A 72,089-nucleotide genomic window follows, 5' to 3' on the forward strand; every position below is an offset into this window, starting at 1 on the left:
CCGCTTGTTATATAAATTGGATTTATTTTTGCTGCTGCTAATCTGCATTTAGAAAGTCTAATGTAGTGTGTTCTTGATTATCTGAAATGCTGAATAGACGGTCTGTGGTCTTTGCTGATACTTAATTATGTTACGTTCTTTCCATATTGTCTATTTGATTGTGATTATTCATGTGTTGATAATTGTACGTAAGTCATCTACAAGTTCTTCTAGTTCTCCTAGCATCATTTTCTCCTCGTTCAGTGTAATTATTATCCCTGGTAATTTATCAATTATATTATGTTGTGTCAGTTGTATCAATTCTCTTGTAAAGTCACAGTGATAAAATAAGTGGTCTAATGTTTCTGTTTTCTCTGCTACACAAATGGCACTTACCATCAGACCGGTTCATTTGTTGGAGTTTTTGTTCTGTGTAAATAATTCCGTGTAAGCATTTCCGTTGGAACTCTTTCATTTTTAAGGGAATTGCCATATTGTGTACTTGATCCAAAATAATATGCCATTCAAATTCCTTTTGAAAATTATTTTGCCATTTTTCTTCTGATTTAGGTTTTGCATTTGCTGTCAAGATTCTTTTGACTATGTACTCTTTTAATTACATGGGTTTTGTTGTTGAAAATGTACCATCTTTTAAATATCCTAAACTTCAATCCTCGTTTAATATCAACTCTTTTGTTTTGTTGGCTGTTTGTGTTTATTGTTTAAGTATTAAGAGAAATCTCAGAGGATTGTTTTTTTTTTAATTTGCGAGTCGGTTTGTTTAAGGAAGAGAAGGACCCTAGAAGCAAACAAAATCTAGTCAATGATTTTTTTTTAAATTTCGCATACATTGTTACCTAACAAAATATGGAAATTTGAGAATAGGTTTCCTGGCTATTTTAAAAATATTCTTTGAAAGAGTTACCCCCCTTTGAAGTCCGAAAAATGCCATTTTTTTGCCCTTTTAAAATCGTAAAGCTACCCGCCAAAAAATGCATATATATTTTTTTTAATTTATCTGAGAACAATATGATAAATGAATATTTTAAAATATTTTAGCGAGAATATTTTTTTAATTTTGTTTCCAAAATGGTTACCCTATTTTGCAATATGCCTGCAACTGGCTTAGGTAAAATTACGCAAAAGAATTGATTGTTAAGTCGAATAGAAAAAAATTGTGTCAATGAATTATTTTTTAAATTGGTATTAAAATAACCACAAATCATAAAAAAATAAAGATATGTTTCCAGGGAAACAAAAAGTTAGGGGGGTTAGAACGACACCCTGTCATACACCTTTTTATGCAGAGTTCATGAAAAATGTCCACTTTTTTAACTCTTTTAACTAAAGGTGCGAGTTATTCTTAAATTTGCATTGGTCTTGCAGCAGCCATGTTTTTGTAATATTATTTTATCCTTTCAGGTAACCTTCTTTAGGTTTAAAGGAGGTTGCATCTGTTTTGAATATTCAGGAAGTTGGCATTTGAACTCAAAGCGTAATCATCGGTCAATAATCCATGATCAATATAGTCTCATCTTTCACACTAATCAGACATAAGACTTGGAAAGGATATATATCTTATTTCAATCAACAATAACTATTAAAAATAATATTTATTTGACCTTGTTTTTTGACCTCATGTTAAAAGGATTGTCCAACCAATTTATATATTATTAAAGTGTATGACACTTTTTACAAAAGACAGTAAAGTAAGGAATGTTATGTTAAACTGCATGTTTATATCGCCTCGTGATTCCTGGATAAGAATTTGTGACAGTGTGAGATTTGGCATTTGTGCTTGTAGTTTGGCCCAAGCGAATAGAGCATTTCTATAAAATCTAGGTATTTTTGTCAGGTATAGTCCACTTAGGTCTGAACATTTACATAAATAGTTATGCATGTTATGTCAAACTGTTGCATGTAAAATCTACCTTAACAGTTCCAGCTCTGTGGTGTTGAGTGTATAATGTTATATATTGTTTTAATGTATTTGGTATCTATCACAGTTTTTAAGTATACAATCCTCATTTCTCCTTTGTTCGTATCATTGCAAACTACTTTCCTCTCTATTTGGTTATTTTTTTGTACCTAATATGTAATTCTAGATCAGTGTATTAATTTTTTCTTATAGTTTAATGGTATTCCCCTGGCTTCTATTTCAAATCGTAATACTGATAATACTAATGACTTTATTATAAGAATTCTTCCACTTATTGTCAGATTTCTCGTTTTCCACACCTGCAAGCAGTTTTGAATTTTCAGTATTTTTCCCTCCATATTTTATCATTATCAACTATGTGTCTTCAGTTCTATTAAATAATTGTGTATCATCTGCAAACATGTTCAATGTTGCCTCTATTTGGTTAGTATTACTGGGTAGTTTAATTAATTCCTTTAATGTCATAGTGTGCTCTTATTGCATATGCTAATGGTTCGGCTTGAAGTATATATAACATCGGGGCTATCGGGCATCCCTGTCTCGCTGATCTAGAAATGGTGAAAAAACATGAAGAAAATCCGTTTGTATGAATACAAGTTTTTGAATCTTTTAGTAGCATTTTCACCCACTTACAAAACTGTTTGCCAAAACTGAAGTGTTTCAAGCATTTCAAAACCCACCCCATTGCATTCTATCGAAAGCTTTCTGTTGGTCCAAAACAATTATAGAGCCACCTGATTTTCTTATTCACATTAGTCTGTAATATCTTGAATTTGTCTATTTACATCCATAATGTAACGCCCTGGTACAAAGCCTTTTTGATCTGTATGAATTAATTTACATAGATCATTTTGAAGCCTGCTAGCTAAAATTTTGGCAATGTTTCAGTAATGTTATTGGTCGCCAATTATTTATTTCTCCTTTTTCTCCTTTTTTTTGTATACTGTAAAATCATAGATTTTCGTGGGACATTAAATTTCGTTTATTTCATGGATAACAAAAATCAACGAAATCGAATCCCCACGAAAACATATATTTGGTATGATATAGATAGGGGAAAATAAAAAATCAGCGAACTATAATGTCCTTGTAACAGGCTAGTATATGAAAACCACGAAATGTTTACGCCACGAAAATAAATGAACTTACATTATTAGTGAAATCATCCCTTTAGTTTGTGAGTTTGTTGTTGGTAAATAATACATTTTAAAGTTCTATAATTTCTTCTTCAATTAGCCACCAGTATTTTTTTTTTTTATAAAATTCAGCAATAATAGCATCTTCCCCTGGAGACTTGGTTGTTATTTAATTTAGAAAATGCTTCAAATATTTCTTTATCAGTTATTGGCCTGTCCATATTTCTACTTTCTTCTTCAGATAGTTTAGTTTCTATAAATTGTGATAAGTATTTTGTCTTTCCTCCTCCCATCCCTCAGTTTTTAAAAAGTTTAGAGTAATATTTGTTCTTAATATGTTGGTTATCCCTGTTTTATAATGGCCATTTTCCCGTTTTATTCGAAACCATTGTTTATTTTCTGCGTTAAATTTCTCTAGATTAAAGAAAGATTTTTTTGATTTTTCATTCTCATCAAAGACTTGTATTCTAGATCGTATTCGTGCGACATCTGTTTTATTGTTATGGGCTTATTTAAATTTCAGTTTCAGGTTATTCATCCTGTCAACAGTTGATGTATCACCCAAAGTACTTTCAGTTAATATTTCAAGTTTATTTTCAATTGCCTTAATTTGTTCCATCGCGAGCCCTTTAATATTTACTTTTATTATTTTCCATCATTCATAAATATCATACAGATGTTTTTAATTTTTACAATTCACCCAACATGCTTGTAGGCTATAACTAAATATTTCACTCTCAAGAAATTTATTGCTATTGAGTCAATAGTTAAGGTCATAGAAAAGACGCAGACAGTAGATCATGTGAGAACTTAGGCAAGTTCCTTAGTCAGGTTCCGGGGTCATCTAAGGTAGTTAGTTTAGGGCTAGTAACATTTGAGTTTGAAGTTCCACAGTCAGAGATGGTGTTAATCAAAGGTCAGAATCAGGGGCAGCGTGTAGACAGTTTGTAGGCTTCCTTGTTGAGGGACTTGGGAATAGATTCACAGACAAGATGGATGGTATTCTTTTGTTAATCACAATCAAGCTATTTGATCCATCTCTAGTTGATCGTTACAGTGAGATGCTAGGGGACTCGGTAGAAATAGAAGCCAAGTTCTTAGGCACAGTTGTAGGGTCTGGGTCAGTTTCAGGTGTTAGGCAGGAGTTCCACAGTTTTCTAGAGTTGGCTAAGGTTCAGGTGTTAGGCAGGAGTTCCACAGTTTACTAGAGTTGGCTAAGGTTCAGGTGTTAGGCAAGACTTCCACAGTTTTCTAGAGTTGGCTAAGGTTCAGGTGTTAGGCAGGAGTTCCACAGTTTTCTAGAGTTGGCTAAGGTTCAGGTGTTAGGAAATAAGAAGGTGTTTTGGAAGGTTCATGTTGTAGTGCAGTTTGAATTTAGCTATAGGGATACATGTAGCAGGGGCTGCTATGAGGGTCCTAGTTGTTCAAGTGACAACATTCGACTGTGAACAATGCTTCAGTCGCCGGAACTTCATAAATGAACAGTCTCAGCATCAAGAGTATGGAAAACTTCATGAGGATATCCATAGATCACCAAACCTCCAGCAGCAGCACCGACATGGACTATGAGGCAGCATTTAAACCATTTGAGTGCCAATAAGAGTAGGATGATACTGTTCCCTTCCATAGTGCAGTTACAGTATTGTGTGAGGACAGTGCTGGGTTTAACTGTGTAATCTTTCCTTCCAAATGACAATTTTCTGACTATTTATGCTATGTGTTTTGACAAAGACACATACAAAACCCCACCTCAAGCCACACTACCATGAGGAAGTCACACTATCAACATGTCCGTCATGACTACTTTTAAATCTTGCTTAAGTAATTCATGTGAAATAACAACCGGTGTACCCCCACGGTTCTATAATTGATGAGTCTATGGTATGTAAACACATGCCTCTTCACTCAAACCAATGTGAATTGTGCATGTATGCAGACGATACATCAATGCAAAAAGCAGACAAAAATACTAATGTTATTGAATCTTGTCTGCAATCTGATCATGTAAAGCATGAACAGTTACTAGGCGTGTGCATCGATGATACCCTTACCTGGGATAAACACGCCCAAGATGAAATTAAAAAAGTAAAATTCAAAAAATATATATCAACAATGTCGAAATAAGAAATGTTAACCTGTGTCTTCAAGAATTACGTTTGTTAACTGTTGCATTTTACCATATCTTGATTATTGTTCTAATGTTTGGGGGCATTGTTCTCAATCATTTGTAAACAAATTAGAAAGATTGCAAAAAAGAACACTTCGCATTATTTTAGATGTAGAATACACTGTCTATGGGGAAGAACTATTTGTAAAGCTTAAGTGGCTAACTTTCAGAAACAAAGTTGAATCTAATGAATTTAAACTGATATTCAACGTTATCAACAAACTGTGTCCAAATTATTTAAAATGTAATACCCTGGTTTCCAATGTCCATTACAAGAAAACTAGATCAGCAACTGCAGGTAAAAACGTATTACTCCAACACAAGACAGAAAAATTCAAAACTTCCTTCAAATATAATGGACCATCATTCTAGAATAACCTGCCAGAAAAAAATGTAACTGAAATTTAAATACTACAAACTTTTAAATATGAATGTAAAAAACACTTCCTCAGTTTATCCAAGTAGATTTTTTTACATCTTTAAAATAACTGTTTTAGTTTTTCTTCTATTATTTGATTGTCCAGTAAATCACTTAAACTCTTAATATACCTTTTGTAATTGAAATAATTGTAACCTATAATTTTAATAAATGCTATATTATTATACAGACTAGATCTAACGTGATATTATGTCAACTTCAAAATGGTGCGAGTCAGTTGAACTCTGATGTCTTTAGATACCATCATAATGATAATCCCTCCTGTATATGTGGTTACATTAATGAAGATGTGAGTCACTTCTTTCTGCATTGCCCTAGATATATGACTCAAAGACAAAATATGCTAATATCTCTGTCTCATTTACAGCTTGACACAAACTTAAATTTACCCTTAAACTTGGACCTAAACATTTATTAACATCTAATGTTTAATACAGGCTTGTGTAGGCTTTGCCTGTTGTCCAATTCCGATTAAATCTGATTGATTTAATAAAATATTTTAAAATGTAAATGACACAACAAGCTCAGGACGTCCTGCTGCAACTTCGTTCCTAAGTCATCACAAAATTACTAAAATCAATAAATTCACAACCCCAATCAGAAAGTCACCATGAATTCCCAATCACTATCAAACAAAATACAAGACAAAGAGAATATGATAAACACCCCCCAAAAAGACATCATTATTTAACCTGAAAAACCATGGCTAAATAATAAAATATTTTCACATGAACATTTTACATCCACACATTGTAATTGTATAAGGAAAGATCGCACCCATAGTAAGCAAGACAAAGCTACGGGGGAGTACTCTTAGCAATCACTGACAAATACATATCACAGCCACAACCAGAACTAGAAGCAGACAATGAGTCCATAGTGGCAAGCCTTACAATGGGAGCATACTACAGACCACCTTCAGAAAAAGACAAATATCTACAGCATTTAGAAACTTTATGCATAGATTCTACACAAACGTAAGCAACACAACACCTAAAATGGAGAATTCAACTTCCCTTACATAACATACCAAACAATCACAGAAAGGCAGACCAAACACAGAATCAACGCTCACTTGACATTAACAGACAATCCACCCACACAAATTACCAACCAACCCACCCGCGGCGATGACATACTTGACCTTACACTCACAAACAGACCAGCAATTATGGATAGAGACAGTGCAACTCAGTGGAAACACTTACCATGACATTGTATACACACAGAAATATATGTCTGACTGACGAGATCGTGAAAACAACCAGCAAACATTTACATCTTCAACGAGGTAAACTGGGAAAACATCAAAAATGATCTCATCAAACTGAACACCATTCTCAAGCAACAAGCCGACCAAACAGCACAGGGAACTTATTAAAATCAACACAATCTGTCAACAAAAAAATACCATAAAAACTACTGACTTCCATTGATAACTCCATCTAACCGTCGCCTCATAAACCAATCCAAAAGCCTCCACTTCAGACGTCGCACTAATCACGATCTTACCCAGAAAAACAAAACTACAAAAGCAAAGATACAAAAACTAACACATAATACATATCAAAACTAAATAGACATTGTTTTATCACACCGCATCCAAACAGTAGTACTCGAAAGAAAACAATCATAGGAAATGAAATTCTAGACAAATCAGGTGTACCTCAAGGCACCTGTTTAGCCCGTATCCTGTTCTTCATATACATCAACGACCTACTCGAATACATAAAACACAGCACCCTGAGGCTCTTAGCAGATACAAAACAATAAATAACATAATATCAACTTACAGAAGTACATAGACGCAGCAGGAAAATTAGAGCAGGATTGGTTCATGCAATTCCACCCTGACAAGTGTAACATTATTTCTACATGGAACAAAAACTTTACAACCACGTAATACAACAAGACTTCAGTAAATACCTAGGATTAACACTACTTAGCAATATCAATTGGACGCTCACATCAAACAACATCCACTTCCAAATCACAATGACTTATAAAACGCAACCTTAAAACACACATATAAAAGAACATGCTTACAAAACAGTAGTCAGATCAAACTGGAGTACTGCTCGTCTATATGGGACCCACACTACACACATCAAATCAACCAGGTAGAGACAATACAACGCATAACAGCACGTTACGTAACAACAAGACATGATTGAAACTCTAGGCTGACCCTTACTAAAACGCGCAGATTACAAATCATACTCATACTATATTCTACAAAATCAAAGACATATACACCCCTTTTCACCTACAGAGACATTTCTGCTACCAAAGACACATACAAATACTCACTTTTCCTACACACCATCACACAATGGAATGTCCTACCGATAGCAGCAGCATAATCCTCAACACACAGGGACTTCAAAGCCATATCCCCTACCTAGTCCTTGAACTCTTCACTCCTGCATCATAAATATATCTGCAATTATTAACCTCTTTTATCGTAGCCATTATAAAACTAGTGCAAACAATCACATATCCTCACACATGAGGTCCACCAAACAAGATACTGGCATAGTCGTCAAAATTGACGGCGCCTTTCACTAATAAGAAGAAAAGGTATATCCCTATAAAAGGTCTCTCAGCTATTTTATTCGTATCTCTTCCTTATAATTGTAAGGCTTATTTATACGATAGTTTAGTTTGATTTAGTGTTGTTTAACGTCCTATCAACATCTATGGTCATTTAAGGACGGCCTCCCTGTGTGCAAGATGCATGCGTTTAGTGTATGCGTGTGTGTTTTGGGAGTCTGCGCTATGTTCGTGTTTGTCTCCATGTGATAGCGCGGAACTGATGCAGACTTTATAGTGCTACTTCACTGAAACATACTGCCGAAGACAACCAGCAGGACACCCCACCCGGTCACATTATACTGACAACGGGCGAACCAGTCGTCCCGCTCTTAAATTGCTGAGCGTTACGCAGCAGTAGAAACTACCATTTTTACAGACTCTGGTATGTCTCAGAATCCAAAGCCTTCCTCACAGGGGCGAACGCTCAAATAAAGGCCAAAAGTGAGGCATTGTCAAGGCAGACATAAGGAAAAAGGAAATTGTTTAGAAAGAAGAGAAACGATAAGATCCCAAATTTAGTCGCCTCTTATGATCATGCAATGGGGGCAGTAGGTACAATTCTTACGCCCTACCTGCAGGGACGTATTTATACGATAGAAGAGACATTGTGTATGTGTTATAATGTATGTATTAGGGTATTTGTATATGTATTTAAATAATTATATATATTGTCTTGCACGCTTAACAGATACTACGTCAGTGTTTCTAAACATTTTCTTCAGGTTGGTAAGTATAGATTGTAAAAAGTTCAAGTAACACAACCAATAAGTGTTTATATGTCACGTTGCGATGATTAGTCCGGTATGAACTGTTACCTTCATCAGACAAATGACCAGTGAAGCGTATGTCCACCAAGGTGTAAAATATGTACGAGCTGTCCACAAATGCATGTCGATTCGGCTACGCTGTATATTTACCGAAATGACTCGATTCAGCTAAGCTTTGTTTAAAATGTCAGTGTTTGGGTTTTTGCTATTTTTGCAAATCTTCTCTCGACCTTCTATGTATCGGGTTAGGGTCAGAAGTCAACACTTGTACAACGTGTATTTGTTTGCGTTATTTTTTGGTGACCCTAGTCATTATTTATGCTTATTAATTTATTTTCATTCTAAGAAGCAACGTACAAATAAACAGATGATAAGGAGGAAGGTTGACATGAGCATTACAACTACATGAAGTTGTGGATGTGATGTCAGTTTGGAGGACGTTATGGATGTGACGTGTACCTTGTTTGGATCACGATTCAGGATTTATTCCAAGATGTTCACATGCTTTCTAGAGAAATTTCGGAATTTCTTTTCATGTATATTGACTGTTACTGCTATTAATAGTTCATTCTTTAGATATTCTCTACATTGCATAGTTGACTGTCCTTAATTATCCTTTATAAAGTATCTGATTGATAGTCAAGATTCTGTGTATTGATTCCATTTGAAAAGTTTTAACTTTTTGCTGTCCATTCTGTAAAAGGTAAAAGCTTTTATCTCATTTCCCTGTGTGTAAGATAGAGCTGTCCATGGTAAGAAAGGGGTGTAGGAATTTTCTATCGTGCACCCCATTTCACGTGTCGTGACGTCACAATGGTTTGACAATGACGTGACGTCACGAATTTGGCACTCTCCGATGCTGCAATGCGGAAATGCGTCGTGATGAAATTAAAAACCTTTAACGATATATTTACCATACACGTTAGAAAGATGTGATTAATTTTCATGCGCAAACGATGTTTACCAATATGGAATGTGCTTTAATCCGGCTGGCTGATTTGTTTTCGTCTACAAAACTCAAGAGGGGAAATTGATATTTTCAAGATGGTGGCAGTCCAAACGCATTGTCTTAGTTTCTGAGCTTATTCTGGTGATTGGAATGAGAGAAAACTAAGCATATCTTACGGGGAAACGAAGTTCCCAAAGAACAACTACGTCGTACATATTGATTGATTATAATCAGCTCATAAATATTGATGGCGAAATTTTCCCTCTGACGCACCAAAAAAGAATAAAAACAGAGCCTCAACCAAGAGGTTCATACCAAAGGATGAATCTTATGTATTCGACACATCATAGTTACACCAGATAAACTAACTGGTGGTGGCCAAATTTTATATTCTGTTATATAGCCATCTTCACCACCTCACCTTCCTTGGCCAGAAACATTACGCCCTGCAGGTAGGGCGTCAGAATTGTCAGAATTGCCCCCATTGCCTGATCGTAAGAGGCGACTAAATTTGGGATCTTATCTTTTCTCTTCTTTCTAAACAACTTTCTTCTTCCTAATGTCTCCCTTGAAAATGTCTCACTTTTGGCCTTTATTTCAGCGCTCGCCCCTGTGAGGAAGGCTTTGGGTTCTGTCCCCGGGCCGAGACATACCAGATGGTAAAAATGGTAGTTTCTACTCCTGCTTAACGCTCAGCAATTTAGAAGTGGGACGACTAGTTCGCCCGTTGTCAGTATAATGTGACCGGGTGGGGTGTCCTGCTGGGTGTCTTCGGCAGTATGTTTCAGTGAGGGAGCACTATAAAGTCTGCATCAGTTCCGCGCTATCACAAGGAGACAAACACGAACATAGCGCAGACTCTCAAAACACACACGCATACACTACACGCATGCGGGTTGCGCACAGGGAGGCCGTCCTTAAATGACCATAGCTGTTGATGGGACGTTTAACAATACTGAACCAAACCAAACCAGAAACATTTTTTCCATGATTTGCGCTTGACGACGCGGTACCACAATCCTCGCAGAAAGTAGACCGTTTCTCGCATTGAACGTGGTGAATTTTTGTAACACAAACTCTAGACACACGAAACATAATACTCATGAAATACATCAGTATATAGCTTTAATTAATTTAGATGCTTAATTAAATTAAGATGACAGCAATAATTGTGAAGTCCTTTCAATTAGCAAAAATGTTTTGAAGCAATTAGTTCAAAGAAAGTCAATACATCTCCAGGGTGAGATGGATGGTTTTTGGTTTAATTTTGTTTAACGGCCTATTAATAGCTAAGGTCATTTAAGGACGTGCCTCCATGTGTTTTATGTATGCGTGCATGCGTGTGTGTTTGCCGGAGACAGGGTATGCTGGTAAAATTCCATGCCGAAGGCACCCAGCACAGCATTCCGCCCGGTCACATCATACTGACAACGGATGAACCAGTCGTTAAGCAGGGAAATAATAACTATCATCCTCGGGATTTTCAAATTTGGCCAAGCCTCGGGTTTTACCAAATTTGAAAACCCCTCGGGTGGAATTTCCCTATCCTTCACCCCTATAATCGTTTCAATTTTTAGTTCTTATTCTGATTTACTTATGTTTGCAAAATGTTTTCCTATGCATTATATGCAATATGTTTTGTTTTTCTTCTAGCCTATTCAGACATTTTATTCTTATATTTCCCTTGGTGATCTAGAATATCTTCAAAGTTTCGATGCTTTATATATTGATTTATCCATATTAGTACATTCGCAATATCTGTGATATTTAAGGATATGGTTTTTTTCCCAATTCCACCGATAGGTAGTCAGGCTTTTAAGATATCTTGATAAAACAAAGGTAATTTTGTGTAACCGTCCAAAAATTTATATTCATTGAGAATATCAAGACATTAGGTCCATATTGATTAAAGAAATGTTTTGGTATAACTGTCCATTCGCTTGCGTTGTTGTCATCCCTTGTTAATTGTGTACCCACCCACATTGAATAGTTAGAATGTAAGATGTCAAATGAAGCATTTGTAAATCCTTTCTGTTGAATAATAAGGCTAGACTGTTTCGTTTAACTTTTTTTTTATCGTTCCATATATAATCATGTATACTTTCAGCCTTTTGAATCATTTGTTGTGGTACATGAGTACCTGAATAGAAACAATGTATGTTTATTTAGGAATCAAAAGCGATTTAGAATTTCGTCCAATCATAGCAAATGTTCTCTTTTCCCATATGTTTTGGTACTTCTTTCATTCTTTAAATACTTCCCAGTTTATTTCTTATGGTTTTTTTTCTGAGTTTGAAAAAAAAAATGAATCCCTAGTGCTTTGATGCTATGTCCTCATATTGATCGTCTATCACTATCTTATTGGCTCCTAACTTTATACCTTGTGACTTTTCTCTATTAAGTGTCAGACCTGACAGACTTTCAACTATTTCAATTAGATTCAGAGCATTAGCGATATCTGTCTTAGTTTTTAGAAATTATTAAGTATCATCTGCTCGTTACGATATTTTAAATCACTACTTTGTGATTGTTTAATTTTAATGCCTTTTATTTTATTTTGGTAGCCATTATTTCTACAATTATTGCAAAAGGAGTGCTGATATCGGACAACCTTGCCTTATTCCACGTTTAATATTGACTCGTTAAGATAGCCATCCATTATTTCACTCTAAACAACTAATTTGATTATCCAACTCATAAAACATTTCTTGAATCCAAAATGTTTACTTGTAGTAATACATAAATTTACATTATATGAAATAAATTGAGCACCAGAAGCTTTCTCAGCCCCCCACCCCACCCTCACCCCCCATAACAAAGCCATTTTGATCAGTGCTAATAATTTTCGGTAATGCAGGTTATATCCTCTGAGCAAACCGTAAGCTAATATTCACTAATCGACATTTAAAAGAGTTTGGCCTCCAGTCATTTAGAACGCTGTGGTCATACTGTTTATACATAAATGATGTGGCCAGAATCTTCTGTAAAATTCAACCGTCAATCCATCTCACCCCCACCCTTGCAGGTCGCAGATGTACTTGCTGTTACCAACTGCATGTATCGTAAAAGAAGACTTATGTGGGAACCCCTGCAGAAATGGGGATTTGCTTCTGTCCCCTTACCTAGGGACACAAAAGAGACCAAAATATTAATCTGCTGCAACCATTTCAACATTTAGGATCTTTATCGTTCTTTCTACTTCAATCTAAGTTTAATTTCCTATCGCTTTGCTTTGCAATACCTCACGTTTTGTCCCATGTTAAGCGTTCGTCCATGTGAGGGATGCAATGGGTTCTGTCCCCAGGCTGGGACATACAAAAGTGCTGTGCTGGGTGCCTTTGGCATGGAATTTCACCAACATACCCTGTCTCCGGCAAACACACACGCATGCACGCATAAATAAAACACATGGAGGCACGTCCTTAAATTACCTTAACTATTAATAAGACGTTAAACAAAATTAAACCAAAAAACATCCATTTCACCGTGGAGATGTATTGACTTTCTTTGAACTAATTGCTTCAAAACAATTTTGCTAATTGAAAGGACTTCACAATTATTGCTGTCATCTTAACTTAATTAAGCATCTAATTTAATTAAAGCTATATACTGATGTATTTCATGAGTATTATGTTTCGTGTGTCTGGAGTTTGTGTTACCAAATTCACCACGTTCAATGCGAGAAACGGTCTATTTTCTGCGAGGATTGTGGTAACGCGTCGTCAAGCGCAAATCCTGGAAAGAGAATGTTTCTGGCCAAGGAAGGTGAGGTGTTGAAGATGGCTATATAACAAAATATAAAATGTGGCCACCACCAGTTAGTGCATTTGGTGATAACTATGATGTGTCGAATAAATAAGATTCATCTATTCGTATGAACATCTTGGTTGAGTCTCTGTTTATTCGTTTCCCCGTACGAAATGCTTAGTTTTCTATACAAACGATAAAGTTCCTCTAGAAAATGATAGTAATTTCGAAATATTGAGGAATTTTCATTCCTCCTCCAAAAACCGTACATAAAGGGCCATGTAGCGAAATCCACCACATACATATAAACAAGGCTTCCCAGCCTTTCTGTGACGTCATTGACAATTGACCAGAACGTATAAGTTCTCAGTGTTTTCGGCTTTTCTGTAATGCCATAGACATTTGACGTGAACGTATATGTTCTTAGTGTTCCCAGGCTTTCTGTGACGCAATTGACATTTAACCCAGTCTCTCACTATTGACAGAACACCAGTGAACTCCGGGATCATTTTCTATGTGAGATACTGTCTAAGTTTGGACTAAATTTGTTCAGTTTCATTGATCAGCAGAATAACATGACCTTTGTCTACACCCTATAAGGTGTGACAACAGGTCTTCAATTTCAGGACGATATCCGTGCAGGTTCGGTGAAGGAAACTTCAGGCTACAACACACTGCATGATCATAAGAGGCTACCTATAAAGGCCTCCCCTGCAGCATCGGGGGTTTCTTCCTTGTCTTCTGGTTAGACCTGATGTATCCCACTGCATGTGTATCGTAGAAGGTGACTAATTTGTGGGCCCCCTGTGTCATCTACTAAAAGGTCATGGAAGAGACCAAAATTTGATCTGCTGTCCCCATTGCAACACTTTTTCGTTTCCTATCTTTCCTTTCTTCTCCGTTTTCTATCTATTTTCTTCCTAGAGGTGTCTGCCTAGGCACCCATCATATGACCTTGGTTGTTGAAAAAATCCTAATTATTTTAGCCAGGTTCGTTCTACGCACTAACGCGAATTCTTAAGGAATGACAGTTCTAAAAGTACCATGACTTTTACTCGAGTTCGTGTGGAATTAGTCCGATTTATTCTGACGTTTTATCGACTTTTTTTATATCGGTCTGTCGTCGATTAACGTCAGAACTCCGGCCTTCTATAATATGCGGGAAATAAGCGACCCGCGCCTGGGTCGCTCTTCAAACTGGTATTTTAGTAACAAATCGTCACATTCGCACACATGTCGCACATGGATCGAAAGATCTATTCTTTATGCACAAGATGAACATAAATTACCTGCCTCAAACAATCAATACAATCACTAAAAACATATTTTTTCAAACTTACTATGTTTTACTATAGCCCCACCTTCTAATGCCATGTGACTAAAATCTCGACGGCCTACGTCAAAACGTTAGGACATACCTTCGGTAACGCGAGATCATGTGACATAGATCATGCCCTAATTTCCATTAAAAACAAGGGTTGGTATGGAAAACGTCAGAAAATACTGTTCGTAATGATCTTTGAAACATGTTACTGATACCACCTAGTGCATAAAACATAGATCGTTCGATCCATGTGCGAAATATGTGTGAAAGTGACGATTTGTTTCTAAAATATCAGTTTGAAGAGCGACCCAGGCGCGGGTCGCTTATTTCTTGCATATTATAGAGGGCCGGAGTTCTGACGTTAATCAACGACAAACCGATATAAAAAAAAAGTCGATAAAACGTCAGAATAACTCGGACTAGCGTGGAATCAGTCCTTTAGCCGTGCTCTTCCACATAACACAAAAGCGGAAGTCTGACAAAAAGTTACCAACAGGAACTAATTATAAGGAGACATCAAAACAAGACACAGATAATTAAACTCGACATGTGATTGAACAGTGGGTTATAGTGCATGCGTACCCTGTCCTATTATCTCCGGTAGATCTCAGGTAATGAGGATACTGGGCGATCAAGGAAAAAGTAAACAGCTCACGCAGTAGACACTTTAATGTCGCTAGTTAGAAATCGAGGACGATCGTGGAAATTTATCAAGAGAAGCTAGAAGTTCTCTTTCGTGAGACGTGTTTTGTCAACAGAGGGCAGGTATCATATGCTTAGAACAAGCCTTTTCAAGAATCACTTGTGACACGCAGAAGTCTATCAGCAGGAGAGTCAGTTGTATGATACCAATCAGGAAAGTAAACATGTACTTATTTTATACTGGATATTTCCTTACTTTAATTGATTTCATACAAGTAAGTACACGTGTATTGGGGAACAGTTGTTCGAACAGTGCTGTATGCGTGCATGCGTGGATAAAACAATGCCACATGTATATTGTGCTATATAATTATTGATGTTTATCTTTTGCTTTTCAGCTGTTTTTGTTTTGTTTAGGATATTTTGAACTAACAAAAAGGCTTATTCCAGCAATTGTACTGATGTAAGGGAGATAACTCTAAAATGGCATCCTTCACTAAAACGTCATAGTAAATGTTATGAATTTCAACCTCAAGGATTTATCGCCATTACGTAAATCGTTGGGTTTTGTTTCGGTTTTTTCTTTGTGTTTTACGTCCTATTAACAGCTTTGCTCATTCAAGGACGTTCCAGGTGTCGTGGTGGACAACAACTAGAGTTCCTGGAGAAAACCACCGACCAGCAGTCAATACCTGGCGACTGCCATACGTAGGCCTGGAACCCTCGGCGTAGTGGTGGACGAATAGTGATCGTAAACTGTCAGACGCGTTGACCACTTTATATTGTTCAACGTTTTAGTAACAGCTAGGGTCATTAAAGGACGTGCCTCCTTGTGTGTAATGTATGCGTGCTATGTTGATGTAATTACCCCCTAGTTATAGCGCGGATCTGATGCCGACTTTAGAGTGTTGCTTATTGAAATACCACGCCGAAGGCATTCAGCAACGTAATCCATCCGGACACATTATATTGACAACGGGTGAATCAGCTGTTGCGATACCCTGAATTGTGACCGTTAAGCAGGCAATAACATCTACTATTATCAAAGACTTCATGTATGACCTGACCTCGTGACACAACCGATTGACAACCCCTCTTGAGCGAATGCTTAACACTAAGGCCAACGGTGAGATATTGCCAAGCAAAACACTAAGAGACAAACGACAAAGAAGATGGGAACCCCAAACAAACGCCAAATGGGGGCAGCTGGTCAATTCTGGTATCTTTAATGTCCTCTTAGTGGAAGACACGGAAAAAATCCGGATTCTGCAGAAAACCACTCATAAGTCGTCTTACACGTTCATATGCAGTGAGATACAGCAGGGCTGTGTGTGGTTTCTTCAGTCCTCGTAACAGAAAACAAGGAAAAAACGGCCCGCGATCCTGCAAGGGGTGAACATATAGGAAGTTTAAAGGTCATAAGCGGCCTTCGTTATTTGTTTCGAAACTTTTCTTATACTCGTTATATATTCTGCCATATACACCAAAGATTATTTCTTAATCAATTCCCTGTTGAGCTAAAAGAGAAGAGATATAAGTCCCTTGCTTAGTAACTCCAGAAAGGGTTAGTTCAACCAGGAAGATTATTATAACGCCATAGCGCATTTTAATTTTCTGCATTGTAAGTTGTGATATCATTCACAAGATTTTAGATTTAATCTTTCTAATGGTATGTTTGATTTGTGTTATTTATAGGGTTGTCAATATTTAGCCGGTTAACATGTAACTTGAACCGGTTACCACAATTAATAACCGAATAGTCGGACATTTACCTACCCCTTTAGGGAGCCCCATGTGTCCCTGGCCTAGACCAACAAATTGTCTATAGATACTACCAAAATCAGATAGTTTTGTAATAAAAATAGCAATTAGGCTTACATGCGGGTGCTGTTTTTGTCCTCTATTGTAATTATTGACAAACAGATGCCACCGACACCGTTTAAAAACCTAAACAGACTTTTAAATGAAGCCAGAAGACAAAGTTGGATGAGCAAGCATGTTTTAAAACGTTTGTCAATCAAATTTTGTTCTAAAAACAATATTTCCGCATATGATTTCGAGTACAGATAATTGCTATTGAATCCCCCTTTACTGTATTCCAACATTTGTTGTCCATGAAATATAGTTACTGAGGATGCATTAAACTATTCCCTGCCTTTAGCTTACACGCGCGACTAAACTACAAACAACAGTGCTAATTAATAAATACTTGTATGTTGGAGGTGTAAATACGTTTTAGATAGAACATTTGCTAAACAGATAACTTGTTTATTGTTAATTACCAAATTAACCGATTAATCGGTTACTCGATCAGAAGATTGAGAGTAATCGGTTACCAAAACTTGACCGATTTGACAACCCTAGTTTATAAGTTAACATATATTCCCAATGTTTAACTTATGTTTAATGAGTTTCGTTATGTATTTCTACCAAATATTTTCAATGTTCCCAAAAACCAGAATTTAGACAAATGAAAGTTGACTAGCCATTTGGGAAAATATACAGACAATATAAAATCCTAATTTTCGTGCGTGTTGATTGGAAGCTAGCTTTTATCCAATGATTGTGTACACCCTCCTTTAAATGTATACCTATTTCGTCGTCTTGTGTGGTATAGTTAATTCCCTCTATTTTTTTAAACAGCCAACTTTACGACAAGTGGAAATTCATTCTGTTTACGAAAAACATCTAGAATTTTGGCCTTCAAAATGAACTACACCCTCATAACTTAAAAAATGTTTTACCCCACGTTTTCTCCTGTTAGTAATTTTATATTTTGTATTATGTATTATTTTTTTCATATTGGCGTTGATATCCAACTTTGTTCTTGCGAGCTACACGCTATGTGGCGACACTGATATTCATTAAATATCAACTGTGGAATGTCCGACTTTTTATTTCAGTACGAGGTGTAACTTCACCAGTAAGTTTAGATTGGATTTTATGGTTTAAAACTGAGTCACCGCGACCGTTACACCATACCATAATATCTGCAAATCACGCGGCCATTGTTAGCGGAATGAGAAAGAATACTTGTATTACATAGGCAAGACGGACAAAGTATCATTAACGGGACATTTAATATGTAAATAAAAGTATCATGTTTAACTTTATATCTCCATGTTTTAGTTTACACGCCAAGTTTAAGAGTTGGCTTTCGTAAGTGTAACCATACATAAAGTACGTATACACTTAAAATTGGAGGGTTCGGAAGACAGGCAAGGTACAAAAAAAATCTCAACTCATCGAGTTACAACTTATGCGCGTACGTCTAGCCCTTAAATAGGATGCTGTCTCAAATTGAAGTCCAAATTTCAATTGTAACCATTAAAACAGATACTTCTATGAGAAATCAGACAAGTCTGGTGAAAAAGTCCATATTTATATGTACCAATGCATTTGTTTTTTATGCTTTTTATGCATTTTGAAATGGAACTAAAAATATTAGCAGCATCCTTTGAACGTTAGACTTTCTTTTCCCGGAGAACTAAACAATTTGCAGAAGATCGATAGAACAAAGCACTCCTATGTGATGTGGACAGAGTATTTTCAAAAGACACCGTTTTCTTTCTCATTGGAGAAAAATATCCACACTTATAAATATGTTTATTGTACTTAGAGTGAATAACCTGCATAAAACATTAAAGCGTCTTAAACAAGAACGTTATAGGCCAAATATTATGTAGTATAATCGATGACATAATGCTACAATATTTATTTACTATTTTTTCTGTTCTAGTAGTTCAATATAAATCTAAACAGGTATGTGGGGGTTTTCGCACTTGATCTATATAATTAGGAATATGATAGCATGTACCCTTTAATTACTTTAAGGAACGTTAATTATTGCTTCAAGATTATGAAGTTGTTATTTATTGACAAAGAATATATATCTGGGTTTTGGTCCGTGTGAAACGTATTTTACAAATTATATTGATTTCGAATTTTATTACATAAACAAAGAGTGTTTTGTCCAAGTTAATAATCAAAAGGACATTATTTTGCATTATTTCAAAGCTGATAGTGATTTATTTCGTTTTTTAATTCATATGACGTTAATCGTATCATGATCAGTACTGTTTCTGAGGCGTTATCTATCTATCTACATTGTAGTGTGACAAATACTATTTGTTCAGTTCCAGTAAATAAATATCACTTCACTAATAATGTGTCGTGCTTGGCAAACATTTGAAGTCTTATGTAGACTAATAGATACCCCCTCTAGTTAATAAATATCACTTCACTGATAATGTGTCGTGCTTGGCAAACCGTTGAAGGCTCATGTAGACTAATAGATACCCCCTCTAGTAAATAAATATCAGTGAAGTGATATTTATTTACTAGGGGGGGTATCTATTAGTCTACATGAGACTTCAACGGCTTGCCAAGCACGACACATTATCAGTGAAGTGATATTTGTTTACTAGAGGGGGTATCTATTAGTCTACATGTGACTTCAACGGTTTGCCAAGCACGACACATTATCACTTCACTGATAATGTGTCGTGCTTGGCAAACCGTTGAAGTCTCATAAAGACTAATAGATACCCCCTCTAGTAAATAAATATCACTTCACTGATAATGTGTCGTGCTTGGCAAACCGTTGAAGTCTCATGTAGACTAATAGATACCCCCTCTAGTAAAACGATGGTCGTACCTTGTACTTCCTATCACTCCGATTGGCAATGCGCTGTTTGTAACCCGTTGCTAAATGTATGTGTATGCTGACTCGGTACAAAATAATAACCGATTGTTGTTCTCCTTGTTGTTTACCGATGGATGAACAGTAGGTGTTCTGTCATATAATGTAGATGGAGAAGGGGAAGGAGAGCCTTGATTGCAATATAGAAATATAATTGCTATTATTGTTGTGTCATGTTACATTTACGAGCAGGTGTCTTTCGACAAATTCATTAATTGCAGTGAAATACTGTAGCCTGGATTATTTATAAGGTTTTCAGCTCTAATAAATCACACGAAGTCAAAAATGGCACATGCCTATATAATTAATCCTATGGGAAGGAATTCGTGTGCAAAGCCAGTGTACAGTTACTATATTAACAGCAGTAAGTATATCAATGCACGAACACGTTTTCCAGTATGTGAACATCAGAAAATGCATTAAAGCATTACCGGTAACAGTAAATATACAGCACAAAAGTAAACAGATTTAAAATTCGAGGAAGATCTACCTCATACATATGTGGTTGTGTCGGCAGGAACATTATCCAATTATTCCATCCTTGTCTGCAAACGATTACAAAGGAAAACATATTTATACATTTATAATTTTGTTTACACACAAACCGATAAAAATGCGTCTGTATTAAGATTTATCCGAATACCTATTAATAATAAGAAAACCTGCAGTTGTATTGCACTCCGGAATTTCACGAGACGTTTCATCGCAGGCTCTGAATGCTGCTAACAGTGTCATTATACAACTAAGAGATTAATCGTGCCATCAGTAGCATTGCTAATTCCGGTGGCAAGAGTTTTCAGCAGACTTTTGGCAAGCTTTTTATGACAAGCAATACTCCTCTATTGGCGGTAATGCTACTATAGTAACATCCTGGGTTTTCGTCCAGCGGTGTCTACATGTCGCATAATATGCATTACCTTACTTCAAATATTACGATGTCTATGTTAGATGGCGACTGCTGACGGATAAACGTACAACTCAGTGTTTCGAAAGGAGGCTACATACACATATTAGGAAGAACTATTTCTTTCTGCGGTTTGAATGTCGACAGTTCATTAACCTAGTCACGTTGTCATTATCTTGATTCTCTATTTGAGAACGAGACTTACTTGGATAAGACTTATATATTTACAATGCGGGTGTCTTTAATTAAGGCAGAAGGTACTCAACATGCCCTAACACCTAGTCTTGTTCCCGTTGTACTTTGTAAGAGTATCCGTTCATATTGTTTTCTTTGTAATAATTCTGTCAAAATGTTAATGCCAATGTTCCCCTTCATTAAATAACACATATGTATCGGCAACATTGATGGTATAAGCCCTTCAGAACTAGAAATCAGGGACACTAAAGGCTCTTTAAATTCATCTACTTTCTTTTATCCTTACTTACAGCCTGACCTACAGACGTGGATTATTACTTACACTGTAGCTGTAACCTAATTGGGACGATTCCGACTTCCTTGTCGTGATCGTTTACTTTTCGTTATAGTAACATCCATGTTTACATGTCGCACTTGATTTTCTATTCAAGACCTTGCTCCGTATATCGTGACTTTAGTGACAGATGTCGACAGCTGACTGATAAACTTGAAACACAGGGTTACAAAAGATTCAGGTTGATCAGTTTGTCGTGTGGTTTTGGTGTCACTATTCTCCTTGTGAGGACGTGACATTACTGTGACCTAGATTTACGTAAGGTATGCTGTCGATGTTTATATTTTGCCTTAGTTTTATCGATTTTGAGCTCAAATTATGGTTTTGTTGACACTTCGTGTTTTTTTTAAATACACAAACATGAACATTTTGTATTAAGTGCTAATCTGTTTATTTGTTTTTGATAGCTACATGTATTAAGCAAGGCAATTAGAATAACTTAATACTTTATTCAATCATGAACAATGACTTTTTTGGTAGTTTTCCATCATGCGCCGAACGTATAAATGCCCTATAATCATGAAGCCGAGGTCAGATTTCTTTCTATACGTAGTATTGTTTTGCGCTTTACAATAAATTGTCTTTAACAACAATCCTAAAACAGATTTTGTTTAAAAACTTTGATGAATGATTCTTGTTGGGTCGAATGTAAGCATATGGGGTCTTATTCCCATGTCGTCTTGTTGAAAGACCAGTGCGCTATCTATCTAGAAACCCGATCGCCCATACAGTTTTTTGACAATGTTATACCCCTTTGCTAGTTTTGGTTACCTTGAGCGTTCCCTTTGAAACTTCTTTAACTTCTTTAAGTATATCATGGCTAGCGTCCATTACACATATGCAAATGCAATTTCAGATGTTTTGTCCTCCCAGGCACATCATCGATATTGTACCTTGTACAATAAGTGATAAACCTCAGGGTACATTATAGGACACTGTACCAGGCGGAATATGGGTGACATAAGATATCAACGTGCATCCTAGTATCATGTTGATGTCCCTATATATAGCGTGAATCTTATGTCATTACTTAAGGAATGATATTTATTTTTTCAACATTAATGAGGTCATAACAACAATGGGTTTATGGACATATTGAATGAATCGCGTTAGCGATTCATGTAAAATATGTCCAAAAACCCATTGTTGTTATGACCTCATAAATGTTGAAAAAATAAATATCATTCCTTATATTTACATTGACGAATCCTTTCAGTGGATCGATATAACAACGAATAAAACAAATAAACAGGGTTTGTTCCTGCTTATACACGGGTGCAACGCAGTGGCGAGAACAGTGTTTTTTCGCGGGGAAATGTGACACTATCGTGAGAGATCTTAGCAACCGTCAACAACAATAACACAACAAAATGTAGTTCCATATTCAATGTTTATTTGTAGCACAGGACACGTAAATACGTGGATATTTCACAAAGCACAGTTCAATAATATTTTAAGATGTAAGAATTAAGCATCTAGGTCGGTCGTTCCGAGTGAGTAGTTTTTGTAGTGTATTACTACGCAGTGTGATCAGGTTACTATCAGTTTCCACGTGCTGAGATTCTATGAACACCTGTGTTATGCATTTATGAATGTAATTTTTGTCAATGGGTCTAAGCATACAGAATGTAAATATTAGTGTATGTTTTGACAAACGTTGTAAAGTCCTCTTTTTCTGTATTTCTGAATATTTCAGAACACTTAAGATAAAAGTTTTTGTATTTGGCAAAGTAGCCATATTGTACCGTATAGATTCACTGAGTTTATTTTTTCTACATTAAATTTTAAATTGTTGTTTTCGTATTTCATATTTCTAGTGACTGGTTTGTGTCTTTAGAATCTTCAGCAACGTAAATTATGATACATGTATGTATATATATTACATAAATAACACGCCGTTAACGTAATAAATAAAGGTTGAATTGATATATCATTATATATCAGTATTACAGGTGAGTACATATTGCCTGTACATAGTACTATAACGCGTTTTGATAAACTTGTATTAATAGACGTTACGATGATGTTACCTGTTAATGTACCGCTACGTCCGTGTATCAAACTCGCTCTATATTCAAAGGCCAATAAAGGGACGGTTGTCAACTGTTAGGTTTCTGCACATTTCATTAACGCCTGATTAAAGCTTAAAAGACGGAAAAGATTAAAGCACCCCTAATAAGATATTTTAGAAAAAGGTTTATGCATGGATAACCACGTCCCATACAGTGAGGCCGTCGGTATACAGACACGTTGCAACACATTAATGACATATATAAGGTACATATATAAGGTTGCATAATTACCTCGTGATCACAACAAACCTGGGTTACTACTCGCTCCGTCTCCCGGACAAGGCACAAACATTGTTAAAGATGGTTTTATTCACAAAAATGGGTGGTATAAAACACATGACTGCAGGACAGACAGAAAAAAGATGGAAGGGACAGAAAACATGTGTGTATCATCCGTCAAAAAGTCTGGAACTTTTATGTGAAGTTTGTATGGACCTCGTGTGCATTGAGTGCGTTCCAACTGCTCATACTGGTCACACTTTTGTCAGTCTTGGTGAAATTACGCCACTGAGGAAACATGAAATTCACCATTTCATTGACAGCACTGAAGATCAACAAATGGCCGAAATACAACAACGTATTTCATCTACATCGGACATTTTCAAGCAAGATGAAAAGGGTTCTGATGATCTCGAAAGCTATTTGAAAAAACAATGCGACAACATAAAGGCCGATATTGATATTCTCAAAGTCAGGCGCTTCTCTGAGTACCACCACTTCAAAGCAAGAAATATGGAAACAAGACAAATATACAGCAGGGAGCTGGAAATGACACAAGGAGACTTACTAAGATATTTACTGGAATACAAAACACTATTAAGAGACGACCCATGTGATGGACACATGTTTGATAAGACAGTCAATGTAAAACCAATTGAGAACTTGTCAACGTTGACAGATCGCGATGTTCCAAGATGTACTCCACAGAAGAACCACCAAGATTACCTTCAGCAAGACCTTGATACATTGACAAATGGATTTACTGAAAGTCTGAATCTGTCAAACAATACAACGTCGCCATGGCAACTGCAAACCCCGTCAGAAGGACGCTTTCTAGATCATCACCTTTTTGTTCTTCGTTCGCAGTACGCCGTTCTTCCAGAAACAAATGTACTTACAAAGTTCAAATCGCCAAAGAAGATAGCTCAAATATGTCCCACAGGCGACGTGGCGTGGAGTCTTTTAAACAACAAGATAACGCTTCTTGACAGAACAGGAAAGATACAGCAACAACGGATATACGACGTGCCGATCAGAGCGATCCTGGTCCATCCTTTAACTCACCAACTGTATACATTTGATGATAACGGGATCATTGACCTGTCCACGGGTGCACGGGTTTTCCATTACCAGGCAACGATAAAACCGTTGTGTTTGCACTTTGGAAATGACGGCTGTATTCTGCTAGGAATGACCGGGAAGATAGCCAAAATCGCACCAGATGGAAAACATATCCTTACGACTACCGCGTCCGCCTCTGGAAAGCCATTTGTCTTCACACCAAGCAAAATTACGGAATGTCCTCTGACAGGCAACTTGGCGTTCGTGGACCGGGACCTTCAAGAAGACGGTGGACAAGGAAATCGGCATGTCCAGGTGATGGACAAGGAATTTGAAGAAGGCATCAAACTCAGCGTGGAGACATTCAACGCTAAAGTTAAAAACTGGAGTAAAAGTCGCAAACAAACATGTGATATTGAATTCGACAAGGGAGGTAACCTTGTGCTTGTTGATGGTCGTACTATCTTTCTGATAGACATGATGACCGAAAAAGCCATGAGAACCATTCACATAGACAAACATCCTGTGATAAGTATCGGACTCGGGAAACAAGGGGAGCTGTGGGTTACATTGGATGGAAAGTCAAGTAAGGTCAAGGTACTGGAGTACATTGAAGATCGTTCTGGTTAAAAACAATGTCACGGCAAATTTATCCGTAACAAATTAGCAAGTAATCTACTCCAGATCGAAACGTTTTGTTGGAACAAATGAAGGTCGGAACATTTCATAATATTTTCTAGTCTTCCTAGATAATATTTTAATACGAAACAAAATAAAAGCACCAACACGAATTCGTAAAGATCAGGATGTATTACTGGACTGGCAAACATGTTCTATTATTGCTAAGGTAAGGGGTAAAGCACCTACATGATTGCATGCGCGTTGTACAGACATATGTAAAATCATATTTGCGCAGTGAATTTATTTGTGTACACTCTACCTGTAGTTTCTATATATGGTGTGCTGTAGATTAGTACTAGCTCTTATCAGGGAGGGCGAAAAGGCAAAAATTGGACTGCGGCCAGACTTTCTCGGCATGCGGTATTCATTACCTTATAAAGAAGTGTTTTATATAAAGGCGTGATATGGATATACAGTCTCGAAAAGAAACAGGAAGAAAAACTTACTTTATATAATATCTTGTATATACTAAAACTGTCCAGCCTTCATTTTGTTTGAAATTTGTGAGGGTCGATGTCAGGCGTACCCTGTTACCATTAACATTTAAGGTAACATATACGGTTGTTATGCATGAAAATGTACGTAATTGTGTATATTTCAGTCGATATATAGTCGTACAATGTACATGCATGATGTAATATATATGGTTTTAACAGACTAGGCTCAATATCTATGTTCATCACTGTCTAACGAGTCTGAAATGTAGATATGAAAATCTCTAGAAACAGCTGAATCAATTTCTCCCATATCTACTTTAGGTTACCTTACTCAATGGGTGTTGGATGAAGAGACTGTGTAACAAGATGCTGATAACGCTGATAGAATTAATCAGCAGTTACAGAGGCTATGGAGAAACTCGCCTGTTATTGTTTGCATGTATCGTATTTACCGTGTAGCTATCAAACACAGGAAGTCGTTTGTTATATAGTATTGTGTAGTATAATCCCTGTAGAGTTCTACCGAGTGTATAAATCGTCAGTTTTCTGTCTATATCTGCACCATTTCACCAGAATACTTTATGTAACGTGCAAGAATGAATTTGAGCTATAAAGGTCGGTAACTGAAAAAGTCATTGATTCCACAGTTAATAAAGATGGATATCAGTGTCGAACCATAACGTGTAGCTCGCAACGACAAAATCGGACTTCAATGGTCTCCGTATCGATATCTCTTTGTTCCTAGTTTTGCCTTAGTTTTATCGATTTTAATCGAGTCATGTTTTTGTTGACAATTCGGTATTCCCTTGTTATCTGATTTAATAAGGGCTTCCTAATAAACAAAGACATGTATACCTACATAGCAATAGCAGTAAAGTTGTATTTCTAATTAAATATGTCCATTTCCATAGTACTTCGTATAGACAATATATATATATGTACATTTCCATACTACTTTGTATACACGATACATATATGTACATTTCCATACTACTTCATAGACACAATACATATCTGTACATTTCCATACTACTTCGTGCACACAATACATATATGTACATTTCCATACTACTCCGTACACGAAATACATATATGTACATTTCCATACTACTTCGTGCACACAATACATATATGTACATTTCCATACTACTCCGTACACGCAATACATATATGTACATTTCCATACTACTTCGTGCACACAATACATATCTGTACGTTTCCATACTACTTCGTACACACAATACATATGTGTACATTTCCATACTACTTCGTACACACAATACATATATGTACATTTCCATACTACTCCGTACACAAAATACATATATGTACATTTCCATACTACTTCGTGCACACAATACATATATGTACATTTCCATACTACTCCGTACACAAAATGCATATATGTACATTTCCATACTACTTCGTGCACACAAGACATATATGTACATTTCCATACTACTTCGTACATACAATACATATATGTACATTTCCATACTACTTCGTACATTCAATTCATATATGTACATTTCCATACTACTTCGTGCACACAAGACATATATGTACATTTCCATACTACTTCGTACATACAATACATATATGTACATTTCCATACTACTTCGTACACACAATACATATATGTAAATTTCCATACTACTTCGTACACACAATACATATCTGTACATTTCCATACTACTCCGTACACAAAATACATATATGTACATTTCCATACTACTCCGTGCACACAATACATATCTGTCCGTTTCCATACTACTTCGTATGCACAATACATATATGTACTTTTTAAGGGGCATAATTAGGGGAGCAGCAATTCATATCAAGTGCTTTAAATTTAAATCGGTGACAAAATGTTTTTAATGTCATGTGACGAAGTGGGCCTGTTATCTGATTTATTAAAAAATGTTCAGGAAATTTGTATAAATATATTTGAAACATCAAAAAACATTTTTTTCTTAATTAATTTGAGATATCAAATATTTACGTTTTTGTTTTCCAACTTTCTTTTATCAGTGTTATTTAATATACAATGCGGCGCTGAAGCTATATAGTTGTAAACAATAAGAGCTGTTGTCAACTTACAGAAATATTGATCGATGAAAGTTAAACATCGGGGTACTGTAGCTGTGACATGGAGAGAAACCTAGTAATAGTCAGTATTACACGAAACGAACCAGGATAATGTGACGGAGCGTTCGTCTCGCCCAGAACATTAATGTCCTACTCCAGTGACTATTACTGAATGTGGAACGTGGCTAATTGACGTTTTAACATTTACAAATAAAGACATACCTTCGGGTAAACATGATTTTTTAGACAAGATATTTTACTTTTTTTAAATATTCATCAGTCGACATTTTTTTATAAAAGTTTTAGGACCTTTACGTTGATATAACCATCTATAATTTTAAAATACCTATATTTTTGTATAGCTTTAGCTGCTCTTTATAAATATAATACTGAATTGTATTAATATGGCTGTATATCATAATGTACTGGTTTTGGTCACTAAATATACAACACTGTATTTCATTTATATTGACATGTATATATGTATTACAATGTATAACTCGTGATGTACTGGTTTAGGTGACTAAATATACAACACTGTATTACATGTATATTGACATTTATATATGTATTACAATGTATGACTCGTGATGTACTGGTTTAGGTCACTATATATAAATATAACACTGTATTACATTTATATTGACATTTATATATGTATCACAATGTATAACTCGTGATGTACTGGTTTAGGTCACTAAATATCCAACACTGTATTACATGTATATTGACATGTATATATGTATTACATTGTATAACTCGTGATGTACTGGTTTAGGTCACTAAATATACAACACTGTATTACATGTATATTGACATTTATATATGTATTACAATGTATGACTCGTGATGTACTGGTTTAGGTCACTATATGTAATTTATAACACTGTATTACATGTATATTGACATATATATATGTATTACAATGTATAACTTGTGATGTACTGGTTTAGGTCACTATATATAAATATAACACTGTATTACATTTATATTGACATTTATATATGTATCACAATGTATAACTCGTGATGTACTGGTTTAGGTCTCTATATATAAATATAACACTGTATTACATTTATATTGACATGTATATATGTATTACAATGTATAGCTCGTGATGTACTGGTTTAGGTCACTAAATATACAACACTGTATTACATGTATATTGACATTTATATATGTATTACAGTGTATAACTCGTGATGTACTGGTTTAGGTCACTATATGTAAATATAACACTGTATTACATGTATATTGACATTTATATATGTATTACAATGTATGACTCGTGATGTACTGGTTTAGGTCACTATATGTAAATATAACACTGTATTACATGTATATTGACATTTATATATGTATTACAATGTATGACTCGTGATGTACTGGTTTAGGTCACTATATGTAAATATAACACTGTATTACATGTATATTGACATGTATATATGTATTACAATGTATAACTCGTGATGTACTGGTTTAGGTCACTATATGTAATTTATAACACTGTATTACATGTATATTGACATATATATATGTATTACAATGTATAACTCGTGATGTACTGGTTTAGGTCCCTATATATAAATGTAACACTGTATTACATGTATATTGACATGTATATATGTATTACAATGGATAACTCGTGATGTCCTGGTTTAGGTCACTACATATACAACACTGTATTACATGTATATTGACATTTATATATGTATTACAATGTATGACTCGTGATGTACTGGTTTAGGTCACTATATGTAATTTATAACACTGTATTACATGTATATTGACATATATATATGTATTACAATGTATAACTTGTGATGTACTGGTTTAGGTCACTATATATAAATATAACACTGTATTACATTTATATTGACATTTATATATGTATCACAATGTATAAATCGTGATGTACTGTTTTTATAGATGTGAGCAATAGTGCTATCTGTCTACGTATTATTGTGTACTGGTCTGTACGATATGGATTTGTATATTTTCTTGTGTAGTCAAAGATGCTCTATATAAACATATAGCTTTATCCTTGAAACGACTGTCATATCCCTTTGTCATGTTGTGATAAAGGATGCAAAATGCTACAGCTGTATTAATTTTATCTGAATCGAAAGAAACGATCGTCCCATAAAGATTAGAACAAAAACAAAAATTCCAAAACTGTAGGCTTTGTGGAATGGTGAACAGCCTGACATTGAAAGGTGAAGAGCTATACCTTGTTTATAACTTATTCAATTTCTCCTATGTATCGGTGCCTGTAGACGTATGCTTTACCGGTCGCGGACAGGGGTAATTCTTCACAAGCATTCCCTTCGTGTTTTTGTTTGACGACTCGAGAAAACATTGTTAAATGAGGGAAGTAACTTGAAAATCCATCGGAGTTTCGGAATACCATCTCAAATATTTAAAATGAAGCTGTAGATATAGTATGGACATATTGATTTACCCCAGTACATACCGTGCCGATTAGCCCTGTATGTGATTGTTTATTGTTGGACTGTTCGGATTCCTCCGTTTCAGGATAATTTACATGTACACATGATGGAGTCTATATATATCAGTACGGATATCAATCTAGATTGCGTGTGATCAATTGTTCTATATCACGTCTGTACATGTACAAGTACAAAACATATATAACAGGTACCATGCAATGTAAACAAGAAGTTCGATTAACACAATAAACGGTTCAGCATTTCTTTTATTTCCTTCTTTGTCACTTTATGTATACAAACGGACAGTAACGAAACAATTATCAAAATTTAAAGTGAAAACCACAATACAACAGCATGGGCTTTAACGTCTTTGTTAGCCAAAACCTTCATAAAAATTAGTGAAAATTGTGATGTATATGCATAACTGATTTGTTATCAAACTTTTAATAGAAAGTTCCGAACTATATTTGGTTCAAATTACTACGCCTCGTATTCCAATGCTCTAAAGTGTGTGTGTGAGAGTTTATAAAGCAGGCTTCGTGTTTTCTTTGTCTCAATGGAAAGTATCCAAGTGAAAGAGAATGTTGGCTTATACTAAAGTAGCCGTCAGCAGCTGTGTCTAACGAGTTTGTAGATAGCTTCCCAATACAGTCTCTAGATAATGGCCCGATTTGTATAATACAAGTGATTCGTGAATATAGCATATTGAACATCAAACATTGAAACCGTATATACATATATCGAGAGAAGGAAAGATACACAAGGCACTTGCATAAGTGATATATATAAGTGATTACACGCACTGGAAAAAGATCATTGTCTGCGCTGTAGCAGCTTCATCCCTTGAAGGATTTCCATCGATTTGAAACACTAATTAAGGACCATAATATCAGACAAGTTTCAATTTCAGGGCTGTTGGGTCAAGGTCATCATTACTTATTTTTATACTGCTAATAGTAGCCAGTAAGGGACCTATATTGTTTTAGCAATACCCTGCTTGTTATATATATTTTTATTGAAAATTATGATTAAGGGTGGGCTATTATGACCCTTACTCAACAACATGTTCTTTATTATTTACTGCCATTCTGTACTGATATACCACCTCCTTTATTCCATTATTTGAATCCTTCATACACAGCATTCCTGAGTGCCCTCGGCATTTTTATAAGTTTAATTAGCACTCCAAGGTCATTTTCAAAAACATTTGAACGTTAAGAGTGTCCGTTTTCTTCTTCCTTGTTTTAAAAAGCTTACAAACATTTTAATCTGCTGTCAAATAATAAATGATCAGATATACCTATAGAATGTTGAGGATAAAGCCATTCAAATGTATCGACAATAACTATTGTCAGTATCTTAATGGTCTATTTAAGTCAATGTTATTCTGATAACATCTATAGACTAATACAAATCCATAATTACGGTTAGACGCCATCCAGAATTTAATGTTTATATCTGCCCTCCCTAAAAAAGTAACGAGAAAAGATTGCTTGGTAGACATATAATACTATAAGTAAGAAATAGTGTGCGAACTTGAAGTACAAAAAAGGCAATAACTCTGTCAAACTATATTGATAGGTCAATATGTGGTGTACAAGACTAAATACAGCGATAGACTGACCTAATCCTGCCCATAGCCTTAGTTTTGATTTGAAATGTATAACGATAACGGAAAGTTGTTTTTGCTATACTTTAGATAACGAGTTTTTTTATAATAGTTGTTTCCTCAGCAACAGAAGTGTATCTCTACCAGCAAACATATAGAAATAGAAATTACAGATACAATACTACTAACACAGTTCTTGTAACAGGGAAATAGTGATCCGTAAAAAAAGAATATCTCAGTCGGGAAATACGTCTCTGGTGGTACAGAAGGGCGGTGAACTTCCGGAATCGTCACACAACAAACTCGGTCCCTGGTGGTACAGGAGGGCGGTGATCTTCCGGAATCGTCACACAACACACTCTGTCCCTGGTGGTACAGGAGGGCGGTGATCTTCCGGGATCGTCACACAACACACTCTGTCCCTGGTGGTACAGGGGGGCGGTGATCTTCCGGAATCGTCACACAACAAACTCGGTCCCTGGTGGTACAGGAGTGCGGTGATCTTCCGGAATCGTCACACAACACACTCTGTCCCTGGTGGTACAGGAGGGCGGTGATCCTCCGGAATCGTCACACAACAAACTCGGTCCCTGGTGGTACAGGAGGGCGGTGATCTTCCGGAATCGTCACACAACAAACTCTGTCCCTGGTGGTACAGGAGGGCGTTGATCTTCCGGAATCGTCACACAACAAACTCTGTCCCTGGTGGTACAGGAGGGCGGTGATCTTCCGGGATCGTCACACAACACACTCAGTCCCTGGTGGTACAGGGGGGCGGTGATCTTCCGGAATCGTCACCCAACAAACTCGGTCCCTGGTGGTACAGGAGTGCGGTGATCTTCCGGAATCGTCACACAACACGCTCTGTCCCTGGTGGTACAGGAGGGCGGTGATCTTCCGGGATCGTCACACAACACACTCTGTCCCTGGTGGTATAGGGGGGCGGTGATCTTCCGGAATCGTCACACAACAAACTCTGTCCCTGGTGATACAGGAGGGCGGTGATCCTCCGGAATCGTCACACAACAAACTCTGTCCCTGGTGATACAGGAGGGCGGGGATCCTCCGGAATCGTCACACAACAAACTCGGTCCCTGGTGGTACAGGAGTGCGGTGATCTTCCGGAATCGTCACACAACAAACTCTGTCCCTGGTGATACAGGAGGGCGGTGATCCTCCGGAATCGTCACACAACAAACTCTGTCCCTGGGGATACAGGAGGGCGGTGATCTTCCGGAATCGTCACACAACAAACTCTGTCTGTGGTGGTACAGGAGGGCGGTGATCTTCAGAAATCGTCACACAACAAACTCTGTCTGTGGTGGTACAGGAGTGCGGTGATCACACAACATACATCAACACCAATCTTTAGAGTTCTGGTATTGACGAATTTGCAATTAAAAACTGTAAAGTAATGTGTACCGTACATCTGAGTGAGACATAAGGTCATTAATTTTATAACAACGATGCCGTGCAAATAATTGTATTTGACTGCAGTTAAATGTACGTTTGACTATGATTCTGATTAAGCAATACAATTTTATTTTGTATCAGCATTAAGGTTCTCACAACAAGAAGCAGGATTCAAAATGGAATTAGAAACATGTTTGTTATCGTATATTGCATTTCTAGAAGTTAGCTACAAACTTAACAGTGATACATGATGACATCGGCACTGGCGCCCAACAAGCAAACAGGAACTAGTTTTACTTAATCAGGTGTTAGCCCCATCAGTATCATCAGCACCCAGAATCAACATCAGAACTATACTGGTAAAAAGGTTCAACAAAAAACACAAGAATAATGCTCGCTGCATTAGAAATACAAATGTGAAATACCTATTAATATGTATTGAGGTGTTTTATTGCACATTACACAATACATGTACTCAAACGTACTGAAATGATTTGAAAAGCAGATACTCCGAATATCCAATAACAAAACTTATCTTTTTACGGAATTTCTAATTATTTATTTCACACAAACAAATAAATTGATTAAGGATTACAACTTGAGAACTTAATGTTCATACGTCACATAAAGACAATGCTGTTTCCATCATGTGTAGAAATACCAGACCCAGGATATTTAATTTTGTTACAATTACATGATTTAAAGCTGGGGTGATTCCTTAGTGTCCCATTGTTCAACAGCAGGTCCCCCAAGTTTTATCGAGATGTAGGCTCAGGCTGCATTGTTCCCTACGTGTCCCTTGAGTTCCAGGTGTAACAAGGTACCCTGTGATACCTTTGTACCATTGCTTGTGCAATGTATTAGAAACAGATATCGATGTGATCCTTATTGACAATTTCTGTTGTACAATACAGAGGATTTTTATTACTACCTATTGATATCAGGCTCGCTTCTAATCTGCTCCTTTGAAGAATTATCATGTTGAAGTTTAAGCAGTACAAATGTTGTTTACTACGTAACATTTTGGTAAACAATCAATCAATAAATGAAATACCGTGTCAACCATACTGGCTATTGGTTCGGTACAGGGATGAACTATATCTTACAACAGCGTGCTGTAAGTAATTACAATAACGTCATATAAAATTTACTAAACCAGCTACCACAACATAAAGGTGACTGTCTTGTACTACTAGGATAGCATGAGCAAGGGCAGGCCATCCCTGTCTTGTTTCGGAAAGACCCGAACAGTTTCCGATTGTAAAACATTCACGTGTAATGGATCTTGCTTTTATTGACTTATAACAACATTTTCGGTTGGTAGGTTTATTTAAGGACTGTAAAAAAAGTAATTGCATGAAGATGGCCGTAAGGTCTGAAAACGTAAGTCATAATGTCTTATCCGTCCAATGTATATTGTACCCGGCGTCAATAGCAAGTTAGTTTGAGTTATCTCCCTTCTAGAATCATCTAGAACTAGAACCTACATACCCCTTCACATTAGGGGAGAGAAACCCTAGTGTATCTCAATGAATTTTAGGCGATTAATGTGGGGGACCCTGTATAACCGATTTGTTTTCTTTTACTTTTTAGCTCATCTGGTCCGAAGGAACATGGCGAGCTTATGCCATACTGCAGCGTCCGTCGTCCGTCCGCCAACTTTTCCTTTAGATTTTGTCTGGACCATCCTTGAGCCAAGGGGACAGAGGGGCGGGGCCAAATAATGGAAATAGAGGTAAAACCTTTAAAATCTTTCTCCTATTGTAGGGATTAAGGGGTTTTATTCTAATTTAGCCTGGATCATCCTTAGGCCAAGGGGACTCAAGTTTGTATGAACGGTGAGTGGTGGCCCCATTGGGGCAGAGGGCGGGGCCCAATAGGGGAAATAGAGCAAATTCTTCAAAATCCTTCTTCTTCTGTAGGAACGACAGGATTTTGTCCAAATTTGGTATGAAGCACCCTTTGATGAAGGGGAAACAACATTGTATAAACGGTTGGCCTGACCCCCTCGGGCAGAGAGAAGGGCCAATAACGGATATAGAGGAATAGCTTTAATATCATTTTTCTTCCGTTGGGTTTGTTTGTTTGTTTGTTTGATTTTGTTTAACGTCCTATTAACAGCTAAGGTCATTTAAGGACGGCCTCCCCTGTGTGCAAGATGCATGCGTGTAGTGTATGTGTGTGTATTTTGGGAGGCTGCGATATGTTCGTGTTTGTCTTCTTGTAATAGCGCGGAACTGATGCCGACTTTATAGTGCTACCTCACTGAAACATACTGCCGAAGACACCCAGCAGGACGCCCCACCCGGTCACATTATACTGACAACGGGCGAACCAGTCGTCCCACTCCTAATTTGCTGAGCGTTAAGCAGGAGTAGAAACTACCATTTTTAAAGACTTTGGTATGTCTCGGCCAGGGGACAGAACCCAAAGCCTTCCTCACAGGGGCGAACGCTCAACAAATGGCCAAAAGTGAGGCATTGTCAAGGGAGACATTAGGAAAAAGAAAGTTATTTAGAAAGGAGAGAAGAGATAAGGTCCCAAATTTAGTCGCCTCTTACGATCATGCAATTGGGGGCAGCAGGTACAATTCTTACGCCCTACCTGCAGGGCAGCTTCCGTTGGGATGAAGGTATTTCGACCAAATTTGAATCGTAGCATCCTATGGGGAAGGGAAAGCTATTTGTATAAATGGTGGTTCTGACCCCCCTGGGGCCTGAGGGGTGGGGCCCAATAGGGGAAATTTAGCAAATTCTTTAAAAGTATTCTTCTTCTGTAGGAATGACAGGATTTTATCCATATTTGGTCTAAAGCATCCTTTGGTGAAGGGGACTATAGTTTGTATAAACGTTGGCCTGACCCCCTGGGGCAGAGCGGCGGCGCCAAATAGTGGAAACATAGCAAACTCTTCAAAATACTTCTTCTTTTGTAGGAATGACTGGATTTTGGCAAAATTTGACGAAGCACCCTTGGGTGAAGGGGGGGGGGGGGGCAATTTTGTATAAACTTTTGTATAACCCTCTGGGGCAGAGGGGCGGGGCTAAATAGGGAAAATAGAAAAATAGCTTTAACATCCTTAGGATTATGTCCATATTTGGTCTAAAGCATCCTTTGGTGAAGGGGAACTAATTTTGTATCAACGGTGGTTCTGACCCCCTGGGGGCAGAGGGGCGGGGTCCAATTGTGGAAACATAGCAAACTTTTCAAAATCCTCCTTTTCCTGAAGGAATGACAGGATTTTGACTAACCATGTAATACATGTACAGCAATATCTGGCTATTTTAACTTCAATTTTGCTAACATTTCCAGGTGAGCGATACAGGCCCTCTGGGCCTCTTGTTGATATTATGTTATATTTCGTTTGTTTGACTTAGAGGACACAAATAAAAACCAAAATTGATCTGCTTCCTCATTGGAAGACTTAAATTCTATATTTAAAAAAAAAAAAATCCGAATACCCTTCTCTTCGGCGATGTCTCTCCCTCGGCCCCAATTCTTGTACGACCCTGGCTGATACGAGGAAGATTAACACACAAACGAATCAAAACAATTGATAAGTAGAATCTTAATTAAAAGTGTGCCTACCATTGTGCCTGAAGTCTCGTTGATATATCTAAGTATAGAGAACGTTTATATACAGTCCATCGAGTATTTAAGCTTAAGTGAGAGAGCTACATAATGTAGTTTATTATCCAGATACCGGTAATATATGCTGGTCCTATGTTATCTTATTTCCTTACGTCCTATTTGCACTTTCCTTATTTAGAAATGATTTACTAGCTTATATGAATCACATAATTTCGTGGCAATTGTTTAGTTTTAAATCTCTGAATCAAATAGAACACAGACACGAGTTACCTCCCGTTGGCTATATATTACCAAACAAAAGATATGTTTGCATTGCAAAGCAGACTTTTGACAATATATTTGAAATAAACTTGTTGACAATTTTCTTGTATTATGCATCGTCTATGTCCTTACCATTGTCTATGCAGCAATGATATATTCATCCTATTTTGGAATTGAAATCAATTTGATACATTAACTGGAATCGAAATATATCTTTGCTGCTATCCACACAAACATAGGCACTATCTTTGGCAAATTCATCATTAACACTTCATTATTCCTCATTTCCAAGTAACCTGGGTCTATGACGTCTTTGAACAAGGTTCTATGATAACAGGAGATAAGGTTGAATACCGTATTAGTTAATAAGTTTGTCCATGAAAGTACATCATTAGGATGAACGAGACATAACAATCCGTGACAAACTGTCTAATTACGCCTCTTAAAGTTTTACCACAGTTTTACCACATTTAGTGCAAATTAGATTTTGCTCTACGGGTGGATACGTTATCATTTTACAAATACATGAAATTGCAATTTTGTCCGTATAATGTAACTTCAACATGGTCTATATTTGATCATATGTCATTTGTACTGCTTGGAAATGGCTAAAATCATTATCATTGTCCATCATGTCTTTTAGGTGCACGTTTCAGTACAGGAGACGAAAAAGTAATATCTTTAACACAAATTGACGGCAGAGTTTTCATACAATGTAGTCTGACATATCTAAATACCTATATGACATTACATAAAATAATATTTGCAACCAAACATCTGACGGGTGTTTGTGTTCATTCAACATGGAATAACTCGTCAGTTTCGATAGCTGTGGAACATAAAATCGTTAATATTCTGGCAGCTTTAGGTCAAATAACTATGATGGATTTCACGCAGAAGATAACGATGAGCGTGCTGTTTTGATGGTGTGATATAGACAGGCCCCATTTTGGGATGTACGTACAAACTCTAATGATACGATCATAGTTCGCTCGTAATTCACACATAATTGTATATTATAGAAACGGTACCGTTACCCAATCCAAACACAACCAAGGGCTAGGAGCAAGAATCGAGTAATGTTTCTATCGAAACTTACGAGTTATCTCCCGTTAAACAATCAGCTCTGTCTTCTTTCCGAAATGAATTAATTTTCTTGAACATACAACCACGTATGTTTCGGGCTGATAAAGACATAAAGATATCATTATTCGTTAATTAAAGAGGGTTATGAGATATTTTAACCGCAATATGGATGTGTTTATATGCCTTATAAAAAACACAATGAAAACCCTTTTGTTTGGCTTTTTAGATCATTATTTTGCATGTGAGTAACTAATTATGTCCCACGGTTTATAAAACAATTTTAAAAATCATTGTTTTTAGCCATGTTATGTGCTTTTGTAAGCCATGTTTTTTTATCAATAGAATTATGAATCTACATCCGGTTAGGAATAGACAGCGCCGTTTTTACGATCATGAAAAGGCTTCGCAGAGAGTTGAAGTGTGTCTTAGCTTGTTGGGAAACAGTCGGATAACAGCACCTGACTATCAAAAAATCCAAATAATTCTTCTTTCCATTGAGTATGCGCAATAGGAATTTCAGCCCATCACCCTGGTGTCGGATCGCATACCCTAATAAACAATTAGTTTTACAGTTTGAAATTTAACTGATACAATATCCTTTTTATTGGCAAAATGTGATCAAGATTGAAATTGGGTCCTTGAAATTATTATTTGTTTTTCAATATGAAGATGCTGAAACGTGTGACCATCCGATTGACATGACCGATGTTTCTTCATAGTCCTTTACACTGGAGACGTACTTTTTTCATCATTTTTTCAAATATTTTGCCCTAGCAGTAGAAAAATACAAATCTATAAGATACAGAAAACCTCATCACAATTACCTTTAATCAGAGGGCCCTGTATGTATACGTAATTTACGTTTAGTGTAAATGAATGATTCAATATAAGGTCTGTTGTATGCATATGTACTTGTACATTTACTATTGTTGATGTTATTTACCATTAAATTATTACAAAAAATCAATACATAAATAAACTAAAATAGCAAATCGAAATGAGTATAATTAAAATAAATATAAATGAATATATAACCCATTGCAAAAATAATTATACAAAATGTAATAAAGTACAAGTGCAATTTAACTGTTAATAAGGAAACCCCCAATTTAATGGTAAACAATAATGCTTCTGTCATAATAATTAATTTCTTGTAGTGAAAAACGACTAGTAAAAGTGTCGATGTTGATTAATTGTGTTTGACACAGAGTAGCCTCCCCTTGCCATTGACGCCTTACTCGCCTCGGAACATTTATCGATATTGATGTATCACCGGAAGACAGAAATCTGTGTCTTCAGATCAAAATATTGATTTAATACATTGACAGGTAGTTAATATAGAACATGATGTAATTCACTGCGAAACCTGTTTCTTTTCTGGTCACAACAAATCCCTGTCCATAGCTGAGGGCCAGTGTTTGTATCTATGTTCTACGGCAGTGTCGAAGGCTGGTACTGTTATTAGACAGTCTTGTATAGCCCCCGCGCACTCTGGCGTCACTAGAGCGTGACGATATATCAATTAGCTCAAAATGTCAAAATATGAATATCTCTGTTTCTACGTATTTCAATATTACTTAAATTAATAAATTTGAAACAAATTATTTTTCAACATCGGCGGCCACACGTAAATTTCAAGATTAAGTTTTTAAGTTTGTACTAGACAAAGACGCTTATAGGTGATATTACGTGAAAGGTTTAGCTATAGATTAGCAAATATAATGAGAAATTCCTTTATGTAAATAATTGCATGTTCGGTTATAACTTGGTAAGAAATTATTTGTTCAAGTTCAAGTTCAAGTTCTTTATTTGCTGAAGTTTTACAACTTATGGTAACAAAGACACTCACAAGGACACTCACACTAACACGCACACATCCTCCTCCTCATTATTCTCATCCTTTCATTATTGCCGACAATATATCTCTTCTCTCTTCTCCTATCCTGATTTCGTTCTATTATATCTTATTATTTTCACTCTTACTGACGATTTGTGTAAATTTTATTATTGATGTGGCCTGGTGTACATTGTGGTAACTATTACTGGGAGAAGGTTCTATAAGTTGGGTTAACTTGTGTCTTATCCATAGCGAATTGCAATAAAATATGTTTAAGTCAAAATAGAGAATAAACCTGGTCCCTGGATATAAACGTTGCTGACAGCATTCCTCGCCTATGTGTAGATTATCAAATGTTAAATATCGACATGCAATTTTAAAAAGAAATTAAAATGATTTCCTATCCAGATTTGCATTCAAAATATGACGACACACTTTAGAAAGAAAACGTGACGTCATAGACTTCAAAATGGCGAGAATGGAAATGTGGTTGAACAGTTGTTACATGTTATCTGTTAAACATTTCTTAAATGTTTTGTGTCAAATTATTACGCACCTACTGGAGAATTTGCTTCGTGAAGTGAGTAAATATAAAAAAAAATGAAAGTTATTTTATGATTTTTTGAACTCATTTTAAAGCATTATATCAAATAAAGGGAGAAAACCCGAGGAGATGGACAGAAAATTTACTGTGGCTTATTAGGTTGTGTTTACAAAACTATTAATTTGAAATCAAGTTGTAACTTTGTACACTTGTTTGTATTTACTAGGTCAGTATTAAAGGTGGACACATTAACCATTAAACAGTCTCTGTCTGTTATTTACATGTGCGTTAGACTGAAAGTGAGGTATAGGCGAATCAAGGTTTCAAATACGTCATAAGATAAATTAAATTTAAATGTTCTTTGTGAGGTTTTCAAGAGATACCAATAGGTTTGATTAGATTCTAAGTTATTAAATTTGCATCAAGAATTAAAAATATATCGGTGTTAAAATCAGATATAATATTTATAAAATATGCCTCTTGGTGTCTTAATCCACAATTTACATTCTACGGATTTCCAAATAATATTTAAGTCTGTGTTTTTGAAATTAGTCTCATCATACATTTATTTTAAAACTAAATGCGGACATCCCTATCTGTTGTTTATATATTTATACTGGCCTTGTTTCTGTAATCACTTTAAATGTAAAGCTAAAAAATTATTTCGATTTCTAATTGACATTTAATTGAAGCGTACAAAGGAATATGTTACGGAAGAGCGTTAGGGCCACGAAGAAAAAACTTTTTTTTTTTCGGGTTAGTAAATTGAATATCGATATTACAGGTTTATCAGTGGAAACCTCGAGGTTGGTAAATCGAACTTTCGCGTTAGTATCCCCAAATATTAAACTACTAACACAAACAAACGAAATCCATATTCTCCTTTGTGTGTCTAATGGTCTTCAGTACGAACGCACTGACTTGTCAATTAAAGATTAAGATTGAAAATAGAAATAAATTTTAATCAGAATTATTTTTGCTTTCTGTAATGAGGTATTGTCAATTATTAGTTCGAAAGTTGAAGATATATTCATACAATGATGCTATGATTCAAAATAATGCATCATTAAAAAATACAATAAATCGCGATGATAAATTATATACCACAGGGTGTATTTAAACAATCCGCCATAGACAGTAACGTTTTGTGTAGTTTTCTTCCTTTTTAAAGTCAAGATTCTATTTAAATGATGTCAATACAATTTTGTTATCAGGAAAGAAATTTAGTTTACTTTAAGCTTTCTTTTAAAGAATTAGAGTTGAAGATTTTCAACAATTTAAAGTTATAAGAATCCGAGATTTCTGTTAGCAGAAATTAGACCAGTCAACTGAAAGAAATGTATCCCCTTATTTTTCTGTAACGTGCAAGCAAGAAAATGACATTTTTGCTCTTCATCTTTAATATTTTTATTTTTATTTATTTTTTAATTTTACTTTTGATAAGACAGTATCTTTTCTTTCATATTTGAGCTGAAATACAAATTTGTCCCTTGTTTTACAATTTAAGAAATTTCACTATATTCTATATAACGACTGTTAAAGAATCCGCAATTTGGTGATCAATAAGGGAAAATACCAGACAAAATTTAACTTCTCAAAAGCTCAGTAGAACTCAGTACTGAAATATTAGTATAAGAATAATCAGCCTAAACACGAATCCCCGTAAGTTTTCCGAGGTTCTGAGGTCACAAAGAGGCGAGATAGCGAGGACACGTCCCGTCTAACTTAGTCGATAGCAATCTTACTTTACAGGTGCTCTACATAATAGACCAGTAGAAAGTGATAGCTAATTTTTCAATTCTGTATTGAAATCGATTTTTGACACATGACAGCAATTCGAAAACACGCCTCCTGATTTACGGCTGTTGCTGATCCGAACGAAGTCAAGCGTGATATTTCAAGCCTTCATTTTCATCCAAATATATTAACAGTAGCCGACGGCGTGTTGTAGCGAAGAAGATTTACTACAAAACATGATGGATACCAAAAGATACAAATCTGCCAAAATTGATAAATGAATACGTTTTTCCGGTCTCACTTCCTCACAAATTACAGGGTAGGAACCGTGGAGCTCGATGAAGATCAACTCACGTAAAATTACAAGTAGATATTAACAAAGTCTCTAACGCAGTCCTCACTCACCAAACCACACCAACCACACCTGTCCCCAGCTAATGGCGTAAAGGTGTGTTTCATAATAAATTCAATAAACACACTGTTTTTAAATGTACCGGTAAAATGATGTATTTCTCTGTTCACAATTACGATGAAATAACATCCTTTTCTTGTGGTCAAAACAATGATTTGTGTAAAGGACCGTGAACGCCCTTTAATGAACACAAAACACATTGAGCGGTGTTAGAAAGGACTTAAAAAAGAGAAAAAGGGATGACGACCGTAGGCTGATTTCGTTATTTAAAGTTTCTCCAATTACAATTTTGTCATCTAAATTTTCATGAATTTTGATAAAACTGTACAAGGTATAACTGATTAATTTTAACTTTTTCTTTGTACTACAACGGAAGGGTTTTATGTAGGGTGGTTTCTTGTATTATTAGGAAGGGGAAGATGAGGTGATAAATTATGCCTGTGTTCATGGCTTTATAAAGACTAAATAACTTATCTAGACAATAATGTTTCAAAATCATAATCATCGTTTAAGTTGCATTATAAATCGAAAACAATTCGCAAAAAGAATACATTTTTAAACATAAAACATACTGTCCATATATAACAAGGTTTGAAAATTGTGTATAAAGAATTAATACCTTTATACCAATTAAAATATTGGAGAGCAATTGAGCTAAGTCATACAAAATCACTATAAAACGTAACGTATATATACCGCTGTAAAAAAACAGGTTGTGATGAAAATGTCCAGCTGGGCTCCAGTCCAGAACATCCCTGAAATGACATGCCTTTCATGAGATAAATAGCAAGCCTATGAAACGTCGGTAGAATATGATATTATTTTATTTTATTTTACATATTGTTGTCTCAAAACAATGACAATAGTAATTACATTTTTTTGCTCTTTATATGTCCCATAAGGGAGATGACTTTCATAAGATACGAGTTTGTTGTTAAATCCTTATTCAGCGATTTCAAGTGATTTTGTATGACCATTGTTGTAAATATTGAATAAAATATTGTTTAATCTAATTAATACAATACCCGTACAAACGTTGTTAATAAACACATTATAATATAAATATGTAGGACGTCAGTTTGGCATTTAAATATTCTGATGCGAAATTATTTATTCGTTTTCATTTACAAAACTAAAAAAAGGGTGTAAGACTTGCACGTTTTAAGTCTCTCATAGTGATACCGAGACATCAGAGTACATCTGTGTTCACGTATGCACGGATTTTCGCATTCAGACAGACAATGTTATATTCATGACCTTATGACATCTTCTAATACTTACGATAAATACAATGTATACGATTATACCTTTAATGAAGATGTGATAGAAATCAGTGTACGTGTTGTTCAAAATTTATAACTGATAGTATTAAGTGGAAATTAATTAAAATTAAAAAAAAAACAAAAAAAACTAGGAAGCAGATCATAAACCACTCGACAATTTTGGAAAAAATTACATCGAAATCTGGTGAAAAAAATGTTTGATATTTCAATAAAATAAGATATTTTCTCATATTTGACTATTATGATATGTAAGTTTCTGCTATTGAAAAAAGAAGTATATCTATTCAATGTGATATTGGCAAAGAAAGAAGTAATAGCGACAGTGCAGAAAAAACGCCCCTTTATCAAGAAAGGAACATGAAAATTTACATATCACAACATAAAACAGAGTTAATAAGTCGCCATGAAACAATAAGATATACATACCAATACCACTTGGTATCACAAAGAAATGAACAATGTTTTTTAATATACGAAAAATATGAGTAGTTATAAAAGTTCAAAACGAAAATAGGAAAAATAAAATAAAAGTATGGAAGTTATTGGTATTGCCTTACCTTATCTAAATAGTGACGTAAGCATAAGTATTATAGTCCGAATAGGCTGTAAATAAATAAATTGATGAAAACCTAACAGTTTTGGTCCTGTTCATTAATAAATAGGTGTAAAACGTTACTGTTTGAGTTCCATTTCTTAATAAATTGCTATAATTAAATACATTAATAAATTGCTGTAATTAAACACATTAATAAATTGCTGTAATTAAACACATTAATATATTGCTGTAAAACGTTTTAGCTATAGTCCTGTTCAATAATAAATTGCTGTAAAACGTAATAGCTATAGTCCTGTTCAATAATAAATTGCTGTAAAACGTAATAGTTAGTCCTATTCAATAATAAATTGCTATAAAACGGTACTGTACGAGTTCCATTTATTAATAAAATTATTTTAAATGCTACTGTTCGAGTCCCGTTCAAAAATAAATTGCTGTATTTAAAAACAATTGCTGTAAAATGTAACTTTTTTATATCATTTTCTTGATACATTTAAATTACGGTAAAATGCAACCGTTTTTAGTCGCGTTCATTAATACATTGCTGTGGATAGCTACCGTTTTAAGTCCTGTTCATTAATACATTGCTGTGGATAGCTACTGTTTTAAGTCCTGTTCATTAATACATTACTGTAGTTAAAGGCATTGCTTAAAATGTATCTATTTTAGTCCATTTACTAAATACATGTAAATTGCTGTATAACGCATTCGTTTTTAGTCGAATTCATAAATTAATTTATAAAATCGTAATTGAGTTTTAGTCAAAATCATATACAATGCTGTAAAACGTAACTGCTTTAGCCCATTTTCTTGATACATAGTGTACATGAAAATTGCTGTAAAATGGAAACATTGATAAATTGCTGTAACTAAATACACTGCATAAAATGTAACTATTTTAGTCCAATTCCTTTATTCCTGTAAATTACATGTTAAACGCAACCGTGTTTAGTTCTTTTCATTATTATATTGTTTAAAACGTAATTTCGTTTTGTTTTTAGTTCAAATCATATAAATATTGCTGTAACAAATCTGTTTTTAATCCCATGCATTAATACATTGCTGTAAAATACTTTTTTAGCCCCGTTCATTAACAAGTTGCTGTATAAAGTTAACTGGTTTTATTCCAATTAATTAATGGAAATAATTATTTGCTGTAAAAACATTACTGTAACATATAGAAGTAATGGACGTTCAGTTATGGGACTGATGTAAGCTATAGTAGATATAGAAGTTATGTAACCTGTATCAGATTTGAGACTGATGTAAGCTATAGTAGATATACAAGTTATGTAACCTGTATCAGTTTTGTGACTGATGTAAGCTATAGTAGATATATAAGTTATGTACCCTGTATCAGTTATGGGACTGATGTAAGATATAGTAGATATAGAAGTTATGTAAACTGTATCCGTTATGGGACTGATGTAAGCTATAGTACATATAGAAGTTATGTAACCTGTATCAGTTTTGGGGCTGATGTAAGCTATAGTAGATATAGAAGCTATGTAACCTATATCAGTTATGGGACCGATGTAAGCTATAGTAGATATAGAATTTATGTAACCTGTATCAGTTATGGGCCTTATGTAAGCTATAGTAGATATAAAAGTTATGTAACCTGTATCAGTTATAGGACTGATGTAAGCTATAGTAGATATAGAATTTATGTAACCTGTATCAGTTATGGGACTGATATAAGCTATAGTCGATATAGAAGTTATGTAACCTGTATCAGATTTGAGACTGATGTAAGCTATAGTAGATATATAAGTTATGTACCCTGTATCAGTTATGGGACTGATGTAATCTATAGTAGATATAGAAGTTATGTAACCTTTATCAGTTATGGGACTTATGTAAGCTATAGTAGATATAAAAGTTATGTAACCTGTATCAGTTATAGGACTGATGTAAGCTATAGTAGACATAGAAGTTATGTAACCTGTATCAGTTTCGGGACTGATGTAAGCTATAATAGCTATAGAAGTTATGTAACCTGTATCAGTTTCGGGGCTGATGTAAGCTATAATAGCTATAGAAGTTATGTATCCTGTATCAGTTATAGGACTGATGTAAGCTATAGTAGACATAGAAGTTATGTAACCTGTATCAGTTTCGGGGCTGATGTAAGCTATAATAGCTATAGAAGTTATGTAACCTGTATCAGCTCTGGGCCCGCTGTAAGCTATAGTAGATATAGAAGTTAAGTAGCCTGTACCAGTTATGGGACTGATGTGAGCTATAGTAGATATAGAAGTTATGTAACCTTTATCAGTTTTGGGACTGATGTAAGCGATAGTAGATATAGAAGTTATGTAACCTTTATCAGTTTTGGGACTGATGTAAGCGATAGTAGATATAGAAGTTATGTAACCTTTATCAGTTATGGGACTTATGTAAGCTATAGTAGATATAGAAGTGATGTAACCTGTATCAGTTATGGGACTGATATAAGCTATAGTCGATATAGAAGTTATGTAACCTGTATCAGTTTCGGGGCTGATGTAAGCTATAATAGCTATAGAAGTTATGTAACCTGTATCAGTTTCGGGACTGATGTAAGCTATAATAGCTATAGAAGTTATGTAACCTGTATCAGTTTCGGGGCTGATGTAAGCTATAATAGCTATAGAAGTTATGTAACCTGTATCAGTTTTGGGACTTATGTAAGCTATAGTAGATATAGAAGCTATGTAACCTATATCAGTTATGGGACCGATGTAAGCTATAGTAGATATAGAAGTGATGTAACCTGTATCAGTTATGGGACTGATATAAGCTATAGTAGATATATAAGTTATGTACCCTGTATCAGTTATGGGACTGATGTAAGATATAGTAGATATAGAAGTTATGTAACCTATATCAGTTATGGGACCGATGTAAGCTATAGTAGATATAGAATTTATGTAACCTGTATCAGTTATGGGACTGATATAAGCTATAGTATATATAGAAGTTATGTAACCTGTATCCGTTATGGGACTGATGTAAGCTATAGAAGATATAGAAGTTATGTAACCTATATCAGTTATGGGACCGATGTAAGCTATAGTAGATATAGAATTTATGTAACCTGTATCAGTTATGGGCCTTATGTAAGCTATAGTAGATATAAAAGTTATGTAACCTGTATCAGTTATAGGACTGATGTAAGCTATAGTAGACATAGAAGTTATGTAACCTGTATCAGTTTCGGGACTGATGTAAGCTATAATAGCTATAGAAGTTATGTAACCTGTATCCGTTATGGGACTGATGTAAGCTATAGTACATATAGAAGTTATGTAACCTGTATCAGATTTGAGACTGATGTAAGCTATAGTAGATATACAAGTTATGTAACCTGTATCAGTTTTGTGACTGATGTAAGCTATAGTAGATATACAAGTTATGTAACCTGTATCAGTTTTGGGACTGATGTAAGCGATAGTAGATATAGAAGTTATGTAACCTTTATCAGTTTTGGGACTGATGTAAGCGATAGTAGATATAGAAGTTATGTAACCTTTATCAGTTTTGGGACTGATGTAAGCTATAGTAGATATACAAGTTATGTAACCTGTATCAGTTTTGGGACTGATATAAGCTATAGTAGATATATAAGTTATGTACCCTGTATCAGTTATGGGACTGATGTAAGATATAGTAGATATAGAAGTTATGTAACCTTTATCAGTTATGGGACTTATGTAAGCTATAGTAGATATAGAAGCTATGTAACCTATATCAGTTATGGGACCGATGTAAGCTATAGTAGATATAGAAGCTATGTAACCTATATCAGTTATGGGACTGATATAAGCTATAGTATATATAGAAGTTATGTAACCTGTATTAGTTATGGGACTGATGTAAGCTATAGTACATATAGAAGTTATGTAACCTGTATCAGCTCTGGGCCCGCTGTAAGCTATAGTAGATATAGAAGTTAAGTAGCCTGTACCAGTTATGGGACTGATGTGAGCTATAGTAGATATAGAAGTTATGTAACCTGTATCAGTTTCGGGACTGATGTAAGCTATAATAGCTATAGAAGTTATGTAACCTGTATCAGTTATGGGACTGATGTAAGCTTTAGTAGATATAGAAGTATGCTTACCAGTTTAGAAAAAATGCGATCGGTCATTGTAATTCTAAGTTCCGTGTATTAATACGATGATGTGAAAAGTATTTTTTATTTGTCTCGTTTATTTATAAATTTCTGTAGATTAACACTTTTTTCAGTATGAGTTGAAAGCCTTTTAAAATGTCAGTATACATGTACCAAGAATCTTTGTACCGGGAATACCTAAATACATATGTACATGTACAAACTTTACGTTTTCCTTACAACACACAAGGACGTATCTTTTGTTTGGTTATTTTTTGTTATTATTAAGCGATTTTCTTCATTTTTTATTTATTTGTTATCATTTTCTAACGTCATGCAACAATTAATCGTTTAATAAAAGAAAACAAATATGATGTACAAATATAAAATTAGTATTAAACATGATTTTGAAATACTAAGGACAGTCTATGCATTGTCATTTTGATTAAGTTATACATAAGACACTTTCTATACAAAATACAAAATAAAAATGTATTGAAATCGTATTCAATTTCAAAATGAATTTCCTCGCATAAAGCCTCGATATATTGGGATATCAGTAATATCGAAATATCAGATAGAAATGCACGTGATGTTTTATTACATGTATTTTTATGTATAAATATTCTATATTAAAAATCAATTCAATTTGTGAACAAAAAGTAAACCTTGGGAATCACAGAGCTGATATATTTGATTGACACAAAATACACTCTTCATTATTTAAAAAATGTTAGATCGTTGATAAAGATAAGAATATAAACAGATTATGTTTTGTAATAATAAATATTTCTGGTGTCCGTGTCAAGATTTCTATAAAAAAACTCCATGTTAACGTTTATGACCAGGTCAAACAGCCTGTCATAGCAATGTCTGACAATCCAATGTATAGATTTCTTAATAAATTGTAATCATGGTCTTGTTTTATTGGTGTCAGTGAAGTAATTATCCATGTATACACTATTTATCGGGCGAGTATCTGATATTTTATGACTCTCTAACAAAACCAATGATCGTTAATGGCAATCGGGCGAACAAGACCCGCAGCCAATCTGTGATGAAATGAAAAGATAATTGCTCAGGTAAGCAGCAATGGTAGCGAAATGATAAATTCATATTTCTAAATTGAGCCAATATATATCTTATCTGAAATCAATCCGGCGGTTAATATGTGTGTGTACATCTATCACAGGGTAGCTGTCCCCCGGGGGTCGGGCGACTTGAGCCACACCGGGGACTGTAAGCCGTGCCTATTGTTGACCACTACCCGACGGTGCCTGCCACTGGCCATTGTCCGTACACATATTGCAATCCTGTTCTATTCTGTCCGACACCTGTTTTTAGCCCCTCAAGCCAATCTGATGATAAATCCAGATTTATTCTGATGTCCTATACATGTAATCTATCGCTCCATCACCGATACTCGAAATCAACCAATCAGAAAGCCCGGATGCAGAACTGAAATCATAGGGTTGCCTAGAGAGCGCGTGCGAGTTAATTTACCATGTCGGTTTAGCTATAAATACAGATCAGCCCAAAAATTTGACAAAACAATCCATGTCAACGAACCAGTGTTAGTCAACAAACCAAGTGTGAAGATAAGCTTTAAAGGTCGTACCTAAGCTTAACTTCTAGTTAACTGGATATTTAAAAAAAAAACTGTGTGAGACATTTTCTGTGGATTTATTTACATGTTTGTTGGATTTTAACTTATCTAAGACGATGTCTCTGGGAAAGGAAAGTCCTCATTTGATGACCGCCGCAGCTCGACCAGAACACATGGTATGTAAATCACCACAAAGTTCTATATAAATAGTACTTTAATTAATTCATGAAATTAACATTAATAACAAAATTCTTATTTTAGAGAAAAAATAACTTTTAAAATAACTTTAATATCCATGCACGTAGAAAATCAGTATTGGACAAAACTATAAAGTGTATAATAATTTTAATAAAAACAAGAACCTTTTAATGATTGATTGACATAATTGTGTAATCGTGTGTAACCCCTTTACTCTGTATCCCTACAGGTATGTTCTGAACCACTGTGTCCCACATCAGCAGATCCATTCACAGGCAGGATCTTCTGTCGGTGTTACCAAAGTCTCGAGTCCCGGGACAGCATCGGGATACCACACATGTCCAGCCCCTCCCCACAGACGCCCTATCACGGGATGTACCCCCCTCAGTATGGCCTAGACGCCGCCTCTCCTGTCACAAACCCACTCGTCTCTCATGTCACAAACCCACTGGTAAGCACTGATTCTATTAATAATAGGAATATGTATTTCTATTTTATTTTTAAATCACTGGCATCACACTTTGGAGATATAATAACTCATCAATGGTGTTGTTTTTATATGTTAGCTTTTTAAAATTTAGGATTAGACTCTGATACTTTTTATTTATCCTCTGATCTTTGATTGTTATGATGATCTCACTGCTAAGTATCTCTATTGAATTACGATAAACATTTGATGCACTAGTAACAGTTCATATAATATACTTTGTAACAATTGATTTATTTAGAATTTGTTGTTTACTACAAAGCGTTCTTTTATCATTCCAGGCTCATGGTGGTCGATGGGATCCATCCATGTTTTCTACTTCCGGTTATTCCTCCCCGTTTCCGGCTGGTACAAGTGTCCCACAAATGGAAAATGTGCTCCGTTCTCAGATGTACAATTACATGTAAGTTTAAAACCTATTAATACGTTTCATATGCATGCCAAATAAGCGACTTTTGCCTGGATCAGTGTCATTCAAAACAAATGTTGAAGCTCGGGGTACAGTGCATAATATATTGTGTAGTATTGATTTTCATTTTTATAAAATTTGAGTAATTGACTGAAAACAATAAAAATTGATAGATACATGTAAATAGATATTGAGACGTTCCTTCAATGTTGTATGTCTATCCCCAGGTACCCTGCTATGTTTGACCTCAGTGGAGCCCGTCGTAAGAACGCCACCCGGGAAACTACTAGCGCTCTCAAAGCCTGGCTAGTTGAGCACAAAAAGAATCCCTACCCAACTAAGGCCGAGAAAATCATGCTGGCCATCGTCACCAAAATGACCTTGACTCAGGTGTCCACATGGTTTGCGAACGCCAGAAGGAGGCTGAAGAAGGAGACGAAAGGTGATTGGTCATTGGACAGCAGTTTGGACACTTCGACCATGTCCAGTGATGAAGAAGAACGGTCAAGCGATGATCAGGAGTCTAAAGACGAGCTTGCACAAAGACTTGGTCAAGGTAGGCAGCGCTACGTGGTGAAAACTAACTCATTCTGGAAATAAGTTTCTTAAAACTTTACATATCTATATTAAATATCAATGTTATGAAATGTTGATACATTTTACTGCTTAAAACAGAATAACATAAATGCGAAACCAATGTATTTGACTACTACATGTATTTATTATGTATTGTTGTAGGAAGCACGGTGATACCTAGTAATTAAGCTATTTTACTGAATGCTAAACATTGTTCTTCTTTACTTGCAGTTCCTGAAATATCCAAAAATCAAATGAGGCCCAACATGATGACCTTTCAACCCGCTAACATCGGACCCGAAACTCTACCCAGCTTCGCTTCATTCACGAATGCAAAGCTTCACGATACGAACGGTTCGTCAAGTCCTGTAATGACAGGACAAGTCCCAAATGTGTACCCGAACAGCCACTTTTTCCAGTCTGGACATTCTCACACGCCTCATGAATATTCAGTGATGACCCAAAGTCAAGAGTTTGGACATTTTCAAATGAAACAGGAAGACAACACGTCCGCGTCAGGCAGTGACGACTCGGACAAGGAGAACACAGACTTATCAAAAACCAGTATTTCTCCCCGTACGAGTCCCGACCTGCCCAAGTCTCGAATCTGGTCCATCTCTGACATTATGGGAGGTAAAAACACACAGAAAATCGAAAATACTGTGAAGAAAGTCGGTCTGTCCACAGAGAATATCACCGCCTCGTGATGTAGTGGTCAGTGTATTGGCTTGACGAAGGAATTGGGATTTTGTTTAATCGTAACAGTGACGATCGATTACATTAACTATACAGGAATGTGTTTCCTCCATACTTGTTTTGCCTGTTACATTTTATACGCATGTTTTGTTGAATATTAGTGAAATATTATTGCCAAACGTATATTCCTGATCCACCAAATAAATTATTAATTTTATATTTGTGTTTTCTTGTTCATTGTATATGTTTATTGGGTTCAGATCTGCACAGAGGGAGACGGATATTATCGGTATCTTTCGGAATAGCTACGTATATTTGTATATAGAAAAAAACTATTCTCCTATTATCACACTGACACGAATCAGAACTAATTTATATATGGGACACTAATAAAAAAAATATAAGCAGGTAAGAATATTAAAACAACGAAAACTAGTTTTGTGACACTGTTGAGCTAAAAAAAGTTAAATTGAACAAACTAAAAGCAAACTCCGACAATTATATTTTAATACTTTTCATGAATGTTAATGGCGTTTGGGTTAATAGAAAAACATGTATCTCTCAAAGAATGAGAAATAACAGTCTGAAACATCTCAATATACATTACAATGTAATAATGATTTGTAATATATTCAAATGTACAAGGTATAATTGTACATACTTTATAACGTTTCAAATATCTGATTTCCTTGAAGAGTTTTCATATCTATAAATATGATAACAATAGTCTTATCATTTCTTTCAAATTTACGAGATATTGATGTTTTTAATAACATTCACCAAAACAGTACATGCACGAACTCCGGGAGCATCCCTCCAGTCAATAACAATTTCATTTAATTCGACGTCAGCCAGTCAAGATGTAAATATTAATAGGTTCCTCTTTCAAAAATCGCAGAATCTCCTCGACTCCCACAGGAACCAGCCGGAGAGTACAAGTAAGTCCTAGACTCCCACAGGAACCAGCCGGAGAGTACAAGTAAGGACTGTGTGCTCGCCTGTTGTTTCCTGAATGTGTGTTCTTTGTTACGTTTCATGCGTCATCTCCATAGTCATGCTATCCTCCTACAGAAATGAATCAAAACTGGATTAAAACCTGACAACAGCTTTGATATATAGCAATCTAAATGCCTTATCAGCCATAAATTACATCTGTATCGGCTGTTGGCTGCACAAGGGTCGTGCCATTTCTTTGTGTGATCAGTAGACTTTTCAAAAATAGCGATAAAAGATGTGCCTGGTCAACAATGTGGTAAGTTCGACAAAATGGACTTTTCAGAAATACTATCGATATTTGAAAAAATTAACGCTTTATCACTTTTAGATTAAAGAAGAGTAAGAGTAAAATGTTGCCGAATACCATGAGTGTGTACACGCTCCCTATTCTTTTGTGAACTGATTTGTCCGAAATTATAATTATTGTCAGTTTCTCTTAATTATGATTATACAATTAAAATAATTAAAAAAAACAATAGGACTTGTGTCTCAATGATTATGTCATTGTTTCGTACGTGGTGCGCGATAAGTGGACAGAGGCAAGTGTCCAGTAGCTGACCAATTAGACACTCGGACACTGCCCCCGGGTCAGTCCCTTCCTCTACCAAGTCAGTGGAATTGAGATTAACGATAAAACGAAACGTAATATTTAGTTCTTATTGCAATTCAGGTTGGTCTGTTAGCTGTCATTCCTTGTCTTATGTCTCGTGATCAGCCAGAGGATGAGATACTACAGGATAATACCTTAATGTGATACCGCCTCTCACGACCTGTCGAAGAAAATATTTGGATTCACGATATAGCACAAATCCGGCTAAAATCATACCCGTGGTTTTCATATACGTACAATATTTAAATCAGTTTAATAAAACATTATTTTATTTAGAAATATAAAATTTAAGTTTAACTGAATAGTCTTTTTTTTTTTATTATCAAGAACGTCTGGTATGTTGCTCAAATCCTTTATTTCTTATATGGCGTCGTTTATACATTTGTAATCAACTTCGTGATGTCGTTGGAACAGGGACCTGAACAGTTTTTACATCTATATACATGTATGTATATTTGGACATAAACTGAGGTGTTAGAGGTTAGAGGTTTAAATAAATTTCCGGTAAAGTTTCACCCCCAGTGATGCATGATACAGTATGTATGTGGCCGTAGGAGCACGGTCTGTCACTGAAGTCACTGGGGTTCATATGCAAATGGCAAATTTGTGGAAATATTCAATTCACAATATTGTGTTTATCACACGATATTGGGTTAGCCAGTACAATATTCTGTTTATCACACGATACTGGGATGAGCCAGTACACTATTCTGTTTATCACACGATACTGAGATGAGCCAGTACACTATTCTGTTTATCACACGATACTAGGATTAGCCAGTACACTATTCTGTTTATCACACGATACTGGTATTAGCCAGTACACTATTCTGTTTATCACACGATACTGGGATGAGCCAGTACACTGCTCTGTTTATCACACGATACTGGGATGAGCCAGTACACTATTCTGTTTATCACACGATACTGAGATGAGCCAGTACACTATTCTGTTTATCACACGATACTGGTATTAGCCAGTACACTATTCTGTTTATCACACGATATTGGGTTAGCCAGTACAATATTCTGTTTATCACCCGATATTGGGATCAGCCAGTACAATATTCTGTTTATCACACGATATTGGGATTAGCCAGTACACTATTCTGTTTATCACACGATATTGGGTTAGCCAGTACAATATTCTGTTTATCCCACGATACTGGGATTAGCCAGTACACTATTCTGTTTATCACACGATACTGGGATGAGCCCGTACACTACTCTGTTTATCACACGATACTGGGATGAGCCAGTACACTATTCTGTTTATCACACGATACTGGTATTAGCCAGTACACTATTCTGTTTATCACACGATACTGGGCTGAGCCAGTACAATATTCTGTTTATCACACGATACTGGGATGAGCCCGTACACTACTCTGTTTATCACACGATACTGGGATGAGCCAGTACACTGCTCTGTTTATCACACGATACTGGGATGAGCCAGTACACTATTCTGTTTATCACACGATACTGAGATGAGCCAGTACACTATTCTGTTTATCACACGATACTGGTATTAGCCAGTACACTATTCTGTTTATCACACGATACTGGGATGAGCCAGTACACTGCTCTGTTTATCACACGATACTGAGATAAGCTAGTCCAGTACAATATTGTCTTTATTAGACGACAACTGTTCGCGGCTTCCATTTTCATAAATACCAAGAAATTAAGAACTCAAAACTAACTGCTTAGGACATGCCAAAGTACGTTTACGAACAATACATGTGTGGCATTTTTGTAATAACTTTGTTAGTAGCATATCACGATATCGTCATGCATATTGTTTGTACATTTTTCAAAAATTCACAGCTCATATAATACTTGTATGTATATCACAGACGGACATTTAAATGTGTAACTTAAAAGATAACTGTATCAATATCATGCATGAAAGTGAAGATTATAGATTTGTGTTGATAAATTAAGACAATGATCGGGAAAATACAAATATAACGCTGACGTAATCGTTGTTAAAGTTGCTGATCGGGTTAATTATTAAAAAGTTTAGTTCCCGAAGGCGTAAAGTGATGCAAATAGATGATACGCGCCTTTGTTTACCTGTGTAAACGTTCGTATAGATACGTCTGTTACAGTAAACAAGAACGTAAATACAAGCAGGGTTTATTTTACTCAAAAGATTTCAGCGTTAGATGTTTACCGAATAGAGAAATATTTGTGGAGAATTTTTTTGTCTGCCCCAGGTATTATAATATAGAACTGAACATGCCGTTCCGAGTGTCGATGAAATGAGCCTTGGGCTGGTTGGAACTGAAACACTGAAGTGTCTTGTTAGCGTTATATGCTGCAGGTGAAAAGTATCTATGCGATTTCCTAGGATTTCCCTAGAGGTAAAGTCAAGATAACTATTTGATAACGCGATACATGATATTGCACATGTTTATAGTTTTAATCTTGGCGGAAGCTTGATAATACCGAGAGGAAACTATCGCAGAAAACCCCTATTTCTATTATATGGCAGTTACTTTTGGCCTCGGACGTTTTCACGGATCACACTCAATAGCTAGTGTTAGCTATGAAAACGAGTGAATGCGCTTAAAGGGAATATATTTCTCGCCATGAAATATTTCGAAAACCAATGTTGTTTTTATTCGTGGTCTATTAAAATTTGTTCGATGGAGGATATGTTCTCGCTTCATAAAACGTTCTTTTTTCTATTGTTTTTATTTTTCTAGAATAATAGAATTGATCCGCGCTCAAAAGGTCTTGGATGGCGGCTTATAAAATAGGATAGAGATTAATTGACTCATTCCGGTTAGCACGTCCTTTATTTGTTCTCATTCTCGTTTGTGAATTTTCAAAAGTTATAAAATACATCGGCTAAATTAACTAACTACAGTAAATACAATAATTGATGGTGATTTGAGGAATCACTATTTCTCTTCTATTCATTTCCTACACCACATGTGGTACCCGTCATATCAACGTCTGTAACCAACATGAAAATTGCCCTATAGTGTGACCAGTAACATAACGGAACGTCATGTTAACATTTATTTTCATTTCAATATTTGTAATGTCTTGTGAAACATTTGTATTCAGAAAGACATTATGGAAAAATCGTATAAACAAAAAATTTAAAAATGTTAAGTAGTATTCTGTTCTAACATGACCTATCCCACAATAACAAATTTCTATAAACGATACATTTTTGAATTCGGGATAATGCTGCTGGATCGAGAGAAATCTGGCCATGTGTAGGTACAGTTATGTGTGTTCCTTACCAGACTCTGACTGAGCAAGTAATCTGTACGTGGAATTGCAGAATTAATGACAAATATTTTATGTTGAAAGACAGTCATGAAATGTCTTTCAGACAGAAAGATTTGCGTTAATAAAAGAATCAACAAACATTAGATTCCCTGATTACCACCATTACAATACTACTACAGTGTACATTATTTACTACAACTAACAAACAGGCGTAAATGGTCGACATTTGTATTATCAGCATTAGGGAAGCATCTCTATCATCAGCATGAGAGAAACATTTCTATTATCAGCGCGAGGAAAACATATTTAGTATCATCATGAGGGAAACATCTCTATTATCAGCATGTGAAAAACATTTCTATTATCAGCGGGAGGGAAACATCTCTATTATCAGCATGAGGGAAACATCTTTATCAACAGCATGAATGAAACATCTCTATTATCAGCACGAGGGAAACATCTCTATTATCAGCGCAAGGAAAACATCTCTATTATCAGCGTGAGGGAAACATCTCTATTATCAGCGTGAGGAAAACATCTCTATTATCAACGTGAGGGGAACATCTCTATTATCAGCGTGAGGGAAACACCTCTATTATCAGCGTGAGGGAAACACCTCTATTATAGCGTGCGGTAAACATCTTTATCATCAGCATGAGGGAAACATCTCACAAGTTTTGACTTAAAATCCTAAAATGGCAACCTCAAAACTATAAGACGAGGAAATGCATTTTTTGAGAAATGCATCAGCCGGAGTAATGACAATGTTGTGTGCGATATTGTCTGGTAAACTCTAAATAAATTGAAAGCTAATCCCTCCCCGCACACCAAACCTAAGGACAATCGTTTATTCATGAATGATTTATTTGTTGTCTGTATCTAACTACAATTGACACCTATCAAGAGTGACTGGGCACACTCTGGTCACCGCTCGTCCTGATCCTATCTCCTGTCGTCCCCTACATCGGGGTATCATTGATACACGTATAATAAATATGACCACCAAAATACTGTATCAAACGCGCCCTTTAGGTCGGACTTGTTTACACAGTAGACAGATGTTTGTATTCATCCGCGCGCCCCTATGGCTATCAAGCGTCTAATCTCACTTTCAATGAATAGTTGTACCCATTATCTGTGGTCCGACATGCAGATTGCTGATAGCTTGACCACAGTGGTCAGACACGACTGGACGACCAGCTTGGACATTAAGGATTTGTCCCTTATTCCATAAAAGGGCTGTTAAGGTCCGTAATGACGTATAACGTTACAAGCGATAAGGGGGTGACCCCAATGGAGTGAAAACGAGACGGGAGGGAACATGACTATCATCACCAGAAAACAACGCCGTTGTCCACTAAACAACAAATTTTCCGTCTGGCAGACTTTTCTGAAGTGAAGTATAATTTGATAAAAGATTAAGTATGTTGATGATGGTCTGTGTGATTGATGGGTTTAGCAGATGAGAATCAACAGCACCAATATCCGTAACATGGATCAATGGACCGCCATAGATTAAACTCTATCAGATGTACTGTGACTGGACAAAGGCCGCACACTGAAGTCCACTTCTGTTTGGCAGGTAGACCGGAATTAGGAAACTTTATCAATAAATAGAATATTTCCCCACAAGTGAAACAGAGAAGTATCAGCTCGGGACTTATACTCCTAAGTATTGATCCAGAGCCAGTGTCTTTAAGACTTGGATGGATATATTTTTTTCATCTCATCTCCAAAGTTTGAAATGAATGATGGTTTATCTTGATAAAAACGTTCATCGGTCAATCAGAGAGAAAACGCTAGTATATTACACAACATACTATCACAAACTGAATCACCAAACTCTACCATGATTGGCCAGACTTTAGACCTGGGATATTACGACAACACGACGATATTTACACAATAAATTAAGTATGCACTATAAGTGATATGATAATAAATCGTAATCAATTATTAATAAAGATGAACACGGAGCCCTTTGAAAAAGTACAAGGAGAATACGACCATATGCTCCTTCAGGGTAAACGTCTTCTGTCTTGATGACGTCACATGCAATATAATCCAAGTTATGTCACGCACACTAACAGCCAAAGTTAAAAATAAATGTTGACTTTTTTATTGCAAAAGGAAATGTAATATTCCCCAATGCCATCACGATGGAGACTCCAAAAGCTTGTGCTTAGTCAACGTCAACCTTCCTCATTCGAAACCCCGAGTTGTAAATTTGCCGGTCAGCGTTCGACATGTACCATAAAAATCCTGATTTTTGAAGCCAGCTCACTTATATCGAATCACGTGATATCCAACATTACTGATTAACAACTTGGTAATCTAGACTTTCAATCAAGAATGTCAAAGTACTTTTAAAGTATTTTTTTTTCTGAAAGTGACAAGTCCATCCATGTAACCTTAAAGAAACGGCAAACATCCAGAAATTATCTGATTTATGAAAAAACAAAAACAATTCCAAGCAATGGAAATTAACAATAGTACATGCCGTTATTAAAGAAAGGCGAACGTGTTAAATCCTCCAATTATAGACCGATATCATTTAATGGAGGTGGGCATACATTTTTGAGAGTCATTCATACAAATCTTTACATAATTTTTGGAGTTGTACCAGGTCATTTAAGTGCTTGCCAACTGATAGACATTAATCGCAATATTTGATACGTATCAGAATATAAAGTTCCGGCTTGTAAAGGTATTCTTGTAAATACTCAAAGATTGGGATTGAGTTTGTAACAATAATTAGTGGGAAGGGCTGGAAGGTATGTTTTGAAGGAAATGTTTTTGCACAATAATATGAAAATTTAAAGCATTTTCAATGTGTATCTTATTCACCAATCGATTATATACACATCTATATGCTGGTTTCTGTCCGTTGTGCAGTTTAGGTTCGTTCATGATACATAGTATAATTGTTTTTTCTATTAACAATACTTGTTGATGACACATCAGTAGTCTATTCTGAAAAGAACATGAATATTTTGAAATTTTGAATACTGTTAACCATGATTCAGCTATTTCTGAGAACTCGTCGTAGAATGACAGTTAAGGTATAGCTAAATAAAACAGAAGGTAGCGTATTAAATAATTCTCGTTTCACCAAAGTCATAATTATTTCGTAATATCACACAATAAATTATTTTCAATTTCTAAATATATGTCTGTCTGATGAAAATTGATAACTACTTTGAAGAAAGAAATCTTATCGAAGTTATAGATTGTCTTTATCAGACCGATATTATTTCGTGTGTGTAGGACTGTAACAAAATGGATTATAGATTTTAGTACAAAACAATTTTAATCAACACGAGAAGTAACCGGTCTTCCTTTATTTAACTTATACTAGTAGCTACCGGCCTTCCTTTATTTACACGAGTAGTTACCGGCCTTCCTTTATTTACACGAGTAACTACATGTCTTCCTTTATTTCCACTAGTAGTTACCGGCGTTCCTTTATTAACACGAGTAGTTACCGGCCTTTTTTTCTTTACACGAGTAGTTACCGGCGTTCCTTGATTAACACGAATAGTTACCGTCCTTCCTTTATTTACACGTGTAGTTACCTGTCTTCCTTCTTTTATACGAGTAGTTACCGGCCTTCCATTATTTACACGAGTAGTTACACGTCTTCCTTTATTAACACGAGTAGTTACCGGTCTTCCTTTATTTACACTAGACGAGTAGTTACATGTCTTGTTTTATTTACACGAGTAGATACATGTCTTCCTTTATTAACCCGAGTAGTTACAGGCCTTCCCTTATTTACACGAGTAGTTACATTTTTTCATTTATTTACACGGGTAGTTACCGGCCTTCCATTATTTACACGAGTAGTTTCCGGCCTTCCCTTATTTACACGTGTAGTTACCTGTCTTCCTTCTATTATACGAGTAGTTACATCCCTCTTTATTTACACGAGTATTTACATGTGTTCATTTATTTACACGAGTATTTACATGTGTTCCTTTATTTATACGAGTATTTACATGTCTTCCTTTATTAACACGGGTAGTTACAGGCCTTCCCTTATTTACACGAGTAGTTACCGGTCTTCCTTTATTTACACTAGACGAGTAGTTACATGTCTTGTTTTATTTACACGAGTAGTTTCAAGTCTTCCTTTATTTACACTAGGAGTTACCTGTCTTTCTTTTTTTACACCAGCAGAAACATGTCTTGCTTTATTTACACTAGTATTTACATGTCTTCCCTTATTTACACGAGTAGTAACATGTCTTCCTTAATTAACACGAGGAGTTACATGTCTTCCTTTACATGTACCGATCGTCCTTTATTTACACGAGCAGTTACTTGTCTTTCTTTATTTACCCGAATAGTTTCATGTCTTCCTTTATTTTCACGTGTAGTTTCCGGCCTTCCTTTATTTAAACCAGTAGTAACATGTCTTACTTTATTTACACGAGTATTTTCATGTTTTTCTTTTTTTACACGAGTAGTTACATGTACCGATCGTCCTTGTTTTACACGAGAAGTTACATGTTTTCCTTTATTTACACGATTATATACATGTACCGAACTTCCTTTATTTACACGGGTAGTTACCGGCCTTCCATTATTTACACGAGTAGTTCCATGTACCGGTCTTCCTTTATTTACACCAGCATAAACATGTCTTCCTTTATTTGCACGAGTAGTAACATGTCTTCCTTTTTTACACGAGTATTTACCGGCCTTCCTTTATTTACAGGAGTATTTGCATGTCTTCCTTTATTTATTTACACCAGTAGTAACATGTCTACCTTTATTTACACGAGTAGATACATGTCTTCCTTTATTAACCCGAGTAGTTACAGGCCTTCCCTTATTTACACGAGTAGTTCCATGTACCGGTCTTCCTTTATTTACACTAGTAGTTACATGTACCGATCGTCCTTTATTTACACGAGCAGTTACTTGTCTTTCTTTATTTACCCGAATAGTTTCATGTCTTCCTTTATTTTCACGTGTAGTTTCCGGCCTTCCCTTATTTACACGAGTAGTAACATGTCTTCCTTAATTAACACGAGGAGTTACATGTCTTCCTTTACTTACTCGAGTAGTTACATGTCTTCTTTTATTTACACGAGTAGTTTCTTACATGTCTTTCTTTATTTACCCGAATAGTTTCATGTCTTCCTTTATTTATTTACACCCACAGAAACATATCTTAATTTATTTACACTAGTAGTTACCTGTCTTTCTTTATTTACCCGAATAGTTTCATGTCTTCCTTTATTTATTTACACCCACAGAAACATATCTTAATTTATTTACACTAGTAGCTACATGTCTTCCTTTATTTTTACGAGCAGTTACACGACTTCCTTTATTTACACGGGTATTTACATGTTTTCCTTTATTTACACGAGCAGTTACATGTCTTTCTTTATTTACCCGAATAGTTTCATGTCTTCCTTTATTTATTTACACCCACAGAAACATATCTTAATTTATTTACACTAGTAGTTACATGTACCGATCGTCCTTTATTACACGAGTAACTACATGTCTCCCTTTATTTACGCGAGTAACTACATGTCTCCCTTTATTTACGCGAGTAACTACATGTCTCCCTTTATTTACGCGAGTAACTACATGTCTTCCTTTATTAACCCGAGTAGTTACAGACCTTCCTTTATTTACACAAGTAGTTACATGTCTTCTTTTATTTACACGAGTAGATACATGTCTTCCTTTATATACGCGAGTAGTTACCGGCGTTCCTTGATTAACACGAATAGTTACCGTCCTTCCTTTATTTACACGTGTAGTTACCTGTCTTCCTTCTATTATACGAGTAGTTACATGTCTTCTTTTATTTACACGAGTAGTTTCAAGTCTTCCTTTATTTACACGTGTAGTTACCTGTCTTCCTTCTATTATACGAGTAGTTACATCCCTCTTTATTTACACGAGTAGTAACATGTCTTCCTTAATTAACACGAGGAGTTACATGTCTTCCTTTTTTTACACGAGTATTTACATGTGTTCATTTATTTACACGAGTATTTACATGTGTTCCTTTATTTACAAGAGTATTTACATGTCTTCCTTTACATGTACCGATCGTCCTTTATTTACACGAGCAGTTACATGTCTTTGTTTATTTACACGAATAGTTACATGTCTACCTTGATGTACACGAGTAGTTTCCGGCCTTCCCTTATTTACACGAGAAGTTACTAGTCTTCCTTTATTTACACGGGTAGATACCGGTCTTCCTTTATTTACATGTCTTCCTTTATATACGCGAGTAGTTACCGGCCTTCCATTATTTACACGAGTAGTAACATGTCTTCCTTTTTTACACGAGTATTTACATGTGTTCCTTTATTTACACGAGCAGTTACATGGCTCTCTTTATTTACACGAATAGTTACATGTCTTCCTTTATTTACACGAGTAGTTTCCGGCCTTCCTTTATTTACACGAGTAGTTACCGGCCTTCCTTTATTTCCTCGAGTAGTTACACGTCTTCCTTTATTTATACGAGTAGTTACATGTCTTCCTTTATTTATACGAGTAGTTACCGGCCTTCCATTATTTACACGAGTAGTTACATGTCTTCCTTATTAACACGAGTAATTACCGGCGTTCCTTTATTTACACGAGTAGTTACATGTACCGAACTTCCTTTATTTACACGTGTAGTTACCTGTCTTCCTTTATTTGCACGAGTAGTTACATGTCTTCCTTTATTTACACGAGTAGTTACCTGTCTTCCTTAATTTACACTAGTAGCTACATGTCTTCCTTTATTTACATGTCTTCCTTTATTTACGTGTCTTCCTTTATTTACACGAGTAGTTACATGTCTTTCTTTATTTACACGAGTAGTTACATGTCTTCCGTTATTTACACGAGTAGTTCCATGTACCGGTCTTCCTTTATTTGCACGAGTAGTTACATGTCTTCCTTTATTTACACCGGTAGTAACATGTCTTCCTTAATTAACACGAGGAGTTACATGTCTTCCTTTATATACGCGAGTAGTTACCGGCCTTTTTTTTCTTTACACGAGTAGTTACATGTCTTCCTTTATTTACACGAGTAGTAACATGTCTTCCTTAATTAACACGAGGAGTTACATGTCTCCCTTTATTTACGCGAGTAGTTACCGGCCTTTTTTTCTTTACACGAGTAGTTACATGTCTTCCTTTATTTACACGAGTAGTAACATGTCTTCCTTTATTTGCACGAGTAGTTACATGTCTTCCTTTATTTACACCAGTAGTAACATGTTTATATTTATTTACACGAGTAGTTACAGGCCTTCCTTTATTTACACGAGTAGTTACATGTACCGGTCTTTCTTTATTTACACGAGTAGTTACATGTCTTCCTTTATTTACACGAGTAGTAACATGTCTTCCTTTATTTACACGAATAGTTATATGTGTTCCTTTATTTATACGAGTAGTTACCTGTCTTCCTTTATTTACACGAGTAGTTACATTTTTTCATTAATTTACACGGGTAGTTACCGGCTTTCTTTTATTTACAAAAGTAGTTACCGGCCTTCCTTTATTTACGAAAGTAGTTACCGGCCTTCCTTTATTTACACGAGTAGTTACATGTCTTCCTTTATTTACACGGATAGTTACATGTCTTCCTTTATTTACACTAGTAGTTACATGTACCGATCGTCCTTTATTTACACGAGTAGTTACATATCTTCATTTATTTACACGGGTAGATACCGGCCTTCCTTTATTTACAAAAGTAGTTATCGGCCTTCCTTTATTTAAACCAGTAGTAACATGTCTTACTTTATTTACACGAGTATTTACATGTCTTCCCTTATTTACACGTGTAGTTACCTGTCTTCCTTCTTTTATACGAGTAGTTACATCCCTCTTTATTTACAAAAGTAGTTACCGGCCTTCCTTTATTTACACGAGTAGTTACATGTCTTCCTTTATTTACACGGGTAGTTACATGTCTTCCTTTATTTACACTAGTAGTTACATGTACCGATCGTCCTTGTTTTACACGAGTAGTTACATGTCTTCATTTATTTACACGGGTAGATACCGGCCTTCCTTTATTTACAAAAGTAGTTATCGGCCTTCCTTTATTTACACGAGTAGTTACACGTCTTCCTTTATTTATACGACTAGTTACACGTCTTCCTTTATTAACACGAGTAGTTACCGGCCTTCCTTTATTTACACGAGTAACTACCTGTCTTCCTTTATTTCCACTAGTAGTTACCGGCGTTCCTTTATTAACACGAATAGTTACCGGCCTTCCTTTATTTACACAAGTAGTAACATGTCTTTCTTTATTTACACCAATATTTACATGTCTTCCCTTATTTACACGAGTAATTACCTGTCTTCCTTCTTTTATACGAGTAGTTACATCCCTCTTTATTTATACGAGTAGTAACATATCTTTCTTTATTTACACCAGCAGAAACATGTCTTCCTTTATTTACACTAGCAGTTACCTGTCTTCCTTTATTTAAACCAGTAGTAACATGTCTTCCTTTATTTACACGTGTAGTTACCTGTCTTCCTTCTTTTATACGAGTAGTTACATCCCTCTTTATTTATACCATGTCTTCCTTTATTTACACGAGTAGTTACATGTCTTCCTTTATTTACGCGAGTAGTTACCGGTAACATGTCTTCCTTTATTTGCACGAGTAGTTGCATGTCTTCCTTTATTTACACCAGTAGTAACATATCTTTGTTTATTTACACCAGCAGAAACATGTCTTCCTTTATTTACACTAGTAGTTACCTGTCTTCCCTTATTTACACGAGTATTTACATGTTTTCCTTTATTTACACGAGTAGTTCTTTATTTACACGAGTAGTAACATGTCTTCCTTTATTTGCACGAGTAGTTGCATGTCTTCCTTTATTTACACCAGTAGTAACATGTCTTCCTTTATTAACACGAGGAGTTACATGTCTTCCTTTATTTACACCAGTAGTAACATGTCTACCTTTATTTACACGAGTAGTTACAGGCCTTCCCTTATTTACACGAGTAGTTCCATGTACCGGTCTTCCTTTATTTACACGAGTAGTAACATGTCTTCCTTTATTTACACGAGTAGTTACATGTCTTCCTTCATTTACACGGGTAGTTATATGTGTTCCTTTATTTATACGAGTAGTTACCTGTCTTCCTTTATTTACACGAGTAGTTACATGTCTTCATTTATTTACACGGGTAGTTACCGGCTTTCTTTTATTTACAAAAGTAGTTACCGGTCTTCCTTTATTTACACGAGTAGTTACATGTCTTCATTTATTTACACGGGTAGTTACCGGCTTTCTTTTATTTACAAAAGTAGTTACCGGCCTTCCTTTATTTACACGAGTAGTTACATGTCTTCCTTTATTTACACGAGTAGTTACATGTCTTCCTTTATTTACACTAGTAGTTACATGTACCGATCGTCCTTTATTTACACGAGTAGTTACATGTCTTCATTTATTTACACGGGTAGATACCGGCCTTCCTTTATTTACAAAAGTAGTTATCGGCCTTCCTTTATTTACACGAGTAGTTACATGTCTTCCTTTATTTACACGATTATTTACATGTACCGAACTTCCTTTATTTACACGTGTAGTTACCTGTCTTCCTTTATTTACACGAGTAGTCACATGTCTTCCTTTATTGACACGAGTAGTAACATGTCTTCCTTTTTTCACACGAGTATTTACATGTTTTCCTTTATTTACACGAGTAGTTTCATGTCTTCCTTTATTTGCACGAGTAGTTGCATGTCTTTCTTTATTTACACCAGTATTTACATGTCTTCCCTTATTTACACGAGTAGTTACATCCCTCTTTATTTATACGAGTATTTACATGTCTTCCCTTATTTACACGAGTAGTTACAGGCCTTCCTTTATTTACTCGCGTAGTTACCTGTCTTCCATTATTTGCACGAGTAGTTGCATGTCTTTCTTTATTTAAACAAGTAGTCACCTGTCTTCCTTTAATTACACGAGTAGTTAATGTCTTCCTTTATTTACACGGGGAGTTACCGGCCTTCTATTATTTACAAAAGTAGTTATCTGCCTTCCTTTATTTACAAAAGTAGTTATCTGCCTTCCTTTATTTACACAAGTAGTAACATGTCTTTCTTTATTTACATAAGTAGTCACCTGTCTTCCTTTATTTACCCGTGTAGTTTCCTGTCTTCCTTTATTTACACGGGGAGTTACCGGCCTTCTATTATTTACAAAAGTAGTTATCTGCCTTCCTTTATTTACAGTAGTAGTTACACGTCTTCCTTTATTTACAGGAGTAGTTGCATGTCTTTCTTTATTTACATAAGTAGTCACCTGTCTTCCTTTATTTCCACTAGTAGTTACCGGCGTTCCTTTATTTACAGGAGTAGTTACACGTCTTCCTTTATTTACACTAGTAGTTACATGTACCGAACTTCCTTTATTTACACGGGTAGTTACCGGCTTTCCTTTATTTACAAAAGTAGTTACCGGCCTTCCTTTATTTACAGGAGTAGTTACATGTCTTCCTTTATTTACACGAGTAGTTACAGGCCTTCCTTTATTTACACGAGTAGTCACATGTCTTCCTTTATTTACAAGGGGAGTTACCGGCCTTCTTTTATTTACAAAAGTAGTTACCGGCCTTCCTTTATTTACAGGAGTTAATGTCTTCCTTTATTTACACGAGTAGTTACATGTCTTCCCTTATTTACACGAGTAGTAACATGTCTTCCTTTATTTTTACGAGTAGTTACATGTCTTCCTTTTTTTACACGAGTAGTAACATGTCTTCCTTTATTTACACGAGTAGTTACATGTCTTCCTTTATTTACGCGAGTAGTTACCGGCCTTTTTCTTCTTTACCGAGTAGTTTCACGTCTTCCTTTATTTACACGAGTATTTACATGTCTTCCTTTATTTACACGAGTAGTTACACGCCTTCCTTTATTTACCCGAGTAGTCACATGTCTTCCTTTATTTACAAGGGGAGTTACCGGCCTTCTTTTATTTACACGAGTAGTTACATGTACCGGCCTTCCTTTATTTACACGATTATTTACATGTCTTCCTTTATTTACACGAGTAGTTACATGTCTTTCTTTATTTACACTTGTAGGTACCTGTCTACCTTTATTTACACAAGTAGCTCCCAGTCTTCCATTATTTACACTTGTAGTTACCGATCTTCTTTTATTTGCACGAGTTGTAACCTGTAATTAGGGTGAAGTACGTTGTTTTGAGTGTCTATACTGGCGATCAGTATAGACACGGTCTACCATTATTTACACGCGAAGTTTCCGGTCTTCCTTTGCTTATACGAGTAGTCACCGCTATTCTACAAATAATGACATTACAATGAAAGCAGAATCCTACTCATTGTGTAACGAGATGATTGTTTGCAAAGAAAAAGAAAAATAGTCATCCTCATCGATAAAAGACAACTAGGATTCTTTCAGAAATTATTTTATAGTAGTCGTATAATATTTTAGAACAGCACAACAACCCACGAAGACAAGCATACACAAAGTTACAGTAGTCCTATGATAAAGTACTGGTATCACGGTTATTGTCGCAGTGTATAGGCCAGTGTATCACAACTTGTATCAAGATGTGTTTGTTTTTCATACATGTATGTGGGCTAATTGGATAAAATGCAATAATTTAGAAATAACAGGCAAATAAGTAACCCTATTTTAATTATGAAAATAATTGTATTGCAATAAAGCATTGATATGCTTCAAATAATAGGTTTACCAGAATGTTTACAACCATTAGCTCGGTAGAGCTGTTGCTGCGACAAACCATTTAGGGACAATATATTTAAAACAAACAAAAAATGCTTATTCTGAAAGCGTCGGTTTGTGCATCGAAAAGCGCACTTGCCTTTCACAGAGACGGTCAGGGTTCGATTCAAAGATCGAACGAGAAAAGGTATGGAATCGCCTGTCCGAACACGTGGGTCCAACTTTAGATCGTCGGCTGCTACCATCCAGGGAAACGAGTGATTAATATATTTTGATAAAACTTATTTCATTATTATTGTAGAATTAATGTTTTTTTTATTTCTAACTTAATTTTAAAATTATAATAGTATTAGTAAGAATGCTACTGTTAATATAAGGTAGCAACGATAACGTCTCTTAGAACCAGGAATAGAAGCCGCCAGCGATACGCATTTATGTTGTTTTACACCAGGACGTGCGCATGTGTGACTGCAGAACTGGCAGTCTCGTAAGGCTATTTCTGACATTTAACACAAAACAAAGAACCCCAAGATGCATTTTTTCAATCTAATTTGTCGGAATATTAATTGACTTTTTCCATCAATGTTCGCCACTCAGACTACAGAGAAGCGGTGCTCTGAGAATTGTAAATACAGGAAAATTGTGGTTGGGATATGACACAGAAGACCCGAACATCAAATTTCATCCTCGGCCAATTACCTAAATGGCAATTTCGGGGCCGATATCGAGCCTTCGTTCTCCCCTCAAGGACCGCGCCTCCGCCTTGGATGTCGGTACGAAGGCACCTACACAACTAGCGCCTCTCATCATGGTATTTATTCAATTTTTATTCAATTGCTTCTGAGCTCCAACCACTTGCAATGTCCACATCAATTCCCCACTTGCTTCAATTCGCTTCTCTTAAATGTAAAAGAACAATTTACCGGATTAAAAACAGTAGTATATCATATTAATTTAACATTAATGTTATTCGTGTTTAATGAGGCGGTGAATCCAACTGTGCACTGTAAGCGTGGTCGTCCCGGGAAGGACATTCTAGCCCGCCAATGACATTGCTACCGACTCCTTGGCAAGAGGGGCTAGTCAGCTTTACCAATAATTTAGTCGCGGATATCCTGACTCACCACCCCAAACTTGTCGCTAAATAACAGAATATTAGGTTATGTTATATCAGTGTTCGTCTTCCTTATCCGAGATTGCAAAGGTATCTTTATCACTTTCAATATTTTTAGCACTATAACTTTAATTGCAAAACGTGTATAGAGAAAATGAAGCTTGATCGAATTGTTGCGGGGTGTTTGTATTTGATAGGTAAAGTGCCTTTCTGAAGAAATGTGAAACCTTTGACGACAATGGACACCATTGTGGTGAGTATTGCAACCGACAAGATGTCAATCAGAGTAGAGGGAGACGTACAACTGCACAGCAAATGTATTTATTGTGAAGACTTCTGGCAGATGGGCGATATATTGTGCTGTTGGTATGAAACTACATATGTTCCAATCTTGTTAGCAAACCCCACGACGAGACAAGTCCTATACTACGTCCCCAGTAATAATAACTTGTGCCTGGTTGGGTGGAGGTCTAGTATATAAATCACTGCTAATTTGAAAGGCGTTGTTTCGGAATTGTAAAAGATTGGTAAACAAAAGGCAAGGGAAGTGTAAAATTACACACAGATAATTCCATGTAGTGTTCGCGGGGACGTAATAAAGCCCAATGTGAAGTATTGTCCCATCCCGGCCACCCAAAACAAATGTTCAGTGTAAAGGTAGGCTGGGAAACCAGGAATGTGTATCAAGAAAGGGAAAAGTCCCGATCGGAAGATTTAAATCTTCACACCTGCTTATTTTACTTTTCAATTTCAATTTCAACAAATTTTATTTCATTTAGAAAATGGATTGAACAACAGACATAGCCTATATTAGTTCTCTAATAAAGATAACAATGAGTATATAAATACATATATATAATATAGTATGTTGTTATTTTGAAATTACAAAGTTGAATATTTTAAGTATGAAACATAAAATGTTAAAATATAAGTTATGAGTTTGGAAGTGAGGACAATATTTAAGAATTGTTATAATATTTAAAATAGTGTATTCACTATGTTTTCCAAAATGTATATTGTTTTTTTATATTTTACTTCTGAATTTTAACCGTCCCAGTTGGTTATGTTGTACATGTAAGCACAAATCAAGGAATGCGACCTAAGTAGAAGAGTCTTCAGTGTCTTTATTTTCAAGCACAGGAGGATGTATACGACCAA

At 35.7% G+C, this 72,089-nt stretch overlaps 2 protein-coding genes across 2 annotated transcripts; both read left to right on the forward strand.

The window, feature by feature from the left end:
* Positions 1-24,209: 24,209 nt before the first annotated feature.
* LOC110443906 lies at positions 24,210-25,802 on the forward strand. The gene has a single exon (XM_021488369.1). The coding sequence runs from the start codon at positions 24,210-24,212 to the stop codon at positions 25,800-25,802; it is 1,593 nt and encodes a 530-aa protein (XP_021344044.1).
* A 24,989-nt stretch (positions 25,803-50,791) lies between these two features.
* On the forward strand, positions 50,792-53,439 carry LOC110443376 (homeobox protein caupolican-like). Its single transcript, XM_021487558.1, has 5 exons — positions 50,792-51,032; positions 51,284-51,505; positions 51,823-51,944; positions 52,178-52,506; positions 52,758-53,439. The coding sequence occupies exons 1-5, from the start codon at positions 50,973-50,975 to the stop codon at positions 53,231-53,233; spliced, it is 1,209 nt and encodes a 402-aa protein (XP_021343233.1). The 5' UTR covers positions 50,792-50,972; the 3' UTR covers positions 53,234-53,439.
* Positions 53,440-72,089: the final 18,650 nt, after the last annotated feature.

The sequence above is a fragment of the Mizuhopecten yessoensis genome, unplaced genomic scaffold (genome assembly GCF_002113885.1).
Source record: "Mizuhopecten yessoensis strain PY_sf001 unplaced genomic scaffold, ASM211388v2 scaffold1961, whole genome shotgun sequence".
NCBI classification, from domain to species: domain Eukaryota; kingdom Metazoa; phylum Mollusca; class Bivalvia; order Pectinida; family Pectinidae; genus Mizuhopecten; species Mizuhopecten yessoensis.

Coding starts and splice junctions, on each gene's coding strand:
- LOC110443906 (XM_021488369.1), top strand. CDS start 24,210: ATGGGTGGTATAAAACACATGACTGCAGGACAGACAGAAAAAAGATGG.
- LOC110443376 (XM_021487558.1), top strand. CDS start 50,973: ATGTCTCTGGGAAAGGAAAGTCCTCATTTGATGACCGCCGCAGCTCGA. Junction 51,033..51,283: donor CAGCTCGACCAGAACACATG/GTATGTAAATCA, acceptor GTATCCCTACAG/GTATGTTCTGAACCACTGTG. Junction 51,506..51,822: donor CTCATGTCACAAACCCACTG/GTAAGCACTGAT, acceptor TTATCATTCCAG/GCTCATGGTGGTCGATGGGA.